At 45.0% G+C, this 67,649-nt stretch overlaps 1 protein-coding gene across 1 annotated transcript; it reads left to right on the top strand.

The window, feature by feature from the left end:
• The first annotated feature begins 9,445 nt into the window (after nucleotides 1-9,445).
• Znf518b (zinc finger protein 518B) lies at nucleotides 9,446-23,685 on the top strand. Its single transcript, XM_059275807.1, has 2 exons — nucleotides 9,446-9,731; nucleotides 17,324-23,685. The coding sequence occupies exon 2, from the start codon at nucleotides 17,483-17,485 to the stop codon at nucleotides 20,780-20,782; it is 3,300 nt and encodes a 1,099-aa protein (XP_059131790.1). The 5' UTR covers nucleotides 9,446-9,731; nucleotides 17,324-17,482; the 3' UTR covers nucleotides 20,783-23,685.
• The last annotated feature ends 43,964 nt before the right edge of the window (nucleotides 23,686-67,649 follow it).

The raw sequence follows: 67,649 nt of genomic DNA, 5'->3' as shown, positions 1-67,649 counted from the left end.
TAGCACTTTATGTCCCTCTGAAGTGGGTTGTAAGGAGGTAATCAGTGCATGACAGGTGGCACTCAATCTAAATAGCTCTGTAATTAGCAGGGCGCCTCCGGCTCCTTCTACCCTGTAGCCCTGCCATCCTCACCAACTGAGATGGCACTTTGCGGTCTATGGTGGCTGCTCCACATCCAGCTGTCACCTACCTCTTCATCCCTTTGTTCAAGGCAACAAAATGGAGGAGGGAAAAAATGCAATGTCCACGCCTTTAAGGACACTACATTTATTCCCTACTTACTAGAATTTAGCCACACGATCATGCCTCGCTTCAAGCAAGACTGACATTTAGTCTTTTATTCTGAGAAGCCATGTGCTAAGCATGAAACTGTAGCAGGGTCCAGGAATAAAGGGCTACAGATTCGAAGGAAGGACCAACAGACTCCGCTTCCACTGTTACCTGAAACCAATTATGAATTATGTTTGGTAGGTCAAACTGTTGATAATTTTTTGTTGTTGTTGTTTGTTTGTTTTTTGAGACAGTGTTTCTCTGTGTAGCTTTGTGCCTTTCCTGGAACTCACTCTGTAGCCCAGGTGGGCCTTGAACTCAGAGATCCCCCTGCCTCTGCCTCCTGAGTGCTGGGATTAAAGACGTGCACCACCACCACCCGGCTAACTGTTGATAATTTACAGTGTTCCAAAGGATGCTGGTGCCCTTATAACCAGCGTGGAAATGCAGCTTGAAGTGACTACAAACTATCTTGAGTATCACCTCCCTGCCCACCAGGCACATTACAAACTCTACGGGATAAACAAAGTCCTTAAACAATGCATCCATTTGGGCCATCCCAGGGCTATTCCTCAACTAGCCACTAATACGTTAATATTCTTTGGAAGAGCCCTCACTGGCCACAGTTAGTTTTAATGTATCTTAGCTTGTGAAGCATTTCCCCCTGCCTCAGGCTGGAGCAATGTGGAAGTGTAAACTGAATAAAACCCTTTCCTCCTCAACTTGCTTTATGTTCATGGTGTTTTGTCGCAGCAATAGCAACCCCAACTAAGACAGTGTTCTCTACAGAGTGTCTTAGGTAGGGCTTCTATTGCTTCGACAAAACACCATGACCATAAAGCAACCTGGAAGAAAGGAGTTTCTTCTGCTTACACTCTCTTAGCACTGTTCATCATTGAAGGGAGTCAGGACAGGAACTCAAACAAGGCTGGAATCCAGAGGCAGGAACTAATGCAGAGGCCACAGAGGAATGCTGCTTACTGGCTTGCTTCCCCTGGCTTGTTCAGCTTGCTTTCTTATAGAACCTAGGACCTCCACCCCAGGGGTGCCACCACCCACAATGCGCTGGACCCTCCCCTCTATCACTAATTGAGAAAATGCCTTACAGCTGGATCTCATAGAGGTATTTCCTCAGCTGAGGATCATTCCTCTCCAGTGACTCTAGCTTGTGTCAAGTTGACACACAAAACCAGCCAGTACAGGGGGCTCCTGAAAAATGGAAAAGGTTAATTCCGGGAGCTCCCGGTGCTATACTGGTGCCATAAAGTATATTTGCAGGATAGTCCACAAAGGATTCAATAACTAACAGGCCAGCCACTGTACTAGGAATTTGGTGTATGAAAGTTGAACAAGATAAATATGATGTTTGGGCTCCTACTATCCAGTACTATCCAGCACCACGAAGATACTGTTTGGAAAGAACAAGAAAATGCCGAAATACCTGTTCACCAACCCATACATTCTGCAGTCATAGGGCAGAAGAATTGAGCTATACCCAAGAGCGGGGAGGGGGGGGGCAACGGAACAGGACGACACTTCAGGCCAGGCATCTATGCAAGTTCAGCTTCCCTGAGCTCAGCATCTGTTTGTACACCTCACAGTACTCACAGAGAGACACTGTGGGAGGGCTCAACATGAGGACCTAAAATCCTCCACCCTTTACACGTTAGTGTGGTCATGTGACTGGCTGTGGCCAATTGAATATGAGAAGGCATTTGTAGTTTGGAATTGAAAGTTGTCAAATACTTGGTAAAGGCAACTTCTCCCCTCTGCCCCGACAGCTGGCCACACATCAACCAGTGGTCGCTTTGGCAGCCCTGTTGCTGGACAAAAGATTAACAAGCAGCATCTTCAGCCAGTTTGTGGTGGGCAGAGTGTAAGTGGGTAAATACACCTTTGTCTTTTTAAGCAAATCCGGGGAGTCTTGGTTCCTGCTGTCTGGTGATATGGAGACCATGTTCAGCTCTCCATATGAGCTCCCTTACGAACTTTCTACAAAATTTTCCCCATCTCATCCTCATGGCAACCTGATGGAGAAAAATACCATTGTTTTCCCCTCCATTTCCTCAGACAAGAAACTCTAGAGAGGACAGAATGGGAGATGCACGCTCGGTGGTTCAGATTCTGACTGGGGACTCCAAACATGCACCTGCTTAGGGTGCCTCGAGCTGTATTCTTTTTTTCAGTTTATAAAGGGTGGCTCAATTTTGGGGGATCCCAATCCTATGAAGTCCCAGGCCTTCCTACGCAGGCACTGGACCTCTAAGGGTAAACAAAACCAATGTTGACTTAATTTGTAGAGGAGGAGAAAAAAACAGGAAAGTGGGCAGCTACAAGCATGGGTAACATAGAACACAGGATGTGATGGCAGGGACAGACAGGATGAAGTTCTAGAAAAAGCCTCTGAGAAAGAGACTTTAGGGTTGGAAGGACAAAGGTGAAGTATGTAAGAGGCCGGGTAGGGGGGTGTCGGGGGAGGTAACAGGAGTGTAAGTATGGTGCCCAGTGATGCAGAGGGGTGCTAGCAGGAAAGGGAACCTGCAGGATAAGGAGAGGAGTAAGAACTGACTGGCATGTGTGGGACCATTCCTAAAAAAGCACGGTCCCTGTAAGACTGGTAGGCAGAAGACTGACTTAGCCCATTAGCTTTGTAGGACAGTTCTGGATGCAGGACGGATGAGCCTAGATCTTCCTGCAGCCGAGGACCAGGCCTCCCCCAGTTCCTGCATCTCCACAGCCCTAGCCATTAGTGACTATGCTGACTGTACTAAAGCCTATGGCGGGGACAAATTTCACCATAAATACCACGACCACCACCACCACCCCTGCGCAAACTCTCCCTGCCTTCTGAACCCACACTTGAGGATGGCCCCTGTCACCACGTTCACATAGCTTCATTCTAAGTAATGTTGATGGTTCTGGTATTCCCGCCCAGGAAGTCTGGCAAGCTGGCTGTCGGGCACTGTGCTAGATCCTGGGGCTTCCTGAAACAAAACTGTCCTAGTCTTTGCGGAGCTGACAGGCCAGAGGCAGCGGCTCAGGTCCATTTGAGTGTCGAACAGAAACCGGCAATGAGAACTGCCAACCTGGATCTGGAGAGCACCGCGGGAGCCTCTCCAAGCGGAGTCTTGGGTTATCCCCAAGCGAAGTGTGCTCAGCTCTCAAGGCTTTGAAAAAAAAACTAAAGGCACACGACTCATCCCCGACTTGGCTAAGGGAGAAGAGACAGAGAATCACTGGCTCGGATCTGCGCAGCAGGTGGCAGCGGATGGAGCTCTACAACTCGGCGCCAGGAGCGCCAGCACCGCAGCGGCGCCCCAGGCAGCCGGCGGTACTGCAGCACGCCGCACCTCCCGTCTACAGCCGCGCATGCCCTGTGTGACCGTCACTGCACGCTCCAGCAGCTCCCGCAGCTCCAGCAGCTGCAGGAGTTGCGCCTTTGGGCGCACTCAGAGAGACTGGATCCCCTAGCGAGAGAGGGCGGCAGGAAAGTGGTCCACACACCCGGCGCCTGGATATTCCTAAGGGAAGACTGCTCCTAGGAACAGCATCTCAGAGACCCGAGGTAATTTGCCCAGGGTCACACAGCTGGGAACAGAATCTACAGCTTCTATTGCCGCGTCTCGCGATTCGGTCTTGAGAAAAGCTGCATCATTGAGCACTAGGTCTGTAGTGTGCCAACTTGAGGACGATGGGTGAAAGGGTTTTGTATCTCTTTCACAGGCGGGCAAATGAAGACGGGAAATGTGTGAAATGCTTGAAAAAAGTGAGGCAGGCTGTTCCTATGGGTCTTTGGTTTATGCTGTCTTAAAGCGCCTGAGATTTGTAATGTGCATGGGAACCCTAGCGTGAACACTCTGGCCTGTGTGCAAGAGACTGGCTCTTTTCCAGGGAACACTGTGAGGTTAGTCATATACTATTCGGGAGTGTTAGAGGCCACTAGAGAAAATAAGACCGGGTGGTGTGGTGTGTACTAAGAAAGAATAGAGCTAGGGCGAGGCTGACAGGACGCAAAGGCTCATGGATTCCCTCTTTTGGTCCACGTGTTCTTGGTAGAGTTCAAAAAAGGACTCCTGAAGGCGCAGCTTTCAAGTGCCCACAAGATCTAAATCCACACTGCTCTTCCTATCTTCCCCAAACATCCGCAACTCCTGCCCTCCTCCTCAGAGCCTTTGTGCATGCTCCTCTCGCTGTTGGTGGCTCTTTCCATCTGCATACCACCAGACATACCCTTCCAGGGAGCCTTCCACAGTCCCTAGTCATCCCTCCTCCTACTTTGCGCTCTTCCCAATCTGCTGCCCAGTTTCATTTCCCCTTGGCATAGAGTACTACTGTACAGGTTTGTGCAGCCACAACCCTGTCCAAAGGGAATGTCCCCTGAGGCAAAGCCAACCTCCTCTGGCTGAGGTTCTCAGCTCCCATCATCCAAAGACTGGCTCATTCACATCCGTCCTTCGGCTGGGGCAGTTACAACAAGGAGCCTGGCTGTTGACAGACTGTGTGACAGAAATCTGTTTAGCGTTTCTGGAGGTTAGAAGTAGGAGAGTGTGGTGACATTCACCTCTAATCCCAGCACTCAGGAGGCAGAGCCAGTGTGGGTTTCCTCTGAGTTAGAGGCCAGCCTCGTCTACAAATTGGATTCCAAGCTAGCTAGGGCTACAGAGAGACCCTGTCTCAAACAAAACAAACAAGTCTGATGGGGTCAAGCTGTCTGCAGGGTCGAGCTCCCTCCAAAGCTTTCAAGAGAAGTAAATCCTTCCTTGGCTCTTTCAGAAGTGTCTGATCACCCCTGCTGGTTTTGACTGACAATGCAACCATCCATCCGTTTTCAGTGCTGGCTTCTGTGTTATCTAGACCTTTCTTGGCATCTCAGCTTCTTTTGTCCTTTTCTTCCAAGGACACCTGCCATCCAGAGCAAGAACCCACCCTAATGACCTCATTTTAATATGGTTCCCTGCATAAAGACCTTTTCCCAATAAGGCCACATTCACAGGAACCATGACAGAGGACTTGGGCGTCATTCTGTAGAGAGTAATTCAATCCACATCAGAAGGGATTTTGAACAAAAAAGATCTTGGGCAAATCATTCTAGAGGGTGGGGAAGAATGTGGGAGTGGCAATAACAGGAGTGTGCAGCTTCGAATTTCTGATTAACTCACCCCCTGCTCCCCATCAAAAAAAAGACCCTGAGGAGCAATACTTCAACCTTCAAGGTTTCAGGAAACCTATTCTGTCTTCCTGCCTGGCCCTTCCCAAGCTGCAAATATCCCATCTCCAAACCCTCTACAGACCACTTTACCTCACCATGCTGGGGCTTCTGAGAATAGTGAGAGTTTTCTGTCCCTTCTCATCTGACAGGCACTGTGACAGTCTAGACCAATAATTCTCAACCTTCCTAGTGCTGTGACCCTTTAATACAGTTCCTCAAGTTGTGGTGACCCCAAAAACTATAAAATTATTTTGATGCCTCTTCACAACTGTAATTTTGCTACCGTTATGAATCATAATATAAATGTTTGATATGCAGGATATCTGATGTACGACAGGCCCACAGGTTGAGAACCACTGGGCAAGATTCTGTCTAGTTAAACACTGACAGTTCCCTGTGGGGAGGGTCCTAATGTTAACTGAATTTTCATAAGAAACCAAGGTTCAGGCAGGCTAGGGAACAGGACTATAAGAACTCTTAACTCCAGAGAAGCTTCCAGACAACCCAAAGGCAATTTTCTATCAAGTATATATAAGACTGAGGAAGGTGGGACTGTGATGTATGGGTGGGAATGACAAGGAGACACAACACTTTGTGCTACAAAATTCCCTCTTGGACTTCTGGTTCTCCAGTACACAACTGATTTTCCTGAGTGTGGTTCCCTATGACATTGAAGGTTCTCAGGCATGACCAGGACACGTTCTCAATGTTCTACTCATCATTAGCCTACTCTTGAAAGAGACTTTGAACTATGAACCCATTTGTTTTTCTCCTGAGAGTAAGTCCTTTAGCTTAGCAGGAGGGAGAGGGAGAGAGAAAACAGGAGAAGATAGCTCCCTTATCAGGGTGTGGTCAAAGGCATTGCCTTGAAGCCTTGCTCTCTGCTCAGACTTTCTATGTTCAGCATCTACTCTTTCAGTGGCTGGGGGCCTGTCCAGCACCTGCCATTGTGACTACCTGCTCCTCCCAAACTCCATCCATCCAGGTTGGATTTTGCCAAAGTCCTGCATCTCCTCCCAGCCCTACTACTGATGTCTAGGAGCTGACCTCCACCACCCAAAGGAACAGGAAACCAGTCTTGGCTTCTTTTGTTTCTAGAGCTTTGAAGAAAAACGTCGGCCTGCTGTCCATAAAGGATCTGTACTTCACATTGGCTCTGCCCCTTGCCACTATCTGTCCTTGCTGGGGGGCAGCTTTATTTTGTGGGGAGCAGCATCAGAGTCACTGATTATGGGGCCCCTGGCCACATGATTCCCTTCCTCCCTCAGAGTGAGACTATTTGGAGCTCTCTCTTACCCAGCAGACTGTAAGTATGCACCTATGTGAAAGGGAGCCATTTACCTGCACACATTATTAGAACGCAGGGGGTAAACACAAACTCCCCCACTAAATGAGCTCATAGCATCTGCTGACTGTCCTATCAATCATGTCCCTGTTCGGACTGTCACAGTGTGCACTAAATGAGGCCTTAGACTTCAAATATAATCTTCTCAGCTTTAGAAATGACTTGAGCTTCCATATCCAAGGCCCAGCAGTTAGCTGTATCCAAACCCAGGGCCGCAGGCCCATCTAATCACTAGGACGCTCCAGGAAGCTGTGATGACTGAAGACTTGAGCCCCTTTATTGTTGCTTCACTTACTTGCTGCAAAACTTCAAGCTCCTTGAGGGCAAGCACCAACCAAATCCACCCTTAGCAGGACCAGCACCCCTCGATGTCCTGCTAGACCCAAAGGGAAGCTGCGGGAGCGTGCAGGGCTGAGCGATGCAGACACTGCACTCTTTGGGTGGGACCGCCTTAGTTAAAGCCCCAAGCTCAGAGCCCACAGTCTAGGGGCAGGGAAGGGGCAACCCCGGGAGCCCGCCTCTGCGCTGCAGTCGCGCCGCATTGCGCACGCGCGTCGCCGGCCCGGCTCCGCCCCCCCGGGTAGGGACCTACAGCGGGCGCGGCGGCGGCGGTCTGCGGGCGGTAGCCGGCGGTGTAGGTTCCTGTCCGTCGGCGGGGATCTGGGACAGTGCGGTGCCGCGACGTCCGGGTGAGTGGCGGGGCGAGGCGGGGCGGACGGGGCGGCCGCGGTTGGGTGTGGCTCCACGGTCCGGCGAGCGCGCCTCCCGGCCAAGGCGCCTCCGGTCGGGCTAGACTGGTCGGGTCGGAGACCCACGGCCCATCCTGCGGCCTTTGTGCAGCGCCGGCTCAGCCCCGGGACTCTGCGCGCCGGGTGGCTGAGCCGGCTTTTTAAATGATGCCTCAGCCCCGAGCAGGAAGTGTCGTCAGGAGGCCATTTTTAAAGCCTCTCGACCTCAGAGGCTGGGCTTGACGGCGGCTTTAGCTTTCAGCGTTTGGAAGACACCTCATCTGCGACTGGCCAGCCCTCAGGGGAGGCGACGCTGCCGGTTCTCGCACCCACGCCTCGCTCAGCGCCTTGTGCGGCGCCCTGGCCTCGCCCGGGAGAGCGTGCATCCCTGCGCGCGCGCCAACAATAAACTTGAGGACCACGCTGGCATTGTCTTTGGAGCGGGTGTCGGGGTGGGCCTGCCCACAGAGGACCTAATCGTGGGTGGGATGAGGCGAATGTCAACCTTTTGTGGGACAGCTCCATCGCAGCTTTTCAGTTTGATCTTGTTGGTTGGGGTTGAGGAGGTGGGTGCAAAGTAAGGCTGGGGAAAGGGTACAGAAGAGGGGAAAAAAACCAGTGCAAAGTTTATGACCCGAAAAAGGGAAAACCTAAAGACAGAAGAAAATAATCGAACTCCCCTTATGATTGTTGGGTATTTGCCATATTCCTCTAAACTACTTCTATTAAAAAATAGGATACCAACGATATTTACCATTTAAAAAAAAAAGTGAAACATCAAGCACATTGCCCAATTGAAAAATAGCCTACCAACCCAAACTCCAAACTCAGTGTTATGTTTGAGGCCTTAAAACATCACCTTAAATTTAGAATTGAAATCACCTGATAAGAAAATCCCTGGGTGCCAATAACTTGCAACACTTGGCTACAGAAGAGAAGCCAGCTAGCTTGGGAAGGTGTCTCTGTCCCTCTAGGTTGCACATTCAAAGTTAAGCCCAATCCAGGACTGTACAGGAGAGCATGCCCTTGCCAAGGATTCTTGAATCCCAATAAGTATGTATATTCGTGCAGTGTCATATTCAGCTTTTTTAATTGTGGGCATTATATTAATCCAATCCATGCATTTATTAAACATGTTTTTCATCTTGGATCTGATGTGCTATCCCTGATAAGGCTAACATATTTGGCATATCCAGCCTTGTTATAGTGGTGGCTATTGAAGAGTAAAGCAGAGCTTTGTCTTGCTTTTTGGTTTTCTCCCAGACCACTCATTTTTAAGCCCATGTAAAGAAACCTATATTTTCTTTCTTGTCTATCTGCCTTTGAGTAAGAGAGTCTGGGACAGTGTTTGTGCAAGAGGCAGAACAAAGAGCAGGTTAATAATTGTCACTGCGAAGGCTGCCATTTTCTTCACTCATTCCCTTATCCTCTGAGCCAGTCCAACGCTGGGCTCTTCATGTCCAAGTCTGCTGTTGCTGTGGTAAGCAGGGTCCTTTCCAGTGAGGATTTTCCGGGTCTTGATTGTTTCTATACTGTTTTTGATCTCCACTGCTTGCTGTTGCTACCCCGCAAACCCAGCTGCCTGCAGAAAAGTGGCTGGAGACCATCTAATCCAGACCATCCCTTCATGGGTGGGAATGGGAGACACAGGATAACCTGGGAACGATTCTGAACTGGTCATGTGCCCCACTCGAGGAAGGGGGCCATCTGTTTGATTTAGGTCACAGGGTTCCTGGGAACCCTTTCTTTTTAAGCTTAGACTGGCTGCCAGTGAGAAGCACTTTGAAGGCTTATTCGTTTTGTAGTTTCTACAGTAAATGTATCCAAGAGACCACAGCTTGCAGATCCCAGACTTATACCTAAGTGTCTGACTCTGTTGCAGGCCTATTGGTGCAGCCCTGGCTTCTGAGCATAGATGTCTATACCACAGCCTGAAGTCCTGAGACCTGTGGTCCTCAGTGTTTGAGAAGGCCTGAAAGAGAAGGAAGAGCCACAGAGACTTGCTACACTTGACTTCTGGGCCTGGAAGAACAGTGCCCAAGAGGCCAGGAATCCTGGCTGCGACCTCAACTCACAAGACAGAGCTTGAACTGGATGCTAGCTGCCACCACTTCCCACGGCAGTGTGACCTAGAAAAGCCACATACCATCTGCAGGCCTCTCGTTTTGAAAGAAGCAGGTAACTGAAGTTATGTCCAGTAACATAGAGTCTGCTCCTATAGGCTCTCTAGGGCCAAAGTGCTGTAGCATCGGCAAGTGGCCAGCCACTGAGACTGCCCTGGTCAGCATCCTGATAACAGATCCACATTGAATTTGCCCATTTACTTCTGGCTGCGGTCAGACTCCCTTAAGGACAGCAACCCAAACGGGTGGGGCTAGCACAGTGCTCATCCATGCTGTTTGTACTTGGCCATGCCCAAACCCTGTGGTGAGAGAGTGGGAGCATTTAGATGACTGAGATCTACACACCTCACAGTCATCTTGGTTGTGCTGCCGGACAGAGGCAAAGCTTTGACTCTTGTGTTTAGGCACCTCACTACTGTAAAGGCAGTGGCCTAGCCCCACCTCCAGTGTGAGGTCTACGGAGGGACAAAGTTTTTCTTGCCATCCCCACTCCCCTGCACCTGTAATTCAGTTGGTCCCCAACCCGAGTTGCATCCTAGAACTATTTCTAAAGCCTTGTAGACTTGTGTCTGGATTCTGCCCTGTCCCTGCCACTGTCTCAGTTAAAGCCCTGTCTTTGAGGAGTGGGACCTGGGCAGCAGCATTTTCAAAGCCTCCCGAGGAAGTTCCTTTAAACATTGTGGCCTTATCCAGACCATATTTGCCTTAATGTAGGCAAGGCCAGTGATTCCCCTGTGTAGAAGGAGAGATTTCTTCTCATTTATTAAACTTTCTATTCTACAAATTGGGCGGGGGGAGGGAGGTCTTTGAGGCAAAAAAGGAAACAAGGGAAATACAAAAATGTGTTCATGCTAAATATTTTTAGTGAATTTTGAATGTTTCAAATTTGAAATTTGTACCTACTGCTTGTAATACCCCTTGGTTGCGTGTGTGTGTGTGTGTGTGTGTGTGTGTGTGTGTGTGTGTGTGTGTGTGTGTTTTGTCTGATGCAAATAAGCATATTTGCTCCTTGACCCTTTCTTTTTCACATTTCAACTCCAAGCTTTAAACTCAAAGGATTCCAGCGCTACTCTTACCCTTCTCAAACTGTTGCGAGAAGTAGCCCATACAATCCCTCTCTTTGTGTTCTGCTGTAGAGTTCATAGAGTTCACTGACATTCTCTGCAGAGCCCGTTCTTCTTCAGCCATGGGGAGCGACACCTGGGAGCTCCTGACCTAGCAAGTCCTCTCTCGCCTCCTTTGTTCATTTTTACGGTTTTCTGCTTCTCAGAGCTTTACTGGACTCTCACACCTAAAGGAGTCTTATCAAAATGTTGACATTTCCTGACAAGACAGGGTCTTTGTTATTAGCTGCTTGCATTTAGTTTTTGTTCATCAGTTCGTCTTCACATCAGCCATGCGGTAGCTTACCCTGTTTTACAACTGCAGAAACTGTTAAGCTAGGTGAAAAGTCTAAAATCACACAGCTAGCTTGCTAGCAAGCCAAAGACCTACCTGTCTTTTGACCCTTGTCCTCCGTTTCCCAAGGTCCTGTGGTCTATACTCTTAAACTGCAATCCCTGAGAAAGCAAACTGTCACAGCCTTGTGGCTTTGTTCTATTGCCCCAGCAATACCCCTGCTTTCAGAAGACAGTGGGATCCCCAGGGGCGATGTGTTTGTCAGTGGCATTTGGACATGCTTCATGTCACCAAGGTGGCAATCAGTCTTAGTCATTCCTGAGTTCAGCATGAGGAGTCCATGTGTGATTTACATTACCTATTTAGGCCTTCTTTCCCGTCTGCTAGCTCTGATTTGTGGTCATTGAAGTACTCACCCAGGCAATGTTTTATAAGGTCCAGGAGATGATACGCTATTTATAAGTCTGATACTGACATCTTCCCTGTCCAGTCTTACATCTACGTGCCACTGGGCATTATGGGGTCAAATAATGTTAAAGGGGTCGCTGAGAAGGGCAGGTGAGACAAGTCATATACAGAAGAAATGCATAGATACAGCTTGCAAGTGGCACACTGTCCCTTGCCTGGCAGCGAAGAGAGAGAAATCACTTGTCCAAGGACCTAGCCAATAAAGCCTGAAGAGTTAAGCTTTGTTCTTCCTGAGTTCAGAGCAAAATCCCTGCCCTAGTGATGATGTGGGCAGTAAACCGAGTAGTTCTGAATCAGAATGCCTACAAAAAGCTGCTTGAGTTTGCTTCTCAGTCAAAACAGATAGAACCAGTCATCTATCATGTACAACAATGGGTGTGATACAGTATCCAACCACATTCTTGCCTCAGTGACATCTAGAGGGGACATTCGCTACAGGCCTGTGTGAGGAAGATAGGGAAGGGTCACCTGGTTGAGTAGCTCACACTAAAGCCAAGGGTGCTGTGTATCCACCAGTGTTTTTCGTCACATAGTGATCATTGCCATGTTACCGCTGAAGCTGACAAGTATTTTCTACCTGGGTCAGTCTTGACTGTGCAACCCAACAGAGATAAAATGTAAAGTGAGACACAGCCATGTTCTAGAAAGAGCCATCGTCAGGCAGCTGAGAAACCTATGCTTGGCATAATTCCTTCATTAAAAATGTAGAGTAACATTGAATGAGACCTGGGGAGTCAACTGCTCTCCCAACACTCTTCACCAGCATAATGGTAGTTACCCTTTCTGCCGCCCCTGTGGTGTAGGCCTGGGAGCAGCATGCCCAGTTCACACACTGCCATTAAAACCCTGCATTGGTTCTATAATGATAATGTGGGACCTGGTATTACACACTTGGCCCTTTCCGATCTGTTGAACACTAATAAGCATTGTGAAGCCATATGCTTCCTTAGTAATGAGTACAGACTTTATGTCTTTGACTAGCTTTTAGTGTCGCTGAACTGGATCTTCAAGTAAAATTTTTCCACTTGTGTTCCTGTAATAAGTGTGCAAGAAATCAATATAAGTGAGCTCAAAAGAATTTTTTTAAAAATGAAAAAAAAAACAAAAACAAAAACCCATACCCATAGTGCATGCAAATAAAATCCCACCCCCACCTCAGCACTGAGACCAAGTTTGTGGTACATGACAGTTAGTTGCCTTTGGCTTTTGCTATAGATAATTTTGTTATTTAAAAGCTTCTTTCATGCTGCTAAGTCATTTATTATGGGAAACAGACCATGTTAGATAGATCTACTGTACCATTAAGTTGATAGTACTGAGCCCTTCTGAGTTTTCTGGGGGGAAAAAAAATGGTGTCTTGCCCTAAGAACTGTGCCTCTGGAGGTCGGTGAACTCTGCCACTGATATCTTGGGTACCTTCACCATTAAGTGCATCCAGACACAGCCCTCTGCAGTGTCTTATGTTATCCTTGGCCTTCAGTCCATTGATAGTAGCTTGCCAAAAGGATTCAGCTTTACAGATAGTTGGGTATGAATGAAACGCAGGACTTCATGTGCAGGGAAGGAGATGTTGGCTGTACCTGAGAAGTGTTATGTCCATTGTAGCCACCGTCCTTTTCCCATGCTGCTGCTCCTGCTTACCCTTCCCTTGAGGCATTAAGACTCTGGAGCTGTGTTGTGTCCTGAACTTCGATACACAAGTTGCAAAGGTCAGCTAGCACTTTTTAACGAAACCTCGCTGTTTTCCACCATGAGGGGGGGAACAGTGGTATTGTACTAAAGACTGTTTGAAAGTGTAGAAGACACTGTGAAGTGGTTCACAGCACAGATGTCTGCCTTCCCTGTACGAGGATGTGTGCTGATCAGCCTTGTATCTCATATTCATACTTGTTCTCAAAGATAATTAATTTCAAATACAAGTTGTCTCCAACTTATGACAGTTCTACCTAAAACGCTGTGGCTTCACAACAGTGTAGATGCAGTGTGCATTCAGCAGGAACCGCACTGCTGGGTTTGTTTTTTTACCTTGTATCAAGCAGCCCACATGCAGCACAGCACTCTCTTAATGTCAGATGGCAGCAGTGACCTGGAGCTTGTGGTCAGCCATGCTGTCGTAAGTGTAAGCCATCAATACTGTACCATGAACTGTATTAAAAATGAAGTGGCCGGGCGGTGGTGGCGCACGCCTTTAATCCCAGCACTCGGGAGGCAGAGCCAGGCGAATCTCTGTGAGTTCGAGGCCAGCCTGGGCTACCAAGTGAGTTCCAGGAAAAGGCGCAAAGCTACACAGAGAAACCCTGTCTCGAGAAAAAAAAAAAAAAAAGAAAAAAAAGAAAGAAAAAAGAAAAAAAGAAAGAAAAGGAAAAAATGAAGTGACTTATTATAAACTGTGTGCCATGCTATGCTGTGCTATAGGCCAGGTGTATTAAATTCATGTTTCACTTAGGATATTTTCAGTTTGTGGTGGGTTGTCAACCCCTTGGGAGTTGGGCAACGTATGTAACTTCTTAGATGGTTTTGCAGAGGTGGTAGCACTGGACCCTGTTGTTCCTCAGCCACTTGGTACTGGCCTGATTGTTTAGGGATACTTTTTCAGGGTGTTCTCTTCTTATTATTAATAGTCATGAACCTGCTGGCTAAATCCATTTAAAGTTTTGAAATCACTTGACAAGAACATGGAAAAACTGTTTTCTTTCATGAATCTTCAAGGCTATGAAGATATGAAAAACTGAACATGTATAAATGGAATCCTGGTTAGTGTGGTTCTTCCACTGAAGGAAGCTTTGCAGGTGGGGTTCTTTAGTAAATACTTCTAGTTAATGTTCAGGTAATGAGGTGCAACATTGAAACCATCAATGAGTAAGCCATGGGGGGTAAGGGCTTAAATTAGCATCCCCGCCAGCACCACTGTAACCCATGTCAAAAGCTTATGAGACTGGTCAATGTGAGTAGACATCGTCCTAGTGACTGGGTGCAGATTTTTGGAACAGAACTAAGAACCAAGAACTGCCTGGCAAGAGAAAGGCTGTACAGGTTATTAGCTGGCCCATCAAGAGTAAGTCAGAAGTTGAGTTACAGGGAAGCGACTTAATTTTTATTTCAAGGTAAATTGTTGACAATGAGAACAGAATGCCGCCTGAAGATTTCGGAGCTTAGAGGAGCCAGTGTGTCTGAAGTACAGGTGTTCAAAGGACTTGAACAGGTCTGGAAGCTCTCAATTTTAGCTGCTACTTTCGTCAGTGTTCCTCGGTGCCTTAGCCGAGGCTACTTTAACAGCCTCATCTCCTGAGAGGGAATACATCACAGGAATGTCTGTGTTTGCATGGCCCATAGGCTCCTCCAGCTTCAGGACCACTGAACATGAGCCCTATTCCCTGACTTCTGCCTCGGCATTCTATGGCTCTGGTTTTCCAGGCCCTGCTTGCAATTAAAGGCATCTGCATGAAGTTGTTGGGGAGAACATGTTAAACATGTCCTTAGATTATAAAGTCTGATTTCCGAGACCAACAGCCTCAGGCTTAGGAACCTAGACCAGGCTTGTGCCCTATAGATGAGCAAACAGGTACAAATAGGTCACTACATGAGGTCACTTTGTATGTGGCAGAAGTGCTAGGGGTCACCTTTCACGTGTGCCATTTATGGATCTGGAAAGTAAAGAGTGTGTCTTTTTCCCCTACTGATGCCCCTGAAAAGCCTCCCTACATCTACACCAGGCTACAGCAGAGTAGAAAGGCTGGTCTCTGCTGCCAATTGGGAGCATTCATGTGTCCTGTGCAAGTCGTGGTCCTCTGGCATATGTATATGCTTGAACTTGGAGAGGACAGCGCTTGCAGCCCCCAAGGCCTGTCTATTTGATGCTGAACCCGGTATCAGGGCTTGGCTGCATAATGGTAGTTGCTTTGGGAGAAGGTAACCATCATTCACCAGAGCTGGACAGGAAAGAGAGTACTGCAGAAGAAATCACAGCTTGTCCTTAACTGTGGGGTCTCCATTGTTTTTCAAAGCTGCATTTAAAGGGTTTTATGCCAGATCTGAATGTGGCTGCCCTGAGCTGGGCTTTCAGACCGGCTTTGTGTAGCTGTTGCCTTAACCATCCTTTGCCGGAAGGAGCTGCGGGGTTCTCCCTCACTTTCCTGCCCATCACCCAGCACTTGAATGTCTGTGTGCCTGCTGCCCTGTGGAGACAATCATCCTTGCAGCTCTGAGGGTGAGACTGCATGAAGTGTCCATGGTCCTCATTGACAGATGAAAATGGGGAAATTTGCTCAGATGATATGGGTTTTGTTTGTTTGTTTAAGATCATGAAAGACCAGCTTCCAGCAGATTCCAAGCAAGAAGTATTGTTGGGCTCCTAGTTTGTATCTTCTGAGTAAAGTGTCTATATATTGTATATTGTCAACCGATGTGTAATATGTGCATGAACATGTAAGATCTTACTTGTTCTAGAAGATCTGTGTTTCCTCCCCTGTTCTAATCCAAGGCATCATGGTCCATGGCTTCCATTTAGTCCTTTGTAGGCTGTAGTCCTCCCAGATCAGCTATACACTATTGGAATATAAGTCAGAGCATGTCATTCCATTGATCCAGTCTCTCTCCCAGCTCTCTGTCCCATATACAGGAGGAGCTACCATCCTGTGAAGCTCTGTCCCATTCTGACCATCCTACAGCCCCCACCTCAATCCACTGATGATTCTCCCAGTGCTCCAGGCCCACTTCCTACAGATCTTGGCCTTCTCTCTGTTTGACACATCCTTTTTTTCTAGACTCCCAGAGAACTCAGTCCCGGGCTGTCACAAGTCTGTATACAGATGTGACTTCCCTATTTCAGGCATTTCCTGGATGCCCTCCTTCCACCCAGTCCCGCTGCCTCCTCACATGAGCGCTCCCTATCCTCTTCACCGTGCTTTTTGATTTTTCTTTACCAGTTTGGGCTTTGTTTTGTTTTGTTTTAACTGTCATTTGACAACTAAATGTGTGAACCACACCCCCAAATGTGGGCTTCATAAGTGCAAGACAGTGATACTTCCATTTTTAAATTCATTGCATGTGTACACATGCCACAGAACATGTGTGGCAGTCAGGGAACAACTTTCAGGAATGGATTCTCTCCTGCCATGTGGGTTCTGGGAGTGGAAGCCAGGCCATCAGTGGTGGCACCAAGTGTATTTACCCATTGAGCCATCTCTTGACCACTGCCCTGCAGCTTACAGACAGAGCCTGACACTTGATGGAGGCCCCGGAAGATGGTAAAGAAATCACTGTGTTTGAGTCAGTGTTGCTGGCCTCACCACTTGTGCAAGCGAAGTGGGTATGTGAATGAGAATTGACATAATGTAGGTGCATGTGTGAACAACTGATCATAAGCCCTGGCTCCACCACCTGGTAACTCACACATCCAAACTGAGTTGGCAGTGTCTTTACGATGTTTTGTGAGGGTCATATGAAGCTACCTGTGAAGTTGCTAGAATGTACTCATTGTCAATTGAACAAAACATTCCCATGTCAAAGGTGAGCCTGAGCCACTACTGATGTCCTTCCTCCAGGTAGCTCTGCTTTACAGTCGGTCCAGAGTGGAGATGGCTAGTTGTCTGGGCTAGAGAATGTTTTTAGTTTAGGCTAGCCGACATGCTTGTGTTTGTGTTGCTGCAGCCCAGTAGTTTAGTATCTGTGGGGATTGTGTGTGAAGTTCCCACAGAGTCATTACAATACAGTGGAATTAGTGGTAGCTTAGCTAAACCTTGAGCCTCTGTACTAATCATGCTTTATGGTCTTTTTCTGTAGTGTTGCCTGGAAGCAGGATTGAAAGCAGTCATATTGAGTTCACGTATTTTCTGTGAAAGGACACAAAACATGATTGATTGTTAAGTATTACCAAGAAGTGTCTGCGGCTCCACCAGTCACTGAGTGTGCGGGAAGGATGTCCGCAGAGGACTTCATCGAATGACATCTTCAGTTTTAGTTGGCTATGTGGGTATGCAGATAAAGAAGATGAAGGATATCGGAGAACAACTGTATACCACACAAGTGAATGGTGGACCAAGTTCTTTGACCATGTCCCCCAAACAGCCTAATTGTAATAGAGCAACCCGGCCAGACAGACAGGAAGCACAAACCCTGTTGTACCAAGGCTCAGAGGCAGAGGCTGCCACGATGACCATTGCTACTTGTGTACAGTGCAAAAGTGTTCACAAGATCCCTCCTCAAGACTTGAGGAAGGGCCCTGGGCAGAGCCAGAAGGAAGACCCTTACGTCTGCTTCAAATGCAGCCTTCGAATGGTACCTACCCAGCTGCATTTTGTGAACAATAACCCCGGTGCTGTTCATGTCAGGAATGAGACAGAAACCATCTCGAGTCCCGTAAATAACAAATTCAAGGTTAGGAACTTCAAGCCAGGCAAATACTACTGTGATAAGTGTCGGTTTTCCACGAAGGACCCGCTGCAGTACCGGAAGCACACGCTGCAGCATGAGGAGATCAAGTTCATCTGTTCTCACTGCAGCTACATCTCCTACACGAAAGGCGAGTTCCAGAGGCACCTGGTGAAGCACACCGGCATCTTCCCTTACCGATGTGAGTACTGCGACTACGGTGCTATTCGCAATGACTACATTGTCAAGCACAGGAGGAGGGTCCATGAGAGGGCGGGTGCCAAACGGCCGCTCAAAACGATTGCCAAGCTGGAGCCCAAGAGGACCAACGTTTCAAAGCAGAGCATGGAACTCTCAAAGGCCGCCAGTCCCAGGGCCGCCTTCCAAAACAAGTTGTCAGACCAGCCATCTCCGTTCTCTCTCCCCACAAACAAAGACAGGACACACAGTGTGATGTTGTTACCTGAGCTGAATAAGTACCAAAAAGATGTAGTGTGTATTCCCAACAAACTGGCCCTGTCTGAGCCAAGCGAGGTGAGCCTCTTAGGGAATAAGAATGTTGAGGTGGAAGTGCTGTCCCCCTCGAAGGAGCCTGTGCAGCCAGGTATGCCGCTGACTGTCGTGGCGCCCTCGGAGCTGGTGGTCCCCACCAACTGTCTAGCCCAACTGATGGATGTGAAGGTTGTCAATGGCACACAGCAGCTCGTGCTTAAACTGTTTCCATTGGAAGAAAACCCCCGCCTTCAAACAGGCAGAGGAGATGGAGGTACTTCCGAGTGTACGGCTACTGAGAAAGGATCGGGGGGACAGAAAAAAACGCTCTCTACGGAAGCAGCGAGGTCACTAGCAGCGGAAGGGAATGCTGGAGAGTTTGTGGGCCTTGATCGTCTGCACTCTTTGGTTCAGAAACAGCTGAAAAATGTGAAGTGGGTGAAGTCTTGCAATTTCTTCATGCCCAATTCTGGTATACACAGTCCTCAAGATTCTTTTCTCGGTTCTGATACAATTAAAGATTTGCAGAAAACTCACAGTTTGTGTCCCCCTAGAGCCCTCCCTTCTGTTGCCTTAAAAGGTCATTCTCCTGCCTCTGTACAAAACAGTGTTTCCTGTGGGCCTGGAACAGCAGCCAACCCTTTCCTGAGTAAATCGGCCCTCTCTTTTGCTGAAGATGGAAGGGGTTCCCGCAGTGACTGCCAGCAGCTCCTTCCCCTTGCCTCGTTGCCTGCGAAGGGTCCCTTTTCTGGAGAGAAGGGCTTGCTGCCTGTAGGTAAAAATGACTTAGAAGCCAGGAATAGGATTAGTTGTCCTGAAACAATGGTTTCCCCTGACGGGAAACTGGAAGACAAACAGATAGAAAACAAGGCAGTAGGGAATACAAGCCAGGTTTCCTCTGCACAGAAGAAAGAGTATTTACACATCAACATCACTGGGGAAGATACACTGAGGTCCCAACAGCCTGGGGATCAGCCTGTGCAGCCGAAGAATTCTGAGAAGACAGGTAACACATTTGAGGGCCCAATCATCTCGTCAGTATTTTCTCTGAGCTCTGGATCTGAAAATGTGCCTGAGGGCATTAAGTGGAATAGTTCAACAACCAAAATAAAGTCCATTGAACTGCTGCGCAGAAAGATAGCACAGTTAATTGAATCTTGTGGCAAGCCTTCCTCTTTGTCTGCAAATAGTGCTCAGCGACGTTCCATAGGGCAGGCCCCCAAGCTGACTTCAAAAGCAACTCCCAAGAGTATTCAAGAAATGAGTGTCTCTCTTCCTGGCCCTGGCCCTAGTTCTGGCCCTTCTGTGGGTCCTCTCCAAAAACCTCAGAACCATAACGAGGGCAGTGTTACCAGCAACGGGCACCTTGCTCCGCAGCAGATCTGTCCCAAGCTTGTCTGTGGTGATGATGGGAAATTGGAAAGCAGAGTGACCAGAAAGACTCCTGTTGCTACTCCAGTGCTGATCCCCAAAGGCGCTGTGTTGAGGGTCCTTAACTCTTCCGAAGACGCTCACATCATAGAGGCTACCTGCGACACACCTGTCAGCATCCCCTGCAGTGAAGCCCAGTTAGCAGAACCACTTCCGTTCTGCCCTTCGAGACAGACGGGCTCAGGCTCCCAACCCTTGACATGCAAACGTGGGCCAGCAGACATGTCCCCACATCTGGAGACAGCTCTTCGCCCCAAATCTAAAAAAGAGGACTCTATCTGCAGTACTACCCCTAAGAAAATTGTCCCTGTATACAGCACACAGCCAGGCAACAGTGACTCCAGCAGGCAAGGGAGGCCAGTTTCTAGAAACCTAACCGTAAGCAAGAGTAAAACGAAGCAAGGGAGCTCAGTCAAGAAGAAAAACAAGATGCAGGCTGATCCCAGCCGCTGTCTCAAAGACCCTTCCTTTTTCCAAGTTGCTAGGCAGCTGCGCCTGATAGCTGCCAACCCAGATCAGTTGATTAAATGTCCTCGTCGGAACCAGCCAGTCATCGTGTTGAACCATCCCGATGTGGACTCTCCCGAAGTGACCAATGTGATGAAGGTCATCAACAAGTACAAAGGCAATGTCCTCAAGGTTGTCCTGTCCGAGAGGACTAGGTGTCAGCTGGGCGTCCGGCGGCACCACATGCGCCTGACCTACCAGAATGCGGAAGAAGCGAACCACATGAAGAGGCAGATGATGCTCAAAATGAAACTGAAAAAGGTTCATAAGAACAACTACCAGGTGGTGGGCTCCTTGCCAGACGACCCTGCCCAGTGTGTATTTAAGTGCTGGTTCTGTGGGCGGCTCTATGAAGACCAGGAAGAGTGGATGAGTCACGGCCAGCGGCATTTGATAGAGGCCACCAGAGACTGGGATGTCCTTTCTTCAAAGGGCAAATGAGTAAAAATCGGTCTTTGAAGCAAATTGGTTTTCTTCTAGTTTAACTGGCTTAGGGTCGCACCCTGGACCCTCGATGCAGTAGAAGGGGGTTGCTTGTTCCCCAGAGTCACCATAAGAAGGTTGAGAGCCCCTAACATGAGCTCTGTGGCTGGACCAGGAGAGGTGGGAGGCCCCTGAAATCTACTGTTTTCTGTTATAATACTCTCCACAGGTTTTCAGTGGGATCTGAGGCCTTTCTTTCTTAGTGTTTATTTTTCTGAGTAGACACATCTTTCATAATCCATTTAGAGGGGCAGGTCTATGATTGACACGCTTCTTAGATAAATGCTACTGAAGAGTTAAGCCTATGTCTTGGTGCACACATCCACTTTGATTTTGCTTTGACTCTTCCAGAATATTTGGTACATAATAGAAATTGCATTTGCTACTTGACAGGTCATTTTCAGTTTGGTTGGAAAATACGCTGTGCTTGGCCCTCCCACTCCGAGCACTCAGTGTCCTGCTGAGCCATGAGCTTGCTTTCATTGGTCCTGTATCAACAACAGGTGTTAGGAGAAGAAAAGACAAAATTCTCAGTATTTAGTTTGTGCTTGCTTCATTGGTAATAGTTGGGTAGGGAATATGTAATTGGTTTTTTGTTTTGTTTTGTTAGGTAAAGAAGGAAAGATACATAAAATTAAGTTTGTTCTTTGCATCTAATGCTCCACGAAACATAAAGGGCCATTTTAAAATGTGATGGAGCAGATCCATTAAAACATGAGCCTTGGCAGTGCCATTCCAAGTGGACTTGAAAGCAGGCTGTGAAGGCCTGCTGTGGCTGGCTTTTCCCTTGGGGATCAGTGTAAAGCCCCAGGGGATGCCACCACTCTAGAGGATAAGATAGTAGGCTGTGCCCCTGGCCAGAGCTGCTCTCTCTTTCCTTCTTTCTGAGCAGGTCTTCCTGGGGAAGAGCACAGTCTCTGCCAGACACCCAGAACATTTTTTCCTCATGAACACTAGGAACTGCAGGAGTCAACATGGAAAGAGAAGCCCTGTCTGCAGACTCGTTAGGAACACTACCCGTTTTCATGCAAGGAACAGGCCGTTCCTAGTCTAGCCACAGATACTCTCCTCTTGCTCACCTTGCTGGGAGCACTTCACTAAGAGGGGTCAAGACCCACCAGTCCACAAGGCACCCGTGCACATCAGGAGAAAGCCCATCTCCTGCATGGGTAGGGCTTCCCGGGCAAGGGCAGCTCAGGCAGGGGGCGGCCCAGTCACAGGCCACCCCTCTTGAGCCTGTCCATCCTTCGGGGTTTAGTGATGCTGTGAGTGGAACTGGGGGAGGAGGGTTAGATGTGAAAATGGTACAGTGACTTCTAATCTACTGGGGAATTAGACTTCCTGACTTTGCCTTTTCACGGGGCTAGCTTATCCTCTCACAGTTGGGCTTGTACTCCTTTCAAGTTTGTTTTCATTAGAAATACTTGGCGTTTCTTAGGTATAATTCAATACCTGAACATTTTGTTAATTGATAATTTTAATTTAAAAGTTGCATTTTTATATATGTGTATATATGTGTACACATATAAATATTTTTTACCATATGCAAATTGCAACAGCTAATTTTCTGATTTCCTATTTTATAATGATACATGAGCTGGGAAAATATAAAGCTTTTATATTCTAGAAATAATTTATTTTGAAAGAACATTTTTACAATGGTTTCATCTCATTTTTAGAAAATGAAAGCACAGTAAATGGTGGGACCTGATTCCTATGAGCAGACGGGAGTAGACAACCCCTGCGGGTCATTGTATTGTGGCATTTAGTCATGCTTGGTGCTCGGTAGCTCTGTAATGCAGAGCATTCTGAGCTCTGATCTGTGGTGCAGACTGGTACCCTCCAGCTCAAATGTCTCATGTGATTGGCAGAAGGAGCTGTGGGATCCACTCCTTCTCTACCTCACTGCTGCACAGTTTTTTCCCCAATGGCTGGACCAAGAACTGCCACAGATTGGTGTCCACAGAATAGTTTCACTCTGCAGCAGCAGCTGTTTTCAAGTATTATCTAGAACAACTAGGACCTGGTTCTGAAGTTAGTGAGCAAAATATGTAGTGAATCTTTGGGGGATTTTCAGAACTACAGTCCTTGTTGAAGAACTCAAAGGGCTCCTGGAAGTCCTACGCCTGGGAAAGGCGAACGTGACTAACTTTCCAAACACAGATCTTTAGAAATAGCTTATCCTGTAGGTAAGTGTGTGGAAGAACCTCCTTTCTAACAGATTGGAGGGAGAAGGACAGAAATGTGGTACTTCCATAGTCTTACCTTGATTTTGAAGGATCTCTAGTCACTACATTTTGTTGATAGTACTTATAAAATTATTTTAAACTTATTTTTTAAGCTAGTTTTTCTTACTTTGAGGGACCAGAAATGAAAGGATCTTCTTATATTTATGATATAGACAAGTAGAATAAAAAAAATTTTAAGCCTCTGACTCTTTTAAGTGTCTTCTCAATAGATTATATTTTATTCAAATTTTTATCTCCGGCCCAAAACATTTTGTGAGCCTCCAAGATGGGCCACACACTGTTGAACTAAACTAAACATGATGTATTGACCCTCCAAAGTTCCGTCCCCCTTTATTTAGAATTTACGTAAGCCACCCCGGAAGATGAAGGTATAGTGTTGTTCAGCCTTCAGAATGACTTTTGAATCTGTGAATGTCTTTATGAGCAGAAAACAAAACTTTGTCTTAACATGTCAAGCATTACAGTTCCTGTGTGAACAGTTTGTGTGTTTGCTGCTCCGGTTCTGAAACATGTTTGTATGTAGATAGAAAAGTTGGCATCAATTTTGTTTAAATAAAGCATAGAAAAGTTGGCATCAATTTTGTTTAAATAAAGCAACTTTTAAGATCTTCACTGCTCTCTCATTTCAGATAGTAAAACAGGATGGCTTCGAAGCGCAGAATCTTGCATGCACTACTGATGTGTGTGAGGGTAGTGTTGCACACAGTAGAGGCACTGAATTCTACCAATTCTATTAAGACACCTTGCCAGAAATGCAGATCCTGATGTGAACCCACACAGCCCTTCTGACTGGCTTTACTTCCCAAAGAGAGTGATTCGAACAGCATCACAAGCTTTCTACCATGCCCAGTGGCCCATGTGGCCTCTCAGGGAGGGGGATTTGAGGTGAGAATGTTCCAGCTGTCCGGCAGTTTCCCTGAGGCAGTAACTGCACAGCTACCCTCTTTGGTAAATTAGCAGCCTTTGTACCTGATGCCACATATAATTGGGAAGAAGGACAAGATATTTTAAAAGGATTCCTTATCTCATTGCTCCCTTGTCCCAGGGAGAACTGAGCTTGAGGTAAACATTGGCTGAATGAGTGGGGGGAGGGGGCGATGGATCACTTCCACTTAACAATTTCACTAACCAATTCATTACCTGATTGAAATGAGCTGTCACCCCCTGGAGAGTTCCTCTGTTCAATTGTTCCCTTTGACAGTTCTCACATCAGACATCTTTGGATGAGATGGCCTGTCTGGGAAGTTAGATTTAGTCGACCACAGCACTATCCATTGGAAATACAACACAAGCCACCTGTCAGTAACAGGAACACGTAATGTCAATTATGATTGCTTTGCCCGTACCTTTAACATACTTAGGTATTTTCAGTATGCTCAGATTATATGCTTTTTTTTTATAATTTAGGAATCTGATGTGTTTCCATATTTCAATTTTGATGTTAAAATGTTCAACTATAGCCAAAAGCAATTTTACCAAAACACTGAAGTGTTTAACAGAAAGCTGTTTCACACTGCTTCCAGCCTAAGTGGTCACTGTAGCCACATTCAGAATGGAAGCTTCAAGGATATGGTACCCTCTTCTGGCCCATGCACACAGATGGGCATACTCTGATACATTGGTATGTATACCTATATACACATACGCTAAATCTGTTTAAGTTGGTTAAGACATGGAGAAGAGGGAACCTCAACATAATATTTAGCAACACTATAATTGAAAATCTTGATTGCCTTTATCTGCAGCCCCCTGATACTAATGAAATGATGTATCTCTGCTAATGTTGATTGGACATTTGAATTTTTTGTAAATAACCAGATATTTTGGGCATTTTACTAATAAACTGTTAAAAAAAAAAAAAAAAAAACTTCTAAAAGAAACTAGACTCCATGAAAAAAATCCATAAAGAAAAAGAAATTCTCTTTAGGTTTTTCTACCTAAGTCGTTCAAACCCTGGTATGAGCCCATGCTGCTGCTGTTTGGCTTAAGTTCATGAGAGGTACCACTTTGACAGTAGAGGCAACTTGTGTCATGCCCAGTGGCCTTGGTGGAGATGTCCGTGGGTGCTTCACCTGCCTGAGTGTCTGACCCCTCAAGAAGGTTGTTCCATTTTTTTTTTATTTTATTTTAAAAATACTTCGCTCCGTGAAGCTTAGAGTCTTTAATGTTAAATTGTTAAAGGTAAATTCCCTTACCACAGTAGACACAGTGGTAAAGCAACCCCTCAGTCTCAAGGTTTGCGGCAATCTTTTTCTGGAAGATCAAGCCCGGATTATTTGCTATATGAAAAGTATTTGAACCCTAATAGATGGGAATTCTCCCAAAGGGCCATTCCAAGGAGATTTTCATCATGTCTCAAGCACCCAGTATTGGAGAGTCCAGGATTCACTATGAGCTGTCAGCCCATGTTTGCAGTTCCTATGTGTATGGATCTGTATGCTGAGCCCGTTTCGAAGTTAAGAACAAGTCAGTTCTCACTGACTCGGGTGTACAGCAAGTGGGGAGCCCCTCCGTAGGAGACCCTCTGTAGCATCATGAAACAAGCTGTCGTGAGAGCAGTATTTCTAGGCTGTTTGATCTTCCCTAAGCATTTGTAAATCAGTTGGTCAAAACACACTGAAATTTTGATTGGAAGAACATCAGCACTGGACACATGAAAGGAAAAATTGGCATTAATGTGAACATGTCATCCCCATTTCCTGGGGAAATTAGTTTGCAAATACAGTTGGGATTAAATAGTGCCAAGCCAATGACATTTTATATTGATTTCCTTTATTTGAACTACAGTTTTAAAAAAAAAAAATGGTAGACTGCAAAATAAAAGCTGGAAAAGAAAAAAAATCACTGGCAAACAAAGAATGTGCAAAAAAGCTGTCAAGTGCAAATTTAGTATTTTTAAAAGTCATGTGACTCCCTCTGCATCCAAATGAGATGGCTCTGGCAGGAATGTCCCTGTCACCCCTTCTCAGTAGATGTCTAATCAATTTAATCTGAACATGAGGGCTTTATATTTACCCTGAAAGTACTTGGATAATCTGGATAATCTTAAAGTGCACAAAGTGATGGCTTTATGATACTGTTGCATACAAGTATCCTTGTGCTTTACTCACATTGCCCACCCCCATAGCTCCACCAGCCCACCCTCTTTCTAGTCCTGTTCCCCCCATGTAAATCCTTCTGCCTTCATGTCTCATACATGAACAAACACTCATACTTAGCAGATTCCTCCTCTAGTAGAAAATGTAACATTTGAATCTGGCTTATTTCACTTAATGCGATGTCTGGTTTCATTCATTTTTTTCCCCTTGAGTGGCATCACATTATTGAGACCTCTCTGTACATTAACCTTCCACATTTTCTTCATCCACTCGTCTGTTGGTTCCATGTCTTGGCTGTTGAGAAGACTGCAGCAGTAAACGTGCAGTTTTATCTGTTGTGGGCTGACTCCGATTCCTTCAGATATATGCTCAAGAGGGGCTAGCTGGATTGCACAGTAGTTTAAATATCTGAGGAGCCTCCATGCTGGTTTCCACATTGGCTGCACCAGTTTGTCGGAGTTCTTTCCACCTGCATTTTTTGTCTTTTGTTTTCTTTGGTATCTCCATTCTCACAGGAGATGGAATCTCAGTGTGGTTTTAATTTGCATTGATTAATGGATGAGGATGATAAACATTATTTAAAATGTTTACTGCCCGTTTGTATGTCTTCTGTTGAGAACTGTTTGAATCATCAGCCTGCCTATTGGTTGGATGAATTTTTTTTTTTTTTTTAATTCTTCACAGACTCTAATCTTGATCTCCTGTTGGGTGGTGCGCGGATTTTCTCTTCCATCTGCTGCTGGTTTCTTTTGCTGTGCAGAAGTTTGTTTGTTTTTGTTTTTGCTTTTTTTTTTTTTATGTCGTGTAATCCAGTCAGTCAGTTCTTGGGATGGGATTTCCTGTGATAGTGGAGTCCTTTTCAGAAAGTCCATGCTTCTGCCTTTAGAGCGGAGTGTTTTCCTTTAGGAATTCAAAATTTTAAGTCCTACATGAAGGTCTTTGACCCACTTGGAATAGATATGGGTTTAGTTACAGTCCTCTAAATGTAGATACCTAGTTTCCCCAGTTTAAGGAAGAGGCTGCCTTTTCTCAAATACATGGTTTCTTCTCCTTGTTGTTGTTTGGTTTGTTTGTTTGTTTGTTTGTTTGTTTTTTCAAGACAAGGTTTCTCTATGTAGCCCTGGCTGTCCTGCAACTCACTTTGTATACCAGGCTGGCCTCGAACTCACCCAGATCCGTTTGCCTCTGCCTCCCAATTGCTGGGATTAAAGGCATGTGCCACCAGGCCTGGCTTTGAATACTTTAACCTTATCAAAAGGTTTATCAAAAGGCTTCAGCTGTGTGGAGTTATTTCCCAGTCCTCTGTCCTATTCCATTGTCTTTCAATACCATGTCCTTCTGTTACAGTGACTCTAATATAATTTGAGGTTGGCTATCATAAGGCCATTAGCTCTGTTCTTTCTTCTTGGGATTGCTTAGGCTATTTGAGGCCTTTTGTACTCTATCCATTTTTGGGTTGTTTTGATAATTTTATGAAAGATGCTATTAGAATTCTGATGAGGATTGACTTGAATGTGAGATCACTTTTAGTAACCAATTCTGCCAGTTCATTGGCATTGAAGATCTTTTCATCTTCTAGTACCTTCAACTTCTTTCTTCAAGGTTTTAATGTGCTTAGTGAAGAAGTCTTTCACATCCTCCATTCGGTTTATTCCTAGGTATTTTTAAAAGCCATTGTGAGTGAGACTTTTTTTTCCACCTAATTTCTTACTGTCAAATTCATTGCTGTCATTTAGGCTTTTGTATGTTGATTTTGTTAGTTTGCAGAAAGTGTTTATGAGGTCTAAGAGTTTTCTGGTGGAATCATTAGAATTTTTTTTTTAAGTAAAAGATCATGTCTGTATAATGGGCATAATTTGATTTCCTTTCCTATTTGTATGCCTTGTATTTCTCTTGTCCCATTAGCAGCAACATTAAACATTACACTGTATTTACTGCCTGTGATGGGAAGATTGAACGTGGTAGTCATACAGACTAGAGGAAATGCTAGGTTTTTTTTCCAGTTAGTATATTATAGCTATACACAGACTTGTCATATATAGCCTTTATTGTATTGAGATACGTTCTTTCTACTCCTGGCATCTGCAGGACTTTTGTCCTAATAAGATGTTGGACTTTGTCACAGGCTTTTTACATCTATTGAATTGATCGTGTGATTTCTGTCCTAAAGTCTATGCATGTGTGTAGCAGGAATCTTAAAAGGTTTTTTTTTTTTTTTTTTTTTTTTTGGTTTTTCGAGACAGGGTTTCTCTGTGTAGCTTTGCGCCTTTCCTGGAACTCACTTGGTAGCCCAGGCTGGCCTTGAACTCCCAGAGATCCGCCTGGCTCTGCCTCCCGAGTGCTGGGATTAAAGGTATGCGCCACCACCACCTGGCAAAAGTTCTTATTAATAAAATCAAACCCAGAGCCAAGTATTGGGGTGAACTGGAAGATCAGAGAGACAGAACAAGCCACAGCTAACCTCACCTGGCCAACTTCTCAGCTGGTCTTGTTTCTTCAGACTGGAGGTCTCTTGAGTCCTCATCCAGAATGGGTCTCAGCTGAACTGTGTTGCTAGAAGCCTGAACGCTTAACCAGCCAAATGCTGCTAGTTTCTGGTCCTCACGCCTTATATACCTTTTTGTTTTCTACCACCACTCTCTGGGATTAAAGGCTTGCTTTCTGGGATTAAAGGCATGATGAGTCACCATGCCTGTCTGTATCCTTGAACACATGGATTTCTGCCTCTGGAATGCTAGGATTAAAGGTGTGTGCTACTACTGCCTATCCTTTATGTTTAATATTGTGGTTGTTCTGTCTCTGACCCCAGATAAGTTTATTAGCATGCACAATATTTTGGGTAACACAATACCACACATGTTCCTTATTACATGTAACTTGTATGTGTTGAACCATCATGGCATCCCTAGAATGAAACTGCCTGCCATGGGTATGGTGCATGGTCCTCTTAATGTGTTGCTCAATTCATTTAGAAGTATTTTAATTGAGGATTTTTGTGTCTATGTTCATCAGGGAAATTGGTCTATGGTTTTGTTTTTTTGTTTTGTTTTGTTTTGTTTTGTTTTGTTTTGTTTTGTTTTGTTTTGTTTTGTTTTGTTTTGTGTGTGTGTGTGTTTTATCCAGTTTTGATACCGGGGTGATGCTGGCTTCATAGAATAAGTGTGGTTGTATACCTTCTCTTCCCATTTTATGGACTGCTTGGAGAACCACTGCTGTGAACTCTTTCAAGTTTTGATACAGCTCACAGGTGACTATCTGTCCTCCTGGGTTTCCTCTTTGTTAGGAGATTACTGCTTCCATCTTATTTGAGATCTGCTCAACTTGTTTATAACCTGGTTTATATTGATAGATCACATGTGTCTAAGAATTTATCCACTTTCAGATTTTCCAGGTTTTCTGAATACTTCAAAGGATTCCACAGGGATCTTCTGGAGTCACTGGTATCTATTATGCCACCTTTTCATCTCTAATTTTATTAACTTGGGTCCTGTCTCTTTGTTAGTTTATTTGTTTGTCAATTGTATTTATTTATTTTTTTTCAAAGAACAAATTCTTAAACCAGGCATTGTGGCACATGCCTTTAATCCCAGGACCAAGGAAGCAGAAGCAGGTGGATCTCTGTGAGTTCCAAGACAGCCAGAACTACATAGTGAGACCCTGTCTCAAACAAACAAGACCCCCAACTCTTCAACAGATTCTGTATATTGTTTTAGTGACCATTCCATTAATTTCTGCCATGACTTTTGTCTTAGTTACGTTTGCCTTCTATTGTGATAAAACATCATGATGTCTCTTCAGGATATAGCAATTTTATTTAACAGTCATTTACTTTCAGAGCTTAACATACTTCATGCATCCCATGCTTTTTTAGCTTTAGGGGTCTCTGTTCAGATCTGATGTCATTCTGCCTGTGTGTTGACATTTTATAGTCTGTTGATGACTTCAAGCATCTCAACTGTAGTGTATCAGGGAGAGGTCCTTATCAATCTGGCCATATCTGTCCAAGGTTCAAAATGTCTCTAGTACTAATATGTCTTTTTTTTTAAACCAAGATTTAGGAAATTCCCTCTTACAATTTCATTGAATAAATTCTCTGTGCCTTTGGCTTTTCTGCATTCCTCTTTCTATCCATGGATTCTCAACTTGGTCTCTTGATTGTATCCCAGAGTTCTTAGATGTTATGGTCATGCTCATTTACATGTTTCCTCTGAATTACTAACTGGATGTGGTCTCTCCTCAGCCTCATCCTCCGTGACACTTTCCACTATGGTGTTTATATATTTGATTCATTGAGTTTCTCATTGCCAGTATTCCTGTTTCTCTCTTTTTCAAACTCTTGATTTTCTCACCCCTTTTTTCTCACTTTCTCATTCACATTGCTGACCTTCTCTATCTTGTTCACCTTCTCATCATGGTTGATGGCTTTCTTCTCTAGTTCTTGAATTGATTGCTTTACTTCATCTGCTCAGGATTTTTATCCTCCATGAACAAGTGAACTTTGGGCATCATGTCCAAAGTGTCTCTGAATTCAGTTAATTAAGGAGTGTATCTTCTGTAGGTATCCTGATGACTTCCTTTTTTTGGGGGAGGGAGGTTTTTGTTTTTGTTTTTTGTTTTTGCTTGTGTGTTAACAGTTGCATATGTGTTGGCTTGGATAGCTCTTCTGGTTTTATTTGAGGATGTTCTTCATAAGTGGCCTAACTCTTGAGGGTTGACTCCCTACTACTGCTCAGGAAAAAAAATGTTATAATGACAAAACCAAATAAGAAAAATACACTTAAATTACAATAGAGCCCATGAATCTATCACCAATGACCAAAAAAACAAAAACTGGCAGAAATAAATAAATGTAGGAATGGTAAATCAGTGAGATAAACAGACTGCAGGAGACAGACGAGCAGCATGGCTAAATAAAATAGATGAGAAGAATGGAGGAAGCTTGGGGGGGGGGAGAACAGGAGACAGAAAGAAGGGAGAGAAATTTTCACCCCAAAAATGACAAATTGCGTTTACAAATTAGATAAACTTAAGAAGCAGAATAAAACCATAAAACCCATTCTTTGGGTTTTTTGTTTGTTTGTTTGTTTTTCGAGACAAGGTTTCTCTGTGTAGCTTTGCGCCTTTTCTGGAACTCACTTGGTAGTCCAGGCTGGCCTCGAATTCACAGAGATCCGCCTGCCTCTGCCTCCCGAGTGCTGGGATTAAAGGCGTGCGTCACCACTTCCCGGCAAAATCCATTCTTTTACAGGTAAGATAAAGCCAAAATTCTACTAAAAGCATAATCAAAGAAAACAGGGAACCAGGAGAGGTAAAATAAGACACACCAAATTACGGAAAAAATGCATAAATAAGATCAAATATACAAAGGGAAATAAAAATTAAAAAACAAAATCACTTTTCTTGTTGTTTGTTTGTTTTAGTTTTTTGAGACAGGGTTTCTCTGTGTATCCTTGGATATATTAGAACTCGCTCTGTAGACCAGGCTGGCCTTGAACTCAGAGATCCAGCTGCCTTTGCCTCCAGATTGCTGGGATCAAAGTTGTGCATCATCATCACCCGGCTAAGTCATTTTTATAACATAAGCTAAAGTCAAAATACTTTTACAAGTATGATAAAGAAAAGAGGAAACACGAGGGGAAATGTGTTGAACAACTTTGTGTGTCATCTAAAATTTAAGGCTCTCAGTGGATGCAGGGGGCTGGGGTTGGGTTTGTGAACCCTCGTATTTCTGTGATTAACAGTAAGTAGCACCAAGCCTATGCTAGACAGAGATGTGTTCACTTCAGGACCTTCTTCCCTTCAGGCAAGTTCTCTCAGCTCTCAGAGAGTCCAGCTACTCCGCCCTGGGGGGTTAACTTCTACTTGGAGAAAGTTTCCCAGATGCTTCAGATATGGAGAAAGCAAGATAGCCCTGGGGTCTGCGCATGCGCACCTGCGCTCCTCCAGAAAGGACGTGGATATCAAGTTCTTCAGAACGTCAGACTGCTCAGACTCCATGGCAGATAAGTAGCCCCACGGCTGATCTACACCCTGACATCAGGCTTGGGGTTACCAAACTCCAAAGATACTCTCAGCTCCTAACCACTGAGGGTGAGGCTGCTTCACTGGCACATGTCACTTGCACAGCCATTATCTCCGGTCACCGGCATGGGGGTGGGGCTTGATAGTGTTAGACCCTCCTACCCTCCCTGAAGCTATGCAGATTGGCTTCCAGGTCTCTGACTTGTCATAGATCAGTTTTCAACAAATTTCCTCTCAAGATGGCCCCCTGGCCATGGCTCAAGGTGGAACTTCCTTTTCTTCCTTTTTCTTGTCTTTTCTTTCTTTTTTTTTTTTTTTTTTTTTTTTTTTTTTTTTTTTTGAGACGGACTTTCTCTTCCTGGCTGTCCTGGAACTTGCTTCGTAGACCAGGCTGGCATTGAACTCACTGAGATCCACCTGCTTCTGCCTCCCAAGTGCTGGGATTAAAGACATGCACCACCACTGCCCGGCCAAAATAGAGCTTTCATGCTGACCCTCCATGAGCCCTCCTCATGCTTGTGACAACTGTGGTTGGCCCTGTAGCGTGCCAGTTCTCTCATCCTTTTGGCCTGCCTTTTCTTCGGGATGAGGCTTTTCTTCCTCTAAGATTTATTTTATTATTGATGTATCTATGTGTGGGGGGTAAGTGTGAAAATGTACACGGGTGTCCTTGGAGGTGAGAAGAGGGTGTCAGAGCCCTTGGAGCTGGAGTTACAGGTGATTATGAGCCACGAGATATGGATACTGGATCCATATTCCAGGCCCTAGATGTGGTCTCTGCTTCCCTTCCCCACCTGGAGTCACGTGACCTTCCTTTCCCTACTCTGAGCTGTCCTGTCACTGGGATTCTCCAGATCTCTTCACTCAGTAGAGTGGGATCTGTTTGTCCCAAGCCATATGGAGGCAGCTCCTAATCTACCACCTCACCCAGAAATCTTTGCCTTATAGATTTTATCCAGACCAGAGAATTTTAAAGAATATTGGATTGGGACTGATTATAAGCCTAGGTGTTGATTCCCGTGTTTGTCTTTCTTGGATGGGTGTTTTGTTCCTTGGTTTCTGTTTCTGAACCAACAGCCAAGAAGCCTGCATGGGACTGACCTAGGCCCTCTGCATATGTGTGACAGTTGTGTAGCTTGGTGTGCTTGTGGGACTCCTGGCAATGGGAGCAGGGCTGTCCCTGGTGCTTTGACTGGCTCTTGGGAACTCGTTCCTCATGCTGGATTGCCTTGTCCAGCCTGAATACAGGGGAGTCTTGCTGCAACTTGATATGCCATGCTTTGTTGATAACCCATGGGAGGCCTGCCCCCTTTCTGAACAGAAACAGAGGAGGAGCTGAAGGGGGGGGGGGCAGAGAAAAAGTGGAGGGAGGGAATGGGAGGAGAGGAGGGAGGGGAAATTGCTGTGATCAGGATGTAGAAGAAAGACTGACAGAGCGTGCAGGTGCTATGCTTCATCTTCAATTGAGAAGAAACATACAAAAGCAAGGGTAGGGAGGGGTGGGGTTGGAAAGTCATAATATTAATTTCTATGATACTATATACTTTTTCAGGTTTGTTTTTGGGTTTTCGTTTTGTGGTTGTGTTTTTGTTTTGGTGGTGGTGTTTGTTTGGGTTTTGTTTGTTTGTTTGTTTGGTCAATTTGCTCTGCTATTCTGTTCAACATCCCTAGAACATTCCGTCCAACATCGAGTCATTCAGGTTCTTCTGTGTGCAGTGCAGTTTGCAGGACGTAGGTCAGGCTGCCAGAAGAGAGCACGCTTCTTCCCATAAGTTCATGGTACTCACATTCTGGAAGCTCGGTTGCTGGGAACAGAAGGCCAAAAGGGCCAGTTTATATTTGGACAACATGATGCTTATATGGGTCTGAGGAGAGATGGCTAAAACATGGCTGATAGTCTTGGGGACAGTGGGGTATGAGTCATCAAAATGACTTAACTGATATCTCAGGAACCCCAAGAAAATAGTTATGTAACAGATGGCGTTGCTATTTTGGGCAGAGTGCCACTTTGTGTGATTCTGTATAAATACTACATGGAGGAATTGGGCCTTCATCTGAACCTTGGCCTTTACCTCCAAGTGGCCTGTGTGCCAGGGGGCAGTTATGCTAGGGTATGGGTGTGCCAGGATGCTTGCCTAATGGTTTGTGTGAAGGCCTTCAGGCTTCACCTGAAGTGAATAAAACTCATCTTGTCTATGATTTTTGAATTCTCTTCAAACTCCCAGCCTTCCACAGCTCCACTGCTTCCTGGCACCAGACCATGGACCTCACAGGAGGGCCAACAGATTTGGTGACACTGAGGGCCCGTTTCCTGGATCAGAGATTGTCCCTGCTTTGTTTGTTTGTTTGTTTGTTTGTTTGTTTGTTTGTTTGTTTTTTCGAGACAGGGTTTCTCTGTAAAGCTTTGCGCCTTCCCTGGAACTCACTCTGTAGTCCAGGTGGCCTCGAACTCACAGAGATCCGCCTGGCTCTGCCTCCCGAGTGCTGGGATTAAAGGCGTATGCACCACTGCTGCCCGGCTGAGATTGTCCCTTCTTACTGTGACCTCTCATGATGGGAAAAGCGAGCTGGCTCCCTGTGGCTCATGAGGACTCCCCATTGTAATCGAAACACCCTCTTGGGGCTTATTTCTATGGCACTAAAGATTAGATTTCAAACATGAAGGAGAGGCTACCAACATTCAGACCACAGCAGTAATTAATGTGCAAAACTGTTTCCTACTACATGAACTGATAGATGTTGAAAAGCACATTTATATTTGAGGTTGCATTAATATTCTATAGTGTGTGATTAATATTCTATATAACCCATAAGACCTCCCAAAGCATGATCTCCTCAGTCTAAAAATATTTGAAAAATGAGCACACAGAGCTATAGAATGGACCTTGACCCACTTTAAGAGACCAGCTGCTGCCACTGTTCCTTTAAAAGCTGTCACATCTTCAGATTCCTTTCAAGGGTCTGCCCATGTGCTTTGCACAGCCCCAGTACTTCATGTGGACTCAGCCCACTGGAGTATGTAAACATGATTAACCTAGACTGAGCTAATGGTAATATATACATTTAGGAGATCTCAGGTTGAGCCCAGGCTACTCAGGGTAACCTGATACCAAAAGGAAAATCTGTAGTGGGTTAAATACAGCAAGATTGACGCACCCACCCTCTGTGAAGTTGGCTTCAACTTAAACAGCATTCCTGCTGGGTGGGGGCCGTGGGTGGGTGAGGGAGTCTGTGCTTGAGAAGACAGCCTGGAGAAAAGGCCTCATCCAGGAGGTCACATTCGCCATGTCCCTCATAGCCCATTGGCTGCCATGAGGTCAGCAGCTTCAACTAACATTTTTTAAAAAGTTGGGAGCTGGGTGGTGGTAGCATATGCCTTTAATCCCTCCACTCAGGAGGCAGAAACTGGCGAATCTCGGAGTTCAAGGCCAGCCTGGTCTACAGAGTGAGTTTCAGGACAGGCTCCAAAGCTACACAGAGAAACCAGGTCTGGGGTGCGGAGGGGGGGGGGGAATGCAGGGGAGCCTGTGGCAAATGGCAAGCTGTGTAACTCTGAGCAAGCAACTCCACCTCTCTAGGCATCATGGGTTGGCCCAAATTTTATATTCAAAATTAACACATTTAATATCTTGTAGAATTATGAAGAATCCAAGCATTCAACATGCTGTATCAGATGGTTTAAACTTAGTAAATATTTACTACTCTATTAGCATCTTGTCTGTGGTGTACACAGGTGATCTCCACACAGCCTTGGATGGAACATGCCCTAGAGTTGCCAAGAATCCATTAAGGAAAGTGTGTTGCTTCCAGAGTGGCCTCAGCATCATGGGCTGTCTCATAACCGGTGTGAACACTGGCCCCATCCTGGTCACCTGAATTCCAGTCTCCAGCTCGCTGGGTGACTTGGCACTCTGCTCCTCTAATGCCCTCACCCAAGTATAGCCCCCTGAGGGTTTGGGTCCTTGAAGCTCCTAACAAGGTAATTTGAAACTTGGCCACTAAGGTATTTAGAACAACAACATCTCCGATGCCTTTATTTACAAAAGCTTTACAAACAAATATAATACCCTCTGCCTTGCAAGTAATTTTGTTTAAAACGGACTGCTCGGTTACAGCACTATAGTGTCGTGAATGAAGAATGTTGCAAAGAAAAACTGGGTTGCTAACATATGGAGATTTGCTAATGTCACTGATTGACAAGAGGTGGCACACATTACAGCTGGAGTCCATCTCTTTAGGGTAGAGTTAGAGTGACCGGAAAGTCTTCCAACATGTGCTCTGGTCCGAGCATGTATCTAAATATTTCCATTTCTTTTGGCAGTATGTGAAATTGATCAAAAGTATCCAGAAAATAAGCATGCTGCTCCAGTAATTAGCTGTGTTATGTGAGTAAAATATATGTTGCATATACATCAAATTTGTATATGTGTTAATATATATAGGCTGCATTTTGTTATTTTGCCCAGTCTCCATTATTTATATCTTTGTAGCAACTATGGAAGCAAAATTTTTGTCTCTTAATTTGATATAAAATGACCTTACAGATTTGTTATCTTCAGACTTCAATGAAATTGAAACTCCATTCTAGCCTCAATTCAATTTGTTTTGAATAATAGTTTCTAACAAACTCCTAGAAGCCGCCATTGTGGGGTGGGTCCCAGGAGGTCTCTAAATTCGTCCCATGACTGGTTTTTAACACACACCAGGGAGTCTGGGCAGGTGCTTCTGGGTTCAGCAGATGGCACAAGGACCAGTCTCCATCCTAGCCCCAACAGCCCTGGTCTGTTGTCTTTATTTGTCTCCATGAGACTTGACAAGAACAATTCGTGTCTTTGGAGAATGAAGATTTACCCCTCACTTTGTCTTAGGAATCAGGAAACTCGCTCCTTTTCTGCAGCCTCGGTCTTACACAAACCCTGGTCTTACACTCGGGAGGAGAAGGCTCCTTCCTAGTTCTTGTTCATCTGGGTAGACATTTCACTGAGAAAGTCAGAAAGTAATTACCCTTTAAAACTCAGAAATTTCTCCAGTAAATGAAAAACTCATCACTACCAATTGATCGTATCTCCTAGCTACAACAGAACATGAGATCTGTAAGAAAGTTAAAAATCACAGCATAACATGATAAACAAGTTAGGGCTGGCAAGATGGTTCAGTGGGTTCACCCCTGGACCTCATGTGTATAACTTACTTCCCTGTGGCTGTGATAAATGACCCAAAATAACTTTTTGTCTTTTCTTCTTTAACTCCTTTATTTACTCTTTGGGAGTTTCATATCATGCATCTCAATTCTGCTTACCTCCTGGTCCCCCCATATTCTCCTCTCATCCTGGCTGCACCCTCCAAAAAAGACCCCCCCCCAAGAAAATAAAACAAAATAAACAAGCAAGCAAACAAAAACAGAAACAACAGAAAAATCTCTTTGCTTCTCATTCTTTCCTGCCTCTCCACCACCTCTTCATTTGTCTCGGTGGCATTGGAGGCTGCAGCGTATGATATATTACACCCCTTTGTCTCATCAGCTTTTCTAGCAACTGTGCATCACAATGAGTGCCTGGTCTGGTTCAAGGCCTCTGGTTTCTGGTACACCACCCTCACTAGATCCTCACCAGAACTCCTCTGGGGTATCCTGTGGCCACCGGACTCTCGGAGATCCTGTGGGTATTGTCCCAGAGGACCAATCCCTTCAGGAGCTCCAGCAGGTCCTAGATGGGGTAGATGCTAGTGTGGGTCAACCCAAGGCCCGGCTGTGGGTATGGGTGGAAGCCAAGCTGGTCAGTCCAGGCTACTGGCGCCACCCACCTCAGTCGAGGGAGCAGAGTCAGCTTGCCTCCATGCATGCCCTCAGGGTCAGTTCACCCTTGCCTGTGGATAGGGGTGGGGGCCATCTTTCCTGAGTGCAGGGGCCAGCTCTCTTGTTGTAGGGTCCAGGGAAGCAAGGCCAGCTCTCCCCGGGCCAACAATGGGTGGAGCCAGCTCAGTATGGCCCTTTGATTTCATCTCCCATGGTTCCTAAGGCATCCTGAGGTGTGACACAGGCCATAGTCATCAACACAGACCCCAGCTGCAGCTGAACCTGGACCCAGACATGGCCCTTGGTAGCAGCTTGGGCCCAAATGACATCCTGGCTCTGGGTAAAAGGAATGGCCACTCAGGTGGGAATGGTTCTGGTGGCCATGTGGCCACAGAACACCAACAAGGCCTCAGGTTGTAGCCCCAACCCTGGGCCTCTATATGACTTTGGTGGCAGTGCAGTACCTGGACTTCTGCACAGACCCCCCACCTTGGTGGGACTATAGACCCCAACATGGTCCTCAGCAGCCGCTGGGTCTGGATGTCACCACTGTATGGCCCTGAGACACCAACATGGCCCTCAACCTCAGATGTCTGTATGACCTTCAATGGTAACAGGAACATCATCGGACATCAGCACAGACCCTGGCTGCAGTAGGGCCAAGGACATGGCCTTCAGCTGCAGCTCTGACCCAGACATCACCATGACATTGAGTAGCAGTGCAGGCTACTCAGATCTGGATGCATCCTGGCCCTTGGATACCAACCTGGACTCAGGTGGCTAACCTGACCCTGGGCTTCCTCATGGCACTCAGTGACAACAGAAGCCACATGTAAATCCGGACCCTAGCCACTATAGGGCCACGGACCCAGACATGGCCCTCAGCAGTGCTTGAACCCAGATGGTCCTGGGTGGCAGCACAGGCCACCCATATCTGTATGGCCCCATGCTATGGTGTGGCCCCCAGACTATAAGCTGTGGGCTCTGGCCCAGATCCTGGGCCTCTATATGGGCTCTAGTGGCAACCTGGGCCACAGACTTCAACACAGACCCTAGCTGTAGCTGGGCCATGGACCCAGACATGGCCCTAGGCAGCAGCTCAGACTGGTTGATATCCTAGCTCTAAGTGGTAGCCCTGGCCACTCAGATCAGGATGGCTCTGGCAGTAGTATGGCCCATGAACACCAATAAGGCCACAGGTTGCAGCCCAGTCCCCAGGTTTCTTGTGGCCTTTGGTGGCAACATGGGACATGAGCATCAACAAAGACCTCCATTGTGGTAGGACCACTTACCCAGATATGGTCTTTGGCAGCAGCCTAGGCCTGGCTGTCACCATGACTCCAGGTGGCAGCATGGCTCATGGACCCTAACCTCATCCAATGAAGCAACTCAGCTCGCTGTAATCATCATGGCACTCGACAGCAACAGGAGCCATGGACATCAATACAGACACTGGTTCCTATAGGACCAGGGACCCAGACATGACCCTTGGCAGCAGCCTGGCCCAGACATTACCATGGCCCTGGTGGCAAGCAGGCCTCCTACATCTGCCACTCCTCGACGTCTTCATTTCTTCCTTTTTTCGTCTTTCTACAATGCATGAACCATTCCGCTTCTCTCTCTCTCCCATTTCTCCACCACTTATCTCCTCATCATAAGAAGGCCTACATACCCCATGCAACCCATGGCTGCCTTCCCGCCAGCCAGGGCTTTGAGGACCCCAGCTGGCTAGACTCCATCTGAATGGTACTGCATCAGGCAGGGGTGACTGTCTTCCTGCCATCCAGGGCCTTATTGACCCCCGGAACAAAAGTAACTTGAAGAGTTTGGCTTGTTTCCCAAGGGCTAGATACCCAAAATGGCAGAAGCATGGCAGCAGAAATAGGAAGCTGAGAGATCACATCTCAGGGCCAATGACATACTTCCTCCACCAAGGCCTCACATCCCAAAAGTTCCATAACCTCCCAAATAGCACCACCAACTGAGGACCAAATTTTTGAGTATCTAAGCCTATTGGCAACATTCTCTTTCAAACCAGGCCATGACATAAAGGTGGAAGGAGAGAACTGAGTCCACAAAGCTGTCCTCTGACCTCCACATGTACATGTCATGCCCAAACACACTAATCAATAAAATAAATATTTAAATACTTCTTAAAAATAAATATTTTAATATTGCAATTATCTTAAACCAAATTTTAATGTGTAAAGTGCAGGGATTAAACCTTATCATAATAATGGGATTTATTATTACAATCATTATCATCCTCTCAAGTAGAGTAGAAACCTTATTTTAGTGCATTAAGAACTTCGTCCTGTATTGACCCTGACTGTTCCCATTCACCAGCACAGCCAGATGACTGAGCAATGTGCTGTCAAAGCAGAGACACCCTCCACATAGGCTGGTTCTGGTGAGAGAGACCCAAAAGTACTGACCCCACTATGCTCAGTCCCTTCCCCTGAGCTTGCCAAGTGCTTAACTCAATCTATGTACAAGGGAAGAGTGAGGGTAGAGCTTATGTTATTCTGGAAGAAAACTTACCATGACATGTCTGTAGCTAGAAGTTTTCCTGGTCTCACCCGGCACCAAGGTCCCACAGCCATTTATAAAATTCCTGTGTACTGCCTGGTCCTGCAACCTCTCAAACCCAAGTAAACACACAGAGGCTTATATCAATTATAAATTGCATGGCCATAGCCTATGGCTCAAGCTTCTTGCTAGCTAGCTCTTATAACTTAACCCATTTTTATTAATCTATAAGTTATCACATGGCTGTGGCTTACCAGTCTGCTGGCATGTTGTTCCTTTGGTGGCAGCTGGTGTCTGCTTTGCCTCTCCTTTCTCTTCCTGTCGATCTATCTGTTTGGATTTCCACCTGCCTCTAAGCTGTCTTGCCATAGGCCAACCAGCTTTATTTATCAACCAATCAAAGCAACATATTTTCACAACATACAGAAAGACATTCCCCCATCATGTGTCCACTGCACTGGGCTTGTCCCATTGATCCTTTGCCCCCCTGTCTTGTGCCCAGAGGCCAGTCCTTCCATGTACAGATACTTGGCTCTCATTTGGGTTTGGATATCAGAAGAAGGCATGAGAAAGTGAAGGCTTGTATATTCCTTCAGCTTCCTCAGTGACACATTCCATTTGTGGTTCCTCATACATCTGGTTTAAAAGTTTAATACATTTTATTTATCATTGTGCCCACAAAGACAGGGGCACACATGCTATATCTAGCATGTGTGAGGGTCAGAGGACAACTTTCAGGAGCCAATCCCTCTCTTTCACCATGTGTTGGGAATTGAACTCAGTTTGGTGGCAAGCACCTTTACCTGCTGAGCTGTAAACGTGAAATACATGTCTTCCCATGTATCTGGTTGTTGGTTATTGTTGTTTATCTAACATTATGAATAAGGGCAGAGGTAGTTTTGTCGAAAATGTCACATAAATTTTTGACTCTTTTAAAAAAATACAAAATTGCAAATATTAAATTAGGTACAAAGATGAAAATCTAGTTAGAAAAGAAATTTTAACTTTCATAATGAATAGCTGCTAAGCAGGGATTCGGTACATAAGTGGATCAGTAAAGTCCTTGCTGTGCAAGCATGAGGATCTATGATTGGAATCCCCAATCCTCCATAAAAGGCCATCATGGAGGTATGTATACCAGTAATCCTAGTGCTGGGAGGTGGGGATAGGAGGATCCCTAGGGCTCGCTGGCCAGCCAGTTCTGCAAAGTTGGTGAATTCCAGGGTCAGTGAGAGACGCTGCCTCAAATAATAATAATAATAATAATAATAATAATAATAATAATAATAATGTGAAGAGCAGTTAAGGAAGAAAACTAGCATTAACCTCTGGCCTACAGACTGCATGTACATGTGCACACACAGCTTACAAATACACACGCCTCACAAAACTCAAAAGTACTTCATCCGTAGTACTTTATCGGTACATTTGACCTTTTCTTCATAATCAGATAAAATTTTTTTGATGAGCTTTATCATATTTTCAGTGGAGAAAACAGAAGAGCAATTTGCTGATTTGAGCCTCTTGCTCACCATAACCAATACATTAGATATGTCAAAGTTGTATGGAAGGAGTGTGAAATTGGACCCCTGATTGTTTCAGTTTTGACTGGCATGGCAGGGAATAGCGGTAAATAAACTGCTTACAGTGTTCCACACTGAATTCTCAGCCTTTCTTGTGGCTTTATACATTTTAAATTCCTTCTTTTTCCTTTACAAACATACTTCTGCTGTGAGATGTCTTTCTGTATGCTGTGAATATGTGTTGCTCTGATTGGTTGATAAATAAAGCTGCATTGACCTATGGCAAGGCAGCTTAGAGGCAGGTGGAAATCCAAGCAGATACACAGGAAGAGAAAGGAGAGGCAGAGAGATGCCAGCCTGCTACCCAAGGAACAACATGCCAGCAGACTGGTAAGCCACAGAACACATGACAAAACATAGATTAATAGAAATGGGTTAATTTAAGTTATAAGAGCTAGCTAGCAAGAAGCCTGCCATAGAACATGCAATTGGTAATTAATATAAGCATCTGAGTAACTATTTTATAAGTGGTTGTAGAACCGTGGGCTGGGCGAGATCAGAGAAACCTTCCAACTACATACTTCTGGTAGCTAAGCTTTGTGAGACCCATTTACATGGTAGTGTAGTTTTAGATTCTATAGTGTGATGTCACAGGCCTTGGGTAAGTTGCTTCAGAAAGTAACAGGAGAGTCCCTAGACACCAACCCTAAGAAACAGCAATGTGGGCAACAACTGTCCCTAGACATGGGTGAGACAGTCACAGAGTTCAGAGTAAAGTACATCCACTCAACATCTGCTGCACAAGACTAGGAGTGTCCCAACCACCCACAGGACAGATCTGGGGAAAGATTACTGAGGGAGAGGAAGATATCTTACCTAATTACTTGAAAGTATCCCACTTTTGAGAATTGTATGAAAGCATACAGCTGGATGGACATATTGCTTGAAGCCCTAAGGCCTGAGACTAGGCCCTGAGGCATTTTTATCTGTATGTTTGCTGGAGTAGTCACCCTGAAAGTGACACTAGTCTCTACATTCTGGAAGTCACCTCCTCCACTGGTCTTTTTTTTTTTTAAAGGGTTTTTGTTGTTGTTGTTTTATGTACCAATCCCAGTTCTACCTCCCTCCCCTTCTCCCACTTCCCCCACCTCTCCTCCTCCCAGCCCCCACCCCCCATCCACTACTCAGAGAGGGTAAGGCCTCCCTTGGGAAGTTAATGAAGTCTGGCATACTAAATTGAGGCAGGACCAAGCCCCTCCCCTTGTGTCAAGGCTGAGCAAGGTATCCCATCCTAGGGAATGTGTTCCAAAAAGCCATTTCATGGACCCGGGGTAAGTCTTGGTCCCACTGCCAAGGGCTCCCCAAACAGATCTAGCCACATAACTAGAGGGCCTAGTTTGGTCCCATGTATGTTCCCCAGCTGACAGGCCAGAGTCCATGAGCTCCCACCAGCTCTGGTCAGCTGTCTCTGTGGTTTTCCCCATCATGATCTTGACCTCACTTGCTCCTCTGATGCCTCCTCCCTCTCTTCAACTGGAGTCTAGGAGCTCAGCCCAGTGCTTTGTTGTGGATCACTACATCTGCTTCCATCAGTTACTGGATGTAGTTTCTATGATGACAATTAGGGTAGTCACTAATCTGATTATAGGGTAATGAGAAGAAGCTAAGTTCAGGTACCCTCTCCATTATTGCTAGGAGTCTTAGCTAGTGTCATCCTTGTGGATTCCTGCGGATTTTCCTAGCACCAGGTTTCTCCCTAACCCCTTAATGGTTCCTTCTTCCAAAATATCTTTCACAGCATTCTCTCTCCTTCCCTCCCTCTACTCAGCCAACTCTGTCCCCCTGTTTCCATCCCCTATCCCTTCCCTTCTACCCACCCCTCCCAGTTTACCCAGGAGATCTTAACTATTTTCCCTTCCTGGGGCCCTCCATGTGTGTCTCTCTTAGGGTCCTCCTTTTTACCTAATTTCTCTGGGACTGTTCCATTGGTATTTTAATCCAAGTCGCCTAGGTCACACCTTCAAATGTGCCATTTGGTTTCTGCTAGGATCCATTTGGTACCTACTACACACCTTGAACTGTGGTGATTAAAACATTTTCCAGTCACTCTGCTGAGCACTTGATTCATGTGACTCACACTGGTGCAAGACAATGCTATGGATGTTGTCAGGGTTTGAGCCCAGCAGCCACTTCCTAGTTTTGTGACTTGGAACCTGGGACCAAATGCTTAGGCCAGTTTTCTTGCACGTAAAAAAGGAAGCTTGGTGAATATTTTCAAATGAGAGTGTGTGAAGGACTTACCTCAGTTGGTGAAGCTCCACATCTGCAGGTAGGTAAAGACTACAGATCCAGAAAAACGGACTGAAGAACAGCAATCAAAGTATTATGGGGTGGGGAGGGGAGGCGGTTAGAACAGTATCAAAGACAAGAAACAAGGACCAGTGGAATATAACACACTGTAGGGAACACCCAACATACTGCTGATTCAAGTTTCAATCCAACCATCCCATTTGCCTTCCCGGAATATTCGGTGATGCTGGAGTTGTCACTGATGGAAGTGATTGTGAAGGATTGGGAAGTGTGGCCTTGTTCCAGGGGGTGTGTCACGGGGGGCGGGGTGTGGGTAGGCTTTGAGATTTCAAAAGCCCACACCATTCCAGTTCTTGTTCTCTTTCTGTGCATCCTACTTATGGATAAGTTGTAAGCTCTCAGCTACCGCTCCAGGTCCATGTTTGCCTGCCTGCTGCCCTGCTCTCTGCCAAGATGGTCCTGGACTCACCCTCTGGAACCATGAGCCCCCAGTTAAAGGCTTTCTTTATAAATTGCCTTAGTTGTGAGTGTCTTTTCACAGCAATCACTAGGACACCTACCATAGCTCAAGCACAGGTAAGCATTAAGAACACAGATATGTCCATCCCATCATGGAGCTTCTTCTATAGTTGAGCTAGGCAATAAAGCATTTGTCTTTTTTTTTTCCATAGATTTCCATATAAGGTAAGAACGGAATTGTGTTTGCAGGGTGACCAAGGGAGGGATGCCAAATTCCTTTATATATGATGTTCAGAGCCTCTTTGTGAAGGATGCCATTTGAGCAAAGATCTGAGAAAGATAAGCGAATGAGGCGCATACATCTAGAACACTCTCAACTGAGAAACATGAAGGTAAGACTCTTTTAAGACTATTCTTTTATGTCCTGTTGATTCTTCCCACATGTAGGAAAAATGTATACTGAGAAAAAAATCCATTATTTATTCATTCTGGTATTCCTCTAGTACTCAAGTCCATATGTCACATCTTCTATTGTGAGGAACTACCTTCCAGAAGAATGGCAGCCGAGCCAGGAGCCGGGAAACCCAGGCTGGGATCACAATGTAGACAGAAAAGAGCCTGTCTTCCCACTACTCCCTGAGCACATGAAAGCTTGGCCATCCACTCTTTCTGCTTTCAGAGGCAGGTATCAAAGTTTGAGAACCATTAGTGGCATGTCACCTGAAGATGCCAGTGGATGGAAGGTGGAGCCAGGCCGTGGAGGATGGTCTTCCTCTCCTTTGGGGCATGCTGTGCTGTCTTGCCAAGGTTCCCGGTCCTATTCTTCCTCCTGCTCTAGTTCCAGGAAGAGATACCAGGGACGCACTTCTGGGTTTCCTCTTTGGACAACAAAGGCATGTGAACCAGCCTGGATTCAGACACCAGCTCTGCTACACTCTGTTCCAGAGTTCACTGTAATCAATGTGTTCTGGAGAACTCAAAGACCCCAGGGCCAATCAGCCAAAAGCACTCCTAAAAGGTCTTCCTTTCAAAACACTGCACTGTGCTAATTACATGAGTCCCATCATTACTCAGGCTTATTACTGAGTCTGCTTTTGTGCCCACAGGGAACTGTTTGAAGCAATTATGGCCTCCTTTTAGTTTACCCATCATGCTGGGGTTCGGTTCAGCCCTCATGAAAACATTGTGTGACTTCTTCCAAGATTATTTCCCATCCCTTTCTCTAACATCCATCAGCAACACTGGAGGTCAAGAGGAGTCAGCTTGTCCCAAGGCTTTGACACAGCCGAATTGCTCTTTTAATCTACGTTTACATTTCCTAATTTCTTGAGCTTGTGTTTTACGGATGTGGCTCTGCTGTGAGATTTGAGTCCAGCTTACTGATTCTCTCAGTTTTCCTTCTTGTTCCATGTTGAAATCTGCAAGGATGAATGGATTCGGAAGCACCCAGGTAGTCTGTAATTGTTATTCTCAGAGCATTGAGAATGAATGCTAACTAGAGCCATTCTTCGAGTTAATCCCTCCGACACCTCATTACGCATTTCCAAAACTCATTAAATCACATTGTTCCCCTTTCACTTTTCTTCATCACCAGACCTAGATTTATGCTGCAACTCTGTGCCCACACAAGGAGTGCATGACTTAGTTGTTGAGTCATTTGATGGTTCCAAATGGATTAGTTGGCAGAGGGCCAAATGTAGCTGTCCTCTGTAAGGGAGACAGTGGCCGCTGCAAAGCTGTGATGGCTGAGTGTGGAGATGGGCGAGTTCCTTAAAACAGGATTTGTGAACTGTTTCTTCTTTGGCAGCTGACAAAGCAAAACACAGTTCTCACCACAAAAGGGATACAGATAGTTTATTCTAAAGCCAAATATGAGTGACCATGGCCCAGGAACCCAGATTAGGTTATCCCCAATTCTATGTTCCAATGTGGTGACAGCTTGAAGTCTTTATAATGACAGCACAAGGAAAGTTGTAAGTCAAGCCCCTTTCCAGATACATTGGTGGAAACATTCAGCAGGCAGCTGAAGCAAAGCAGGGAGACCTTAGCTATGGGCCTCAGTGATATCTGGAGACACTTAATGCCTTTCGGTTGGTGGGATCTAGAGTTTTTGTTGTTCAGTTAACACATTCCAAAAGGTTTTTATCTGTTAGTCACAGTGTCAGACAAGGGATAGCTATTTAGGGGTCTGAAAATAGCACAAAATAAGTTGTAATTAGGCTATGGACATGTAACATTCCAACCTCTCCACAATACTAAAGTTCTTAGCAGCTAATCAGCGTTGCTGACGGGTTCATCGAAACACGTGGGTTCTCCCCAGCTTCCCCTTATCATTTGTTATAGATTCTTGAGTGCTCTTAGGGGCAGATGTTGATTGTGAACCTGTGTAAGGTTGCATTGAAGAATTAGAAAGCGGATGCTAACATTCATTCAGGTACAGGGAAGATGCTCACCGCAGGACACCAAGAAAGAGAACCACCCTCTGCTTCTTACCTGTGGTTGAGTGGACAAACACAGTAACAGTTTTCACCTGGAATGGAAGACTGGACTCCCGGGGAAAATTGTCCTTGGATCATGCCTCACCTCCTACTGAGAAATGTTAATAGAGCTATTATCACCACAGACTTAGCTGCCACTTTACTGTCTTGTTTATTTGGTTTCCATAACTGTCAGGCCAAAGTTATCTATACTCCTAGATACAGATGAGATCATCAGGTTCTACCTAGAAGAGAAAGCCCTATAACACTTGATTCCTCCCCTCTGGCTCTTATATTTTTTCTTCCCCATCTTCCAGGCTGTTCCCTGAGCCTTGGAAGGAATGATGTATGTACAATCCTTTTCTGAGCACTGGGCGACCAAGTTACCATCATAATTTATATTCAGTAGTTTAGCCAGTTTATAAGTCTCCACCAGTAACTGCTGCCTATAATAAGAAGCTTCCCTCCAAAGACAAGGAAATAGTGTTAATAGTGTTATGGGGAGACCACCAGAGATGACCACTCAGAAAACAGCCGATTGAAAGTTTATTCCAGCCGGCCAGGACTACACTCAGGTATTTGAGACCCAAGTATTTAGGGTAAGGGTTTTTTAAAGGCAAAAACCACATCCTGATATCTCGCTCAGCAGCTATGGTGTGTGTGTGTGTGTGTGTGTGTGTGTGTGTGTGTGTGTGTGTGTGTGCGCGCAAGCAGTTTAACAGAAGCTAAGATACATGGTTAGCTGGAGGAGGAGGTTTCTGTTCAGTCTGGGACTCTAGCCTATGGAGTAGAGTGCCACCCACATTTAGAGCTGGTCTTCATTTCTCAGTTAAACATTTCATAAACATCTTCACAGGCATACAAAGCTGGGTATTTCCATGAGGATTTTAAACTCAGTCAAGTTGACCATGAAGAGTAACAATCACACTAGGGAAAAATTATCCTGTAGCAGTTCACTCAGCACTATTTGGTACAACTAAAGCCAGCTAGCAGGTAGAGAGCTTCTAGCTCGATCCCAGCTGGATTTCTCTGTGTCCTATAACAAAAGCACATGGTACCTTCAGAAAATGAGGTCTTACATCAAGGTCTAGAATTCAAGCAATAGCAGTGGCAGTCACTTTTATGATTTGTGTGACCTCAGGGGCCTCCCTTGCAACAAGGCAAAGAGGTAGCATGTTCCTGGCATGGGGATTTTATTTTACAACTGATAGATTCAGGGTGTGCTCTTTCCTACCTATAAAGAATATTTCTTTTTAAATCTTTACTGTTTTTATTTTTTGACAATGCTTGGAAGTAGGGATTAGCATTATTTACTTCTTGCTTGAAAGTCCTTCCAAGTTCAAATCCAGAGGCAGAATATTCTGATTGTTGTGGCTTCCTGTAGCTGGGCCATTATGGAGACCCCCATCCCATACTGACTCATGAGTTTTTCCATTCTGTCTTAATCAGACTCAAGGAGTATCTTCTATCACTGTACCTCACTTTATCCTCCTTTGCTGTCTTATTCTCCCACAGGTTACTGTTACGTCTCAGGAAGTCCATATAGCCAGAAATGAGCTCAAGTTGGACTATAGAAGGATTTCTGGCAGTTAAATAAAAGCCAGCATTCCTCAGGAACTTGTTCATTACCCTTATCTTTGGCCAAAGGGACCTATAGTTGCTTGAAGTGCGTATCAGCATATCAATACCCATGCTGGCCTCCAGTCTCCCTCAGTCCCTATTCACAAACACCTGTTATACATTTCCAAGGCCACACTATCCTCCTGGCCCCTCCTTCTTGTAACTTGTTTTTCAGTCTCACCAGCCAGTTCCCAAATAATGACATGGAGACTTCATATTAATTATGAAAACTCAACCTATAGCTTAGACTTGTTCCTAACTAGCTCTTATAACTTAAATTAACTCATTTCTATTAATCTACATTCTATCATGTGGCATTATCTCTCTTCATTCTTGCACCTCCTGTATCCTCTCTGGGGCATCTCTCACATTCCCAGATACCTCCTTCTCTTCCTTTCTCTCCCCAGAAATCCCTCCTGCCTAGCTATTGGCTGTTCAGCTTTTTATTACACCAATCACAGCAATACATCTTTATGGTGTACAAATATCCCCCCACACCCTCCCTCAGCTACTCACATCCTTCTTATAAACCACTATTCTTTACTATTTGCTTTCTTGCTCTCCTGCTATTAGGCTATTCTCTATTCTCTTGCTATTCTCTATCTTTTGCCATCTCCACTACTCTTCTCTCCTGCTTCCCTAGCCCTGATCATGTCCAGTCTGCTTCCTTTTCTCTCTGCTCTGGACTCTTCCAGAGGCCTCTGGGTATTTTTTCTCTTATTCACAAACCCTTCCCCCTAATAATGGAATAGCCACTTCAGCAGTTTCTTCACTGCTCCCCCTGGCGTACCAGTTCCAAGTTTATGGATCCCAGGAAGGGCTCTTCAACATAGATAGGATTTCTGCTCACTTGCTCCTTTACCCCTCCCCCACCACACTGACCATAAGCAGCAGAAAGCCAATATTACTACCAATGAGGTTCCTGGGCTCATTTACAGGGGCATGAGTGAGAGGTTACAGACAGGAGTGTGGGTCCTCCAAACCATTCGTTCCCACCTTCTCATGGATGATGACAGAAACTGCATCACAAAGTCCTGCTTTCCTTTGACCATTCACTATTCTTGTAAGGAGGAGGTAAGGGTTAGGGTCCTATGATTCTTCACCCCCTCCCGAAGGGGGCTGTCAACAGGGCTATTCTCATTAGCACAGATCTAGCTATCACTTAATATTGCTTATTTTGTTGCCATGGCTATGGAGTTCTCTCTACTGGCAGATGAGGAGAAGATGATCCCCACGTGCTTTGGGGGAAAGCTGTGTTACAATACTTTGTTTTCCTTGAACACAGGCCTATGGCTTAGAGAAGAATTAGCTCAAAACAAAAGCAAGACTTCAGCTCCTGGAGCAAGTAGGCTTGCCCACTGCTCTGTGATAGTGTATGTAGTCTGACCTCTTAAGGTAGCATGTGAGCATGAGGACTAAGTGTACTTTGACAAAGTGGGCTGGAGGACCTTAAACACCACAACCATACGATGTATACCTATTGTTTACAGAACACATGGGAGTCTCCATCACTGGGACCGGATGCTCAGTGTTGGTAGATTATAGCTCAGGACTCTAATGCCCATTTTCCTGGCCCCATGGTTCAGGACCCCAGAGAGGTCTTCTTTACAGCTCCTATTTGAAGGGCTAACCGCAGTAGTGTCCTTGCCTAGATGTCACACAGGTTTGTGGACTGTGCTGCCTCAGTCACCTTCACAGGTGGCAGAAGCTTCGACTTTGAGATGTGCCTGGATAAGAAGAATGACAACTTCTAATATCCTTCTGTTCATAAATCATGAGATGGGAAAAGAGGGCTGTATTGGTTAGGTGTTTTTGTTTTGTTTTGTTTTGTTTTGTTTTGTTTTGTTTTGTTTTGTTGTTGTTAACTTCACAAAATGTTAGGGTCATCTGGAAAAGAGGAATCTCAATTGAGATTCCATCTGATTGCCTATAGACAAATGGTGCCTTTGCCACTCCTGGGAAAGTCATCCTGGGAGGTGTAACAAAGAGAGCTGAATCTGAGTCTGGAAGCAAGCCAGTACATAGTGTTCCTCTATGGCTTCTGTTTCTACAACTACCTCCAGATTCTTACACCGATTTCCCTTCAAGATAGACTGCAAGGTGTTTAAGATGAAATAAACCCTTTCCACTCACAAATAGGTTTGTGTCAGTGTTTATAACAGAATTAGAACATTAAGCCAGAAGGAACTAGGTGGGTTGAGGAGAACAGACTCAGATTTTCAAAGGTCCACTTATGGAATCTGGACTGTCCGTCCAGGGTGATGGGGAATGAATAGATGTACACCTGTAATACTGTGCTTAAAATCACATCCTTAAACTCTACCTCAGTGGGAGCACAGATAGGAAATCTGGGACATGGAGACAAAGCAATCTTCCCTAGGTAAGACAGCTAGACTCACAACAGAGAAATCATCGAATGCTGTCTCTTCTTTATGCGTGTGATGGAGTAGACAGGAAATGAGTACTGAATGATTTAGTGAGATTAAATGTGGCCTGGATGGCCCCGATGGAAGCTTCAGGAAGCATGACATCAGATGGCAATGGATACTGAATGTGAGACGCTAAGGGTGCATGAAGGATACAGGTGGGTCAGACAGAGGCAGATAGAAGGGACATAAATATACAGATACTTGGCTGAGAGATAGATGGTTCAATGGGTAAAGCCTATAGCTGTGAGTTTGATCCCTGGGACACACACGATGGAAAAAAAAGCAACTCTTGCAGGTTGTCCTCTGACCTGCACACAGCTGACAGGTACCCCGCCCCAGACACACAACAATGTGATAAATTTGTAAGGGAATATAGAGATAGACCTTTGCTAGATATAATAGTTAAGTATGTTCTATGTATAGGCCTATGCATGAGCATATATCCTTCCATTTGCTGCCTCCTACATTTGACTCTTATTATTAAACTTTGTAAAGAACTTTAACATATGCTGTCTAATGGTTACTTTTCAGGGATGGCTGTTTTTATTCAAATGCCTTTTTTCACATTGTTGATACATTTGTTATTTCTCCTTGGAAATATTTATAAACTGGGTTGTTGAATCATCCTGAACCCCACTTAACTGAGTCTATAATATGTTATAATATGGCTTCTATCACAGCTGCCATTACTAATATGCTAATAGGAGTGCTTATAGGAGTCCTCAGTGACTCTTCTAATACTTCAGTGATTTACAAAACTCCACCCCCAAAGCATTTGTCTTTACAAGTTAATGGCAAACGTGTTGATCCTGTATAGTTCAGAAAGCATCTTTTTCAAAAGGAAGCATTTTCTCATGTAAGCAAAAATGTCATACATGATAAAGTTGTAAATAACTGCTTGATATTTGTAGCATGAATCTTAAAAATTCTTATTAATAAAATCAAACCTGAGCCAGGTATTGGGGTGAACTGGAAGATCAGAGAACCAGAACAAGCCACAGCTAACCTCACCTGGCCAACTTTTCAGCTGATCCTGTTTCCTCAGACTGGAAGCTTTGGAGTCCTCATCCAGAATGAATCTCAGCTGAACTGTGCTGCTCAAAACCTAAAAGCTTAACCAGCCAAAAGCTTAACCAGCTGAATGCTTCTAGTTCCTGGTCTTCATGCCTTATATACCTTTCTGCTATCTACCATCACTCCCTGGGATTAAAGGCTCACTTCTTGGGATTAAAGGTATGAGTCACCATGCCTGGCTGTTTCCTATATGGCCTTGAACTCACAGAGATCCATAGGGATTTCTGTCTCTGGAATGCTAGGATTAAAAGCATGAGTGCCACCATTTTCTAGCCTTTGTATCTAGTGGCTGTTCTGTCTCTGACCCCAGATAAGTTAATTAGGGTGCACAATATTTTGGGAAACACAATACCACCACAGATATTGTCTAAGGTCCAGTCTAGTTTTTTTTTTTTTTTTTTTTTTTTTTTTTTGGTTTTTCGAGACAGGGTTTCTCTGTGTAGCTTTGCGCCTTTCCTGGAACTCACTTGGTAGCCCAGGTTGGCCTCGAACTCACAGAGATCCGCCTGGCTCTGCCTCCCGAGTGCTGGGATTAAAGGCGTGCGCCACCACCGCCCGGCTCCAGTCTAGTTTTAAGTAACATCCCAAGGCTGGAGAGATGGCTCAGTGGTTAAGAACCCTTGTTGATCTTACAGTTGACTGGGTTCAGTTCCCAGCATCCCTATCAGTTCGTTCATACCCATCTCTAACTTCAGTTCCAGGAGATTCAATGCCCTCCTTCTGGTCTCCATGGATACTGAATGTTCATGATGCACATACATATACTCAAGCACACATAAACACTAAAAAAAAATTTTTTTTTTTCAAGACCAGATTTCTCTGTATAATAGCTCAGGCTATCCTGGAACTCTCTTTGTAGATTAGATTGGCCTTGAACTCGTAGAGATCTTCCTGCGTCTTCTGTCTGCTGGGACTAAAGCGGTGCTTCACCACCACCAGCTTAAAATAAATCTTAAATACCTTCTCTAAAAATCTCAAACTTCATTGTTCAAACTGAAGTAATCACAGTTTTAGCCTATTGTCACTTCCGTAAGCTGCCAGAGAGTCTGCCCTGTCTTGATTATAATTAAAAGTGTGAACAAGATAAGTAGGAGATGAGCCTGGGGTAGCTGGTCTGGATTGACTTCATATGAAACATGACCATCTTTTCACATTAAAATTCTGGCCTTCAGATGGCTAATGAATATAAACAAAAAGGAAAGGACATGAATGCTCCTAGGTATGGTGGAAGACAAAGTTTATTATAGATAAAAAGGGAGAGTGTAGCCAGAGACAGAGACATCTGGGAGAGTCCAGAGTAGACATGACCATGAGTCATGTGAGGAGAGGGGGAGGGGAAGAGAGAAGGGAGAGAAGGGGACCAGGTGCAGCCGCCAAGAAGGTAAAGGTACAAAAGGGCAGGTCACCAAAATGGCTGGATTATATAGGGGAGAGCCTCTGGGGGAAGGGCAGCCCAGCCCCTGGGCTGGGGAGTTCAGGGGTTGAGGGTAGGGTATACCAGCCATACTCTGTAACAGGTAGAGACTCAGGGATGCTAGGAGAACCTGGCAGCCAAGTCTGCTTTGATATATTAATTAAGTACCTCAGCCATTTCTCCCAGGGTTTGATACTTAACAGGCCCATGAGCTGCTGTGACCACCAGCTGCCACTGCTCTCAAATCTCAGGTCCTGATCCTGTTCCTTAGGTGTTTTCTACCCAACCATTTATTTGTGTTCGTTCCTAAGTCCCTGGCCAGTTACCATGATAGACTCCAGAGAACCCAGTGTTAGTCAGGATTCTCTGGAGTCACAGAACTTAGGGAAGGAATCTCTCTCATTTATTAGAATGACTTTCAGGCTGCCGTCCAACAAAGGCTAGTTATGAATGGAAAGTCCAAGAATCTAGTAGCTGAGGCTGGATGTCTCAGCTGGTCTGCTGGGATCTTGGAGAAGAAATGGATGTGAAATGGAGGTGAGGGCAAGCAGGCAAAGAATGAACACACCCTACCTTCTTCCATTGTCCTTTCCAGCAGAAGGTGTGGCCCAGATTAAAGGTGTGCCTTCCAGCCTCAAGATCCTGATCAAAGGCATGCTGTCTTCCTGCCTCAAGATCCAGATCACACGTGTACCCTCCATTTCTGGATTATAGTTCATTCCAGATATAGTCAAGTTGACAACCAGGAATAGCCAGCACACAGTGTTAATTGGCCTTCCTCAGCCCTTTTATCTATTCCCAAATTTGGAACAAACTGAGTAGTGACTCAAAAGTCCAACAGAGCTAAACTATCAGCTTCATTACTCAGGACAACTAGGACTGAGGTGAAGTCCTTCTTAGGTGAACTCTTAGTGAGACATGATATTTCACACTGATAGAGCCCTACCAACCTCTACTGACAAAGAGTGTGCAGCTGAGGTTCCCTCAGAGAGGACGCAGGAGTGGGTACCTGCCCTGGGGCAGGGAAGATCAGTGAAGAGTGGATACTGATGTGGCTGACCATGCTCTACCATCCCAAGCTCAGCAAGACCACTACTTAGACTTCTGCCCCCGCCAGAGGTCAGACCAGGGGAAGGTCTCCATGCAGACGTTCTGAGGAACATAAAGCCTTTTGTGTGGTGACAACAGGAACCCTCCTCAGAGGAACCTTCAAACCTGAGAGGAGAACCAGCCACAACGTTTTAGGGCCGGTCTTCCCCTTGGCCAGGCACTCTACTGTGGCTTTCTCCATTAGGCATTCCATGCCTAGCCCCAAGGTAGCGTCAGTGCTCACTATTTGAATGATCTTGAGAGCAAGATTTCACCAGTCTAGTCCGAGGCTTTATCCATAAATGGAACAGCCAACAAACTCATTCCTAAGGCTACTGTTTTCTCATAAAACTCAGCAGCCTTCAGAAGTTTGGTTTCTAAAGCCATGCTCTTCAAGCATTCCCTCCTAAGAACCTGAGTTCCAGCCCAGTGACTCCCCGGGAGAACAACCTAGGAGCTGTGTTGGGCCATCCTTTCCCTCAGGACAGGGGTGGGGATGAGGGTGGAGCTGGGAGCTGGGAGCCAAACCCTTAGCATTCCTATAGACTCTTCCTCAAAGAATCTGGGGGCTGAAAAGAGATGTGGATTCAGTTTTTCCCATCCCTTATGCGAAAGCCAGTGAACAATGGGGAAGGAGCAGCTTGGTCGAGTTTCTGTTCATTTGTATTCACAAACCTCTCCCAGTATTTCACCTGCCAGGGCCGAATAAGATAGAAGCAGACAGGTCCAACAACTCTAAATCGTGTGCATTGGGAAAAAAAAAAAAAAAACCAAAAAGCAGCATGCCAAGGAATCCGAGGATTCTAGCACACTGAAGCGAGAACCCTGGAGAATCATCTGGGAGGAGTCAATGTGTTGGGTATCCCATGGGTGGTTTAAAACATAGCTTCAGACTAATGCAACCCGTTCCTTATTATATAAGCGACTTCCCTTCATTTGGTTGTGAAATGCTTTGTGGTTACACCTGCCCCAGCTAGATGCAGGCACTCAACGGTTGGCACAAATGACCTTTCACTTCCTCAGCTCACTTTAAAACCCTTACCGTGTAGTAGTCAAAAATGCCGGGTCCTGTTTTCCAATGATTGCAGCTGGAGACTTGGCTTTTCAGCAACACTTAGGAGGAAACGTTATCAAGCCCTCTCCAGATTCAGCTGTCTATTTCTGGAAAATCACCAAACAAAGAAGAGGAATTCTTTTGGGCAGAGATTCTGGGTTTGGTACCTTTCCCTTTGGCGGAAGGAAGCAGGGGTTCAGGACAAACCCTGAAAGAAGAGCTATTTCCTCAGCTGAAGGAGGAGAGATGTGTCTAGTGGATAGGGCAAAGAAACAGAAATCTACTCCCTGGGAAAACACCAGCCTCAGGCTGACTTCAGGATTATGGAATGTGAGGCAAGAAGTCCAGATCAGAGGTAAATATGCAGAAGCCATCAGCAATATGTGTGTCTCCAACTCTAGGAGAGAGACATGATCAAAACCACCAGGCCAAGCACAGAAGGCCTCAGGGAACATTACCTTTAAGGCAGGAAAAGGAACATGAACTATTGCAGAGGCAGAGGCAGAGACTTGTGCCAAGAAACACATGAACATTGCCTCATTTAATTTTTGCTATAACCCTCTAAGGAAGACTTTGGGTCCCCCTTTCCTGATTTAATGGACAGAAAGGCTGCAATTCCGAGGCACTCTTGCTTCATCTTCAAACACAAACCTGGTGAGTTAGAGAGATGCAACCTTGGCTTCCAGACTTTGAACTCCACTCTCCTGGAAACACCTCCAGGAGGCCCCGCTGAAGACCTTAGGGCCAAGGGTGTGTCTTGTTCCCAAATGCTTGCTTCCTCCACGGAAGAGGATTTTGCTTTTAAACATACTTTTTTGGCAGTAGATGGTATCTTTGCTCCATACAGAAACCAAATTAAAACCAGTTCTGAACATTCTTGAGAAGAATTTGTACTTCCTCGACACTCACAGTTCTCCCAAAACTAAGCAGATCTTGGATACTTGAGAGCACTTAGCTGCGCAGCATGGTGCGGGGAAGGCCATTAGAAATGCTTTCACAACCTAGCGGTGGGTGTCTGCGCAATCTGGAAGAACAATGGCACACCTGGGCTTCTTAGTCAGGACCTTACTGCCCTCTGGCCTCTTCCTGTCACCATATCCAAGAGAAAAATGGAAGAGGAATTCCAATCTTGGAACCTATAGCTGCCCAGGCTCCAGATGGAAAAGTACAGGCTGCATCTTCATGTTCCCCCAAATCAGACCCATGATGACAACTTGCAGGACATTATTAAACACTGCTCTCCCACATAAAACCGGGGGTAGTTTTATGTGGGACATAATGAGAGGACATGCACGGAACCAGGCCACATGCTCTGTAGATGGCTAAACAGAGGCCCTCAGGGATGGGAGCTGTCAATCTCACCCATGGAGAATTAGACCACCATCACGGTTTCAAGCCAAATTTGAAGCAAGCTTTAATTTGATTCTGGCCAGGTGGATGGGCTCTGGCTAGGTCCATACCCAGGTTACCAAAAAATGGCCCTGAGTCATGGTTTACAGTAGTTTAAGAAGGAAAACCCATAATTCATTGCATTTCCCATCAGGTCAAATCAGGGGTAAGCATACATCCTGATGTACCTCCAGCCTACATCCAATCAGGGACAAACGTACGTCCTGATGTATTTCCTGCCTGTGAACCTCCTGCCCATATCCAATCAAGCACATTCTGTGCAGATGGGTCAAACAAATTTGTTTAGGGGAGTGGAAAACACGTGGTTTGTTATCTCCCATAAACAATAGCCTCCAGCATATCAGGAACTATCTGTCCTTGAACAAGAGGCTTACAGATCAGAGACATTTTTTTTTTTTTCATGGATCTCTAAGGCATAGTAATTAAAACTTAAAATGTAACTTTGGCTCTCACAGATCTACTGAGTCAGAGTGTGCTGTGTCTTCATTGGTCCTGGCCATAGCCTTCCCTACTCATATCCCCACCCTACCCTGTAAGACACAGAATTGAGAACCTTAGTGTTGTGGGGGAGCAGCCTACACTTCAGTTCCTGCATCTCTCTCTGCTCAGGTTGTGAGGGCCATGGGCAGCCTTCCCAAGGAAAAGCACGCAATGAGGCAATGAGAGGGACCAGAGGCACCATGAGCAAGGTAATGACAATGTACAGGTGTCCCTGGCTGGGTAACTACAGTCCTATCATCGATTCCCCATCCAGAGCTCCTCCCTCAGCCTCAGGCCTACACAAATCCCGTCTATACGCTAAACTTAGTTTCACCTCTTCAAGCAAGTCACCATGGCCTGGAGAGGACTGTTTTGACTTTTTTGTCTTGTTTTCACTGGGAGAGTGGGGGTAAAAGAACAAGAAATAAAGGACACAAACTGTCTGACATTTCAAAGGGCTTCCCTCCTTACAACCACTGCTATACCCACCGAGGTCCACCAGATGGCAGTGTTCAACTAGTCAACATAAACTGGTCAAAGGCTCTGCGCCATAATAAAGGGAGCTATCTAATTCTCAACTGCTCCAGGGTACTCAAGGCCATTCTGGGGACATCTAGAGGGTGGTACCCCAGTATTCTAGAGTTGTTCTGAGAGTCAGGGACGATGTAGTGATAAGGACACTCAAGACAAGTGGTATTGAGAAGTCAGTCTATAAACAGCCCGGGACTAGAGCTCTGGTTCGTTAACTCAAGTGTCAGTGTCAAAAGACCACATTGAAGTGAACTAAAGCAATAGTCAACAAGACAGGAATTTCTTGATTTTTTTTTTTTAAATTTTACTTATTCACTTAATATCCCTATTTATTTATTGTCTTCTTTTGTTGTTGTTTTGAGCCAGGGTCTATGTCCTGGAACTCACTCTGTAGACCAGCTCAAAGCTGGCCCCGAAAACTCAGAGAGCCCCCTGTCTTGGCATCTCAAATGATGGAATTAAAAGCATACACTGCTAGGCCAGCTTGGAATGAAATTGTCATTCAATCTTTGGGTGAGACAGAAACCTTGGCTGGTTGGTACCTACTCAAATCCATCTTCTCCCCTCTAGGATGACTGCTACTTCTAAAAACTGTTCTGAAAACAGTTTCCTGAAGTCTACAGTCAAGTAGAAGCAGCACAGTGAGAAAAAGCAGTGAGCAGGAAGTCCTGTGGGACAGCCTGTGGCTCACTCTTGTCCATCTCCATGCCCAGCTTTCACACACTCTAGAGCTGGCCTTACAGAACTCCACAAAATGTTGAAATCTTGTAGACAGATATTTATACACTGTAGCCTGATATGCTCATCATGCATCAGTGGATACTCTGTACCACACAGAAACCCTTTCTGGGCATGGTGGCTCATGCCTTCAATTCCAGCACTCCGGAGGCACAGGCAGGAAGATGTGAGCTCAGGGCCAGCCTGGCCTACATACAGAGTGAGTTCCAGGACATCCAGGACTACATAGTAAGACCCTGTCTCAAAAAAGAAAAGCAGTACAATTTGCACTCTAAATAGTCCTTAAAGGAATGAAGAATATGTATAAGATGAATTACTAAACGGTCTTATTAATAAAAACCTGGAGCTGTATATTGGGGATAAAACTGAGAGATCAGAGGAATAGGACAAGGAACAACCAACCTTACCTCACTGACACCTCAGTCTCCAAAGAGAACTACTTCCTGTATACCCACGCCGAATGCTAGGATTAAAGGCGGGTGCTACCATTGCCTGACTTTTATGTTTACTATAGTGGCTGGCTTTTTTCCTCTGATCCTTAGATAAGCTTCATTGGGGTACACAAATAAAATTTGTGGTGGACTTTTCATTCTTAATTCGGTTTGATTTCGATTACTGCGTCAGTGGAGAGGCTTAATATCAGGGTGCGGAAATCTTTCACCTCCCTCCTGGGTTCTTCCCTCCCTCCCCTGGGAACAAACCTGTGTGAGGTTTGTTGTGCAGTGTGACTTTGTGGTATTCCTTGGCTCCCAACTACCGGAATACCTTTCCCATCTGAGCTGTAACAGACTGACCGAATCTCTCCACTCTTAGAGCTGCAATCCTTCATTTTCATTAGGCCCAACTAGGCATCATGGCGCTTTTTCCTGCCCTCTTCTTAGCCTTCCCTGTGGAGCTGTCCATAATCCCCCAGCTCCTCTAGGCCCTTGTGGCATTCGTGTCCCTGATCCTGACTCTTTCCTGCGGGTAAGATCTAGGTTTTCATCCTCACCTTCCCGCCTTCTTGACTTCTGGCCTCCACAAAAGCCGCCTGACCCCTGTTGAGTGTGGTAATGACCCACTGAACAGCTGGGTCTTCATCTGGTCCCCCCTAAGTCCTGAGAAGGCCCTCAACTACAGGGCTGCAGTGACACTTTTTTCCTCCCCTCCCCATCTCTTGTCTGTAGGAATGGTGTCTTCCATACCCTCTCATTCTCCTTTAAGATGCCTTTTAGAAGACATCCAGCCTCTACCCCTGACATCCGACCAGAAGGACCCCAAATTTATTCACTTTGACAATCAAATTTGACCTCAGTACCCTTTAGATAACCAATCCAAACAGCTGCCTAACGGCACCTTAGGTCCCAATATCATTTGGGACCGTTACAAATTCTTTTTTCCACTCCAAGCCCTGTTTTTGTCTGTGCCCCCCCCCTCCGCACTCTGTAAAAGTCAATGGATTTGTACATTTGTTGCAAAGAGGGAGCTGGGAGTCAGACCTGGCAGGAGGGGGAGGAAACAAAGACTAGGCCAGCTGCAGTGTGCCCACACTGGGCACACACTCCTCACCAGCTGGTGGATCTCTCAGCTCCTTCCTGCAGTGTCCTCTGTCTAGATCCAGGGCTCAAAATTTTCCTCTCCCTAAGTCTCCTTTGTTTTTAGTTTGCCGAATTCAGTTTTCCAGGGATTCAGGCGTCTTTTAGGTATGAGTGGCATTAGACTGTAGTTTTATGCTGTCCCACTGCCATTGAAAGCTAGCTCTGGAGTTGGGGTATGGCTCCCCCTTCTCTAGACCCAAACACACTTATTTAAAGGTTTCCTCTAAGTTCTCTGTCCCGTATCAGGTGAGCCACCTGCTGTGTGACAGAAAGGAGAGCAAAACAAAGTGAAGAAACAGACTATTCCCAGTGGGGACGATTGCTACTCATCTCATAGGCTTTTGGCTTAACTCTCGAAAACTTTTGCTAAGGTTGCATCTTATCTCAAGATTTCTAAGACGATTTTGTGAACTTCCTGTACCTCAAGATTTAAGATTCATTTATTTATTATGTATACAAGCCAGAAGAGGGCACCACACCTCATTACAGATGGTTGTGAGCCACCATGTGGTTGCTGAGAATTGAACTCAGGACCTCTGGAGGAGCAGCCAGTGCTCTTAACCTCTGAGCCATCTCTCCAGCCATAGATTTGTAGGCAGATTGGATATGATGAAAACTCTGTAAATCTGTAACAAAAGGGTTAACTTAAAACTCTTAACTCTGGGGTTAATAGTTTAAAATCTATAATAGGTATAAGCCAACCAAGGGAAAAAAATCCTTCTACCTATGAAGCCCAAACCAGATGATTCCTCCACTCTTTTTAATCAGACTAACAAGCTTACCCCTTATCGGTCTCAACCCACAATCACTTCTCTTCCTCTCCAAATTCTCTGCTCCCCTTTCTCCCTCCTCAGTTCTAAGGGTGGTATAACTGGATCCTACAGTAAGTCTCTAATACTCAGCTTAAGGAATCCGCATGCTGGTTTCCACAGTGGCTTCACAGGTTTATGTTCCCAGCAGCAGTGAAAACTTTCTCTTTCTGAACATTCTTACCAGTATTTGTTGTTCATTTCTTAATGTCAGCCATTCTACTTAAGATAGAATCTGAAAGATTTTTTTTGTTGTTGTTGTTGTTGTTTTCAGTTTTTGAAACAAGGTCTCATGAAGCTAAGGCAGGCTTCAAACTATGGGGTTAGCCATGTATAACATTGAAAATTTTGATCCTCCTGCCTCCACCTCCTGAGTGCTGAGATTATAGGCATGCACCACTATCCCCAGTTTATATAGTACTACAGGATCAAACTGAGGCCTGTGTGGCTTTGTGTATGCTGGGTAAGCACCCAACAAACTAAGCCACATTCCAGCCCCCAAAGTGGTTCTATTAACATTTGCTTGATAGCTCAGGACGTTAACACTTTAAGTATTTATCAGCCATTTTCATTGCCTTTGAGAATCGTTAACCTGTTCATTCACTGGATGATTTACATCTTACAGTTCATACATCCTGGGTATTAATCCTGTCGTGTGTGTGTGTGTGTGTGTGTGTGTGTGTGTGTGTGTGTGTGTGTGTGTGTGTAGTTGGAAAAGTCTTCTTTCCATTCTGTGGGCTGTCTCTTCACTCCAGTACTTGTTTTCTTGCTGTGCAGAAGCTCAGCTTCATGCAATCTCCTTCAGTTCATGGGGTCACTTTCTTTACTGACGAGTCCACCCAGAAAACCCTCACCTATGCCTATATCTTGAGGTGTTTTTACAAAAAAATCTCCCTGGAGAGATTTTCAGTTACAGCTTTTATGTTAAGGACTCGGATCCATTTCAGATTGGTAGTCTTTGTGCAGGATGGTAAAGGATCTAGTTTCATTCTGCATGTAGATATCCAGGTTTCCCAGCACCATCTGTTGCGAAGGCTGTCTTTTCTCCAATGTATGTTTTTGACAAACACGTCAAAAATGAGGTGGTTACAACTCTGTGGGCTTAGTTTTAGGTCCTCGAAGAGGCAGCCACTAGTTTGCCTTTCTACTCAGAACTGCAAATCCTTGGTTCCTCATGATGTCCAACTGAGTGATAACTAACTCACACGATACTGTAGCCCTGGTACTGCAGATGCTACTGTGACCTCCATAGCCTGTTTTAGATGAGCTCTAGATGTCTTTTGTGAAGTTACACATTTTTTTCTTTTTACCCAGCGTTATAAACTCTAAAGAACAAGACTTTGAATGGCTGAGACACCATGTACTGCAATTAACTGTTGTTGGGAAAGGAAAGATATAATCACAGGTCCCAACACCCTCTTCAGCCATGTTTTAGAGCCAGGGACATCTGTGGTCTCTTAAAGTAGCATCAAAGTGTAGGCCAAGGACTCACCAATCTGATTCTATCATTAAGTGGACTGATGTGTAACTTGCCAAAACAATGGTTTTTCTGAAGAATGACATGGGTAGGCATATGAGAAAGAATTATCTCAAGAATCTTCCAACACAAGAGAAAATACAGTCCCTGGATGTCAAGATTCTGCTCATTGTCTCACATGGTTCATTTCCTCTCATGTCCCATTCACATTCCTGAGTTCTGGAAGCTGACTTTTGTTTGGGGGAACAACAGCTTCCCACACTGTCAGAGGACAGGTTCACTTGAATAAGTTTAATATCTTCCCACTTACTCTGGCCCTCCCGAACTTTGAACAGCTTTGCCTTGGATCTTTTAACAGATGTGGGATGCAAGCAGCTATCAAATTTTCCCTCTGGGTGGCGCCATCCTCCTGTTTTCTATCAGGAGTTGGAATCAAGGGCTTGTGAGCTGGCTGCTCATGGAAAGCTGACCCAGTTGACCTTGGCAGACATTTTACAGCAGATTCTTGGCTTCTTCTCTCTCCAAACACCAGCTGCCTATAAATACTTTGTTGGTAGAAAGTAACCTCTTTAGAATTAGAGGTATCAATAGCTCCAGAATGGGCAAGCCACACCAAACTTACACTGACAACACTGTTTTTCATTGTTTGGGTCTTAAATAACCATTTGGACTCTGCTTGGGATATTTGATATAATTCTTAGAATCTTGGTATTCTCAGCTCTATCTCAAAGTAATAACAGGCTCATTTGTTTAAGACTCTGTTTCCTGGGCTTTTTTTTTTCCACTTATAGAACTACATAATGGACAGATCAGCCTAGAGTCCTCTGAACCTAACTCACCCACTGGGAAGCATGGAATTATGCACCTAAGCACCTCTTATTGAAAAAATTGTGTTCTAGTGCAATACTGCATGGCTTAGAATGTGTTAGATTCTAATGATAGACAGCCACCCAGCATTTAAGTTTCTATATAATCTTATTGCAATTGTTCCATCGAAGTTTGTGTAAAAGGAATGAAATGTCTTTTGTGTAAGCATGTATGCATTTACACAATAAGAATTCCAGCTAGAAGGGACCAATGGGGAAGAGCAAAACAGAGATATTATCCCCACATAGAACATTTAGGAGGAGTTGGGTGGTGGTGGCACATGCCTTTAATCCCAGCACTTGGGAGGCAGAGACAGCAGATCTCTGTGAGTTTGAGGATAGCCTGGTCTACAGAGCAAGTTGCAGGATAAGCTCCAAAGCTACACAGAGAAACCCTGTCTCTAAAAACCAAAAATGAGAGAGAGAAAGAGAGAGAGAGAGAGAGAGAGAATATTTAGGAAGAAAGGATGAGAGGAGTCAGTCTTTTAAAATGCTTTAAGAACCTCCTGAGCCTGGTGGTGAAGGCTTGTGATATAGGTGCTAGCCTCCTACTTGGGAGGCTAAGGCAGGAAAGATCACAGATTCAAGGACTATCTTGGCTGCACGAGCAAACTAAAATTCAGCCTGGAAAACCTGGGTGACTCTATCTCAAAAGACAATGTAAAACATGGGCTGGACATATACCTCAGTGGTGGAACACTTGCCTAGCATGCACAAGGCTCTAGATAAAATCCCCTGTATTGAAAAAAACATTTAAAAATATAAAGGCCATGGCAAAGCCAAATCCTGTGGACAGCAAACAAGCTGCCAGATCTGCCCGTCAATATCAAAGCAAGGCCGAGACAGTCTCTTTTAAAACTGACTAAACGCTTAGTTTGACTTGGTGCTGTCATTCCTCAGGGTGAGGTCATATCCTCTAAGGTGGCATTAAGCCAGAGGACTCAACCAGGAAGTTCAGCCAGCAGGGTATTACTGGACATAGATTTTTTTTTTCAATTAAATTTTTTTACAGTAGACTCTACATCTACCACATAAGACCCAGAGAAAGCAATGGATTTGTCTATTTTTACAACTCAGTGTACCACCTGGAAGATGCTTTAGGTTCAGTGTTTTAGTGAGCAGAGATGAGAAGAGGCATGTGTCCCTGTTAGGCAAAACCTATACTAGACTGAGGGTCACAGACTGGACCCCAACAAGCCAGTTTTAGCTGCCCATCCTCAGTAAGCCAATTCAAACAGCCACATTAATAGTGAGAAGTAGAAAACAAATTTTGTTCAGTGTAGCCTCATTAGGAAGAGGGACAAAGATCCAATGACCTCCTATGAGTCCATTTTGTGAGCTTACATACCCTGAAGTAAGGTTACAGCAGAGGCCAGAGTTACCCACATCGAAGCAGACCTGCTCAAGGTGTGGTCCACCTACAATATACTCACTGTCACTTCTTGGAAGGTGCCCTGACATATTGTAAATCTTTTTGAGAAAAGTTTTTCCTTTGGCTGGACCAGTCTTTAAGCTTTTTCTTCTCCCAGAATTAGATTTTAATTTCTTGAAAGCCATTATTTCAATAGTCTGATTGTCACCATGATGGACAAATGTGTCCCTTTACAGTATCTTTATCATTTCCGGGCTTATAGTTATAGAATTATCAGTCTGCCTGGGGGATCTATTAGGACCTAAATGGAAAACATGTGATAAAAGGGAATGGGAATAATGATTTAACTGAGTTACAAATATTAGGCCTTAGAAAATTAAGGAACACCATATCTAAGAAAAGACATATAACTAAAGCATGAAATCAAACTAAAAGCAAATTAGAAACCCTCAGAATTCCTAGACTTTATGAGCTATGTTACAAAATATATGTGTGCTGATCCAGACACTGTAAATACAGTTAACATGGGATTTTTATGGAATAATGCCCTGACATTTTTAGACAACTTCCAAAGCTGGAGAGGAGGCAGCTGGAATGAATCCATCCCAGCTGCTAGACACTTGCCAAATGACACCAGAAAAAATGAGAAGGATGAGACAATTTTCATGACTACATCAAGACAAAACATGAGAAAAAGGAAAAATGAGTCCATAATATGAGAAAAGGACATCCCCAGAAAGAGACTAACTTGCTTATTCCATGGATAAGGGTTATCAGAAGCATGAATGCTCAAAACTGAAGAAAAGAGGTGGGGAAAACACAGAGACAAATGATGGGGCAAGAATGTGTGTCAAGTGATGAACAAGGAGACCAGAGGATGGCTGCAGATCTATTAGATCCAATTATAAGTTCCCTAGGTATATTAGTCAAGATTCTCTGAGTCATAGAATATATACACACATATACACACACTCTCATATGTGCATACATACACATACACACATATAATGTGTATATATAAATAAATATATATGGGATTTATTGGCATGACTTACAGGCTGCAATTCAACTAATCCAACAATGGCTGGCTGTGAACAGATAGTCCTATCACGTAGTAGTTGCTCAGTTTCACAAGGCTGGATGTCTCAACGGGTCTCTGGCTATCCTGGAATCCTAAAGAAGTAGGCTCCAATGCATATGAAGGAGTGGCTGTAACAGACAGGCAAGAGCAAGTAAACAAAGTAAAAGTTTCCTTTTTCTGTGTTCTTACATACACTTCTAGCAGAACGTTTGGCCCATATTAAAGATGTGTCCTCCCATCTCAAGATTTTGATGAAAGGTGTGTGTCTTCTCCCAGCAAGATCTGAATTAAATGCCTGTATCTTCTACCCCTAAGATCCAAGGCAAAGGTGTATATCTTCCTACCTTAAAGGTTTGGACTAGCAGGGAATTCACCCACTTCAAACCAAGCAGGAAATGTCACAGGTGTGCCCTCCATTTCTGAATTGTAGTTTATTCCAGATACAATCAGGTTGACAATCAAGAATAGCCATCACACCAGGGGAGCCCCAGGAATGGGTGACAATGGTAAACCAAATTACTTCCAGATGGATTCTAGAGAGCTGCATGATTCACCCTCAATACTAAAGTGGCTCAGATGAATGAACCAAAAAGGTATATCCATTGCAGGAGTAACAGGGAAATGAAACTTCTTGGATATGGACCAGTCTGACCCCATAGGTTCCCCTTATACTCCAGCTTTGATTGTGAAAAAGCTCATGAATACAGCTTTGTTCAGGGCTTGTGAGCTGGGAACAGTGTGAGAAATGTTCACCCTGTGACACCAAGTTCTTAGGCCTTTCTGGCACTTACTCAGAGGTTATGGTGGATTGTGTCTTACACTTGAAAGACACCCTTTTACAAGCCACTCACAAAGCTCAGTTACTCTTGAGTGATGAAAGTGAAAAACAAACTCCACTTTCCAATATTGTTGGATTATATTACTGCAGTGTTTCAAAAAAAAAAAAAAATCTCTGGTCAGATATTAGCCAGAGGCTAGAGGAGCCTAGAAATTGAGGGAGTGTTGCTACAGTCTGTTGATAATGTTTATTATAGTAGGTCTCAATGCACAGAAAATGTGTATTTAACACTGTTTGGGTGCTAAACTCTCTGCTACATGAGTTACCTAAAGTGTCACTTCAGAAGGCCCAAATTTGTAAACAATTTGTCTAACATTTTGATTAAATCAAGGAAAACAGAAGTTAATATCTCTATCAGTTGCTTTTCTATTGCTGTGATAAAACAGCACAACCAAGGCAACTTACCAGAAGGGTTTATCTGGGGCTCACAGTTCCAGAAGGTTGAGAGTCAATGATGGCTGAGCAGAGGCTTGTGGCAGGAAGAACTGTAAACTCACGTCTTGAAG

Source organism: Peromyscus eremicus, chromosome 10 (assembly GCF_949786415.1).
Source record: "Peromyscus eremicus chromosome 10, PerEre_H2_v1, whole genome shotgun sequence".
NCBI classification, from domain to species: Eukaryota; Metazoa; Chordata; class Mammalia; order Rodentia; family Cricetidae; genus Peromyscus; species Peromyscus eremicus.
This window is presented reverse-complemented; position numbering and strand designations above follow the sequence as displayed.

Excerpts from the sequence above, each read along its gene's own strand:
- Znf518b (XM_059275807.1), top strand. The coding sequence starts at position 17,483 with ATGACATCTTCAGTTTTAGTTGGCTATGTGGGTATGCAGATAAAGAAG.